This window comes from Nicotiana tabacum, chromosome 9 (assembly GCF_000715075.1).
Source record: "Nicotiana tabacum cultivar K326 chromosome 9, ASM71507v2, whole genome shotgun sequence".
Lineage (NCBI taxonomy): Eukaryota > Viridiplantae > Streptophyta > Magnoliopsida > Solanales > Solanaceae > Nicotiana > Nicotiana tabacum.
The window spans coordinates 116,803,273-116,875,361 of record NC_134088.1 but is presented as its reverse complement, the minus strand read 5'-3'; the positions used below and the strand labels follow the sequence as shown (position 1 = coordinate 116,875,361).

The following is a 72,089-nucleotide window of genomic DNA, read 5'->3' as shown; positions in this document are numbered from 1 at the left end:
TTCAATTCAAAATACAACACAATAGCTCCTATTCCTAAAAATATAAAACTAGCTACACCCGATTCAAACAAAACCCTTGAAAAAGAACCGCAACACAAAGAAAAACTAAGGGGGAATTACTACACTACCTACAAAAAAAATATTTTTGTCTTTTTTCTTTCGACTTAAATCCCTCAAGAAAAATATCTAATAGATCCATCGTCGGGAAAAGTCCAATCTTTTCTATTTTTGTAAAAAAAAAAAAAATTATTCAATTAAACTAACACAACTAAAATAGCATGGAAAGTCACCCAAACAATCTCCTCACCCCACACTTAAAATTGTGCATTGTCCCCAATGCACACCTATACATACAATAGGGTAAAAGAAACTCCCTGGAAGGCCAAAGGCCGACGCACTAGCATCTCATGGGGTACTCAGACTTCTCCCAGGCCTGGTCCTTCGTGCGGGTACCTCACACTTAGTTCCAATCATCTGGTTTGTTGTTGCATTCTTCCAATGGCTTTGCATTCCATGCTCCTAAAAAATCAAAAATCGACACTACAAAAATAATACTATAATAAAAAAATAAAAATAAAAAAAAATTAAAAAATAAAGCTGGGTTGCCTCCCAACAAGCGCTTGATTTAACGTCGCGGCACGACGAAAACTACTTTTTGTCTCCACCTTGAACTTATGAATTGGACCCCAAGTTTTGATTCTACTCTATGTTCATGCTCTTGGGGCGATACAAATTGTTGCGAGCCAAAAATTAAATGAATTCTCATCCAATTTTTGGCTCTCCACCGAGGAGTGTCACCTTGCCTAGACGGACTTAAAAATTTCAAAATATAAGGCTCATCTACCTCTTCCCTGGACTGCTTTTTATGCTCGTAAAGATCCATTACCATTTAACCGTTTGAACATAATGTAGAGAAGTGTTTGGAATGAGGTCCAACGCGCTCAAATACATGGACTTCAAGATTTTCGACATCCTCAACATCAATCACACTAGAGTCAACTAAATTTATATCCTCAACTACCTTGGTTGACTCTAGTATCTCTTCTACAACATCGACATCCTCAAAATCTAGTTCAATCTATTGTTGGTGTTTTCCTCCCTTAGCACCTCAATTTTTGCATCTAATACAAGCTCATTTTGGCTACTATCCACAATATCAGTTGGTTGAGCATTAAATGCTTCAACTAATTGACGCACTTATGCCTCCAGGTTGCGAATAGCAGCATCTTGCCTTTTTATGTGAAGTTGTTTCTCATTATTTTGCTCCACAAGGTACTTTAGCATATCCTTGATCTCTTTCAGGTCATCATCCCTGGGTTCTTTGTTCCTATTAACTTCACAAGAAAAAGAAGAACCATCATAGTAAGGGGTTGGGGGAATATGAGAAGTATAAGCATAACCATGAAAGTGACCATCTTGACTACCACACATATCACACACATTCCACACATAAGATTGAGTTGGTGCACATAACTCGCTCTCGGGGAATATTTTGATAATTTTGCAATGGGCGGTTTCCTCTATAATATGCATAAGGAGGATCAAAAGTAGAATTACCAACATCAAAACTCTCATAATTCCAAGATGTCACGTCTCTCAAGTCAAAAATAAAAATTTAAAAATTAATAAGATACAAGAAAACAAAAATAAAAGTTCAAACTTGTAACCTAGAAATATGTACACCTACAGCTACACCGTTAGTTCCCCGGCAACAACGCCAAAATTTGATCACGCCCAACTCTAGTCTAAAAAAGGATAAGCGGTCGCTGTAAATATAATCCGGTCTAAAAGTCCGGAGTCGAATCCTACAGAGAACTAAGGTTTCGCCATAATTGTTCAATATCGCTAAGAAGACAAGCTCGAATAAATTTTTAAGTTATAAAGATTAAGATTCTTATATCTAACTAATTAACTAAGAAACTAAAGTAGTAAATTAGCAATTAAAGATACTAAGGGTTGGAGGTTAAATTTAGAAGGTCTAGAGTTATGATTTCCCCAAATGTTGGAATCCTTCCCGCTATGTTCCCTACAATTTCGCTTATGTATTCTCTATTGATCGTGAGCACTTTAGGTGTCATAATTATCTCTCGAGCAACTACAACAATTTACTAGACATATTCTCTCGAACTACACTAGTTGGCTTATATCTAACTGCTCATTATGATCACGTCAAGGCTTTATTATTTCTAAACCTACCTTTAAACCCGCTGTATTGATTTCTCACATACGTTAGGTGTGACGTTGTTCAACAACCACCTAAATATGTATCCTTTCTCAAGAAACACATAATAAATAGGCACAGTCAATCGATGGCCATTCAATCAACTGAAATAAGCATGTAGTTGAACAAATAGACAAATTCAAAGGTTAAATTATATTAAAACATAACAAGAATTCATCCTCCAAGAGGTTCCATCAAAACCCTAGATAACAAATTAGTTACTCATAATAGTATGTAAAAACTACAATACTAAAAGTCATAACCAATAATGAAAAGTAGGAAGAAGAAGGGAAAAACTCGAGGTTGAATCTTCCTCCTTGCTTCTCGCGTACTCTTGCCTCCTTAGGTCGAATCCCCAGTCTCCTTAGCCTCCTTAGGTCTAAATTATGTCAAAAGTATGTCCAAGGTCCTCAAAATACCGTTTTTTCATGTATATATACCAAGTAGAGTCGGGCCCAAACAATTATACCTTCTCCTACGCGAAAAAGGATACTTTTCCAGGTCAGGACATCCGCGGCCGCGGATTTGGCCGCGGATTTTACCTAGTATTCTGCCTCACGTCCGCGGTCAGATCCGCGACTGTGGATTCGACCACAGTTTTTACCCTGTTATGTTTGGAATTTGGAAAAACTTAAAACATGAAAGTTGTAGCCCTTTGAATTAGATTTCCAACCATATATTGTGGAGCTCAACTGAAATTCTGAGCGAAACGTTATGTGTATTTTACTAGACAGTGCGCAATATGCCTACTCGATTATTCGTTCGTTCTTAACTATTATCCGTTGATCCCCGAACATAATCCTGACTTAATTTCTTGGGTTTTTACTCAGGCTTCAAAGCTCCAAATCACTTGAATTCATTCCATAACATCTACATAACTCGGAATCACTCCTACAAGGCATAAAACACATAATTAGTGCAAAATACTAGTGATTAAAGCTCAAACTCAATTAAAGTGCAGTAAATTGGAGTGTAATAAGCGACTAAAATACGTAATTATAGCCTATCATCAACACCCCACACTTAAACCATTGCTCGTCCTCGAGCAATCAAACTACACTTTATATAGACACGACCTTTTTAAACAATTCTCCTAACTCATCACACCAAGAATACTTAAAATAGACAAAGCATAAAAGCGTAACATCTTCACCTCAAGATTTGACTTACTAGTACCACGCATTATTCACAACTCACTCACTTACTCTAACAAGTACCACGCATTATTTACAACTCACCCACTTATACACCTTTGCTATATGAGGTAAAATTTTCTAAATAAAAAGAGAATAATTTTTCATAAGCTATTTGGACAAAATAATTTTATGCAAAATAAAATGATAATTTTGGACAAAAACTTCTCGATTGATGACAAATGGATTTGGCATTTTAGTTTGTGTGTTCAAGTCCATTCCGAAGAGAAAAGAAATGGACGGAAAAAGATTTAAACAAAACAGAAACAAGAGAGAAAGTATGGACCTTATTAAAAGGCCCATATAATGTGGTAAGACCCATCATTCTGATCATGAACATGGCCCGTTGGAAAGACACTTTAACTAATAGGGATCTTTACACAAATAGCCGGTTATATTTATTGTTTACTTTTTTAGCCATATATATAGATTATACATTCATTATACATAGATAATACATAAATTATGCATACATTATACCTCTACTGGTTATTTTTAGTTTAAGCGATTGGGTGGGCGGCTATTTAGGTTAATTCTTCTAACTAATATTACACAGCCCCTTAAACTTGGTTGTTTTTTATTTAGACACTTTACCTAAGAGTATTTCCTATTAGACACTTAATGTATGTTAAAAGTGTATCTATTGAGTGACTCACTAACAATCAGTCAAAAAAAAATGATGTTGCTGTTTGATAAATGAAACTAAAGGGATTGTGAAAGATGGTGTAATTGGGCCATGAAAAGTTTGTCAGAGATCATCGTATTCATGGTTTCAGAAGACAAGGAACATAGAAGAGAATAAAAAGAAAAAGTTTATATTTACTTTAGTATTGAATGCACTCAAAGAAAGTGAAGAATACACACTTTGCCTGTCTAATAGCTATACTTTTGGACGAGTTAAAGTGTTCAATAAAAACTGATTTGAGTTGAAGCGATCAAATGAAAATAAGGGACTAATTTCGAGGCTGCATATGTATTTGGCCACATAACTTAATAGATCCTAATTTAACAGGACAATATTTGAATTGAAGTTGAAAGAAAAAATAATAGTTAATCCTATTTAAGATTGAAGTTAAAAAGGGTTTGTAAAAAGTCGAAGATATGTTTGAACATAAAATTCATTTGAGAAAAGAAGTTTGCAAAATATTTGTAAGTGAAAATCAATTCTATTCGTAATATACATTTAAAATAATAATTCATAAGATTCAAATAATAAATTCAGTATATTCATTTTTTCCTTACAAAAATTCAGTATACTCATAACTAACCAAGTACTTATGTTGTCGTATTGTAAAGAAAAATATTATTTCATCGATTAGAACTAAAAGCATCGTCGTTAAGACGGAACAAAGATTCAATTGTTCTCGTGTTCCAATTGCAGGTCAAAATAGTGTAGTAGGCCTAAAGTAACTTATTTTTAACAAGTCAAAATAATAAAAGGTCAAAAGAGAGAGATATATTAAAATTTAATTCTGGAACAGTACGATTTATGTCTTGTTTATATTGGAGCTTTTCCACTAGAATATTTGTTCGATGAGTATGAATTAGTCTTGTATAAATAATTAAATATTCTCTTATCGTTTTAAAACGAAAGAGTAAAAGGATTATGCAAAACAGTTTCATGTGCACGTTGAAGTTTATTTATTCGAAACTCCATAAGCTATTTTAATAATTTATTATAAATTCGACACAATTAGCAGAATAAGTGTGGATAAATTGTACTATATCATTTTGGTAAACAATGATATTGATATATATATATATATATATATATATATATATATATATATATATATATATATATATATGTTTATAAACTTTTATTATATTTCTTATAATGATACTGTCATATTTCGTCGCAAAAGTTGGCATGAGAAGTTTATACAAAGGGAACTAAAGAAGAAGAAAAGATTGAACTGATGACGATAATGATGTTTTCAACATAAGAACAAGACAGATACAAAAGCAAAACTAAATTAATAAGTTATGTTAAGATAAAATTCTGGACCATTTTCTTATTTCTCTTTCTTGTTGGTGGGTCTTATGGCAAATGGCGACTCTTTTGGTAATATAAGAGTCATAAAACTACGAAAATATAGGTCTACAATAAACAAAATCTACACTATACGAGCCTATTAAGTGTTACTTTCTAGACTTTGTTATGATATTTAATGACCTCAATGTATACTGATTATTATGTTTATTGTATAGGTTAAAATATGTGATGCTACGTGGTCGCCCAAAAGAGGAACACGTGAAATCTAAGACGGGGATAGTCAAAATCGAAGGCAACGGTCCCGTCTGTCACCAGAAAGAATAACGCTAATAAGGATGCAATAAATATTGTTCGTCCGGTAGCATTTAATGGAGAATATTCCACAGCATTAAGTACGTTGCCCCTTATAAGGAATTTGGTATTTACGCTCAGCGTTACATATTCATCAGTGGCCCTCATAATTGACATTAAAGAAAGGCACGATCCAAAGACCTCCTTTCCTAGATATAGCTATAAATAGTGAGCTATGTTATCATTGTAAAAGAGGAATTTTTTGGCAAACTAATACTACAATCTACTCAAAGCTCTAATCAATTTTATCTTCTTATTTTCTGTTCTTGTTCTTATTACTATTGCGCCCGGAGTCTTCACTACCAGAATCTTTATTTCTGTCATTTCGTCTTCCTATCAAGGCTAAGTGATATATATTTCTTCAATTATCTTGCTATGTCAGAATCGAATCAATTCACTTGTTTAGAAACCACGTATAAATTCAACTGTACCGTTTTACGGATAACAATTATGGCAATTAAATAAAAAACTTATATGTACCCGATTCTTGCACCAACTTAATGGATGTGTAATTTGTGTCTCTATATTCACGATTAAGCAAATTATAGTAAATTAATAATAAATATTTTTGTTTAAATTATCAACATCAACGCTAATAACAAACTCAGTGTAATACCATGAGTGGAATATGGAAAATATAATGTATACGCAGACTTTATCCAGATATTGTAAAGATAGAGAGGTTGATTTCGGTAGACCCTCGGGTCAAAGAACAATAAAAACAAAGCGATAAACAATAGCAACGACAAGGTAATAAGATAACGGAAGTGAATGGCACAATATGTGATAATAACGAAGTAGGAATAAGAAAATAGAAGAATAAACCTAGTACTACTGGTAAGCCTATGAGAAACTCACGACTATCACTTTATCACTTAATATAATTTAAATGATTTGTGTTGGTGTTAGTGCATTTTAATATTAAAATTATAATATTAAAGTGCATTATTTCTTGTGAGGTAGTGGTTATAAATTAGCAAGAAAGTGGTCATAACTTTGGTGTAACTCATGAAATCACTAATGCCATGATCTACCATTAATTACCCACTAAAGATTAAATTTTATCACCACTAATCATGTTCTACAATATTATTATTCCACTACTTTATTATTTATTTTATGGAAGAAATTTTACACCTATAAATAGTGGTGTTTCTTCCTTGTGTTGTAGATAGGAAAAATATTGTAGTGTGTATGAAAAAAGTAAAAATTTGTGTAGTGAAAAGGATAGTTAAGTGAAGGAGAAAATCTAAGTCTCCAACTTATTATTTATAAAAAAGAATATTATTTTTGTTAAAGGAAGGTGTTCATTTTTGTCACGACCCAATTTTTTTTCCCGTTTGATATCGTGATGGCACCTAGTCTTAGGGACTAGGTAAGCCTAACATTAATTGAAATAATATTTTTTTTAAATAACATTTAACAAGTTAAATAGAAATCTCTTACAATTTCCAAAACCGGTAGTACAAGTCATAAGCTCTACAAAGTGTTTGCTAGAAAACTTTTAAATACAACTGTCCAGAAATAAGAATATATAATGCAAAATAAAAACTTGAAGGTGACTCCGAAGCCTGCGAACACAGCGACAGGTTTACCTCGAATCTCCGCAGCAACAGTCCACACAGCTAGCTAACGAATAAATACCTGGATCTGCATAAAAAATATGCAGAAAGAGTAGCATGAGCATACCACAACGGTGCCCAGTAAGTATCAAGACTAACCTCGGTGGAGTAGTGACGAGGAACAGTCAAGACATCCACTGGTCTAATAAACTAAACGGGTACAGTATATGAACAACAGGAGTATGATGTCTACATAAAGACTATGCAATATGGCTCAAAATACAGTAATGGCATTAAAGAAAGAAATAACAAGTATCAGCAGAATATCATGAAAATGACACAGACAAAGTGAATGGAACACAACCTAAATCCGGAATTACAAATACAGCAAGGACAAGTAATAACTCAGCAACTAGAACCGCTTTTACATCAGATTTTAGCCAACAACTCCAGAGGTACCGAACCTCGGACAAATCACAGCTCACGGGTCTCAATACCTGAACCCTAACACTTGGCATCCTGTGCCCTCATAACACCTTATAACCGCACTGACAACTCACGTGCCAATAGAGTCATTCTCACATAGAAGGCAAGTAAACAAGGGTAAGCATCTATGCTCAATAATATCAAGAACACCTCTTATCGGATAAGAGTGCTTAACTACGTGTATGCTTGTGCAAGTGTCCTACCATAGTCCATATAAGCAAATAAGCATAAGAAAAAAGAACGGACAACACGTAGAATATTGTCTCATAGCTTTCACAAGATAAAGCTCACATAGGTACGCATACCACTACACAAATATCAACAACAAGAATTCCCCCAGGCCACAAGTCATCACAAATCAATCCCTGACACAACCCACCTTGTCTCGCTACGTGTGCAATAATAAAGTAAGTGCCCGCCTTGTCTCGCCACACGTGCATAACAATATTCCCACCTTGTCTCGCCATATGCGTAACCCACATACACACACACACACACACACACACACACATATATATATATATATATATATATATATATATATATATATATATATCCCACCTTGTCACGCCGCATGTGCAAATATCAATAGTAATAATAGCACGACAGAAACCTCGTGCAACCTCATAACAACAATTGCACGGCAGAAACCTCGTGCATCACAATGATAACAATCGCACGGCAGAAAGCTCGTACATCACCACAACAAATACAACAACAACAATGGAAATAATATAAAGTACGAGAAGTAAATCAACTCAAGAACTTTTAAATTACAAGAAAATGTAGAACCAATTCACAAGGAATAACAACAGTCTGGAATGCTAGGCGTAAAGAAAACAGCTCAACACGGGAAAACTAATGTGTAGCAACGATCCCACAATATACACCTCAACAATAGGGAAGCTAACACGAGTCAAATAATTCCAAATAGAACAAGTCGACTAAGATATAAGATATCTAAACTTCTTTTAAGGTTGAGGAAATTACGAAGGATATTCAACAATTCAATTAAGGATAAGCAGCGGAAAAATAATCATAACCTCAATTAAGACTGAACAATTATAGGATGAAATAATATTAATTTCAAATAAAGATAAGCAATTATAAAAAAATAACATGACAATAGAGGAGGTAAAATCTTCAGTTAAGTCAAATAAGAGTCAAATAGGCAATAAGAGTGAATCCTGAAGTAATTAATTCTAATTAAATCATGTAGAGGTGAAACTAGTAAATATGGGCTTAATCATATCAAGAACAACTTCATACTCGGTGAATGTAAGGACCTAAGAATCCTAAAAGGCCAACTTTCCACAAATAAGTTCGAGCACGTACTCGTCACCTCGCGTACATGGACTACAATCAACATAGAAGACTCAAATCCTAAGGGAAAATCCCCCACACAAGGTTAGGCAAGATACTTACCTCGAACCAAGCTCAATCAGTCCGTAAGAATGCCCTTTTCTCAATTATCCGACTCCGAATGGCCCAAATCTAGCCAAACATAATTGCATATCATGAATACAACCATAATAGACTCATCTAATTAATAAAATCAATACTCTAACAAAAATTCTGAAATCCACCCTAAAAAGTCTACCCGGGCCCATGTCGGTAAAAGTCACAAAATACGAACACTCATTCACTCACGAGTCTAACCATACAAAAATTATCAAATTCCGATACCATTTCGTCCCTCAAATCGTGATTTTTCATTTTGAAATTTTTCTACAAAAACCACCTTTTTTCTCAACTCAAAACACAAATTAAATGATAAAAACAAAGATAAAATCATGTAATATATAAAATTCTAGGTAACTCACTGACGTCTAGGCTGGTAAAATATACCTGGATCTGCACAAAAAGATGTGCAAAAGCGTAGTATGAGTACACCACAGCGGTACCCAGTAAGTGTCAAGCCTAACCTCGGTAGAGTAGTGACGAGGTCAGGTGAGGCCCTACTGGAATATAATAATGGCATAGTAAAAATGTTTATCAATGTAGTAAAAATAAAATGACATTGGAAGTGAATCAAATAGTATGTCACATTTAATGACACCAAATAATTACAAATAATATCTCGTGGAATCAAAACAGAATTTTCTTCAACTTTATGAAAATCACAACAATTAATCGAAAGCAACTATGGCCATAAATCAATATCAACAAGGGCACTCCCGAGGTACCGCCTCGTTGTTCCAAATCATAAACAAATTCACAATATCTCATTTCCTTATACCACCGCGGGAGCCTTCACAATTTATTTAAAGAAAATATTTTTCCGAAATAGCATCTCGCGTTTTAGCCACCCTTATCACACCGCAGGACTTCTAGTAGTTACCCCTACTAGCCACGCGTATCAAGCCATCCTTATCTCACCGCATGCGTTTTAATACCCAGACCTTATACCACCGCATGCGTATCAATATCACAATATATCACAATTTGCACCTCAAGTGCTTAAATAATTTGACTTGCCAAAATAATTCAACAACAATATTTTTTCACAATAAAGAGCTCACTGCTCCATCACAATCAGTACGAAAATCTTACAAAAATATTCAGGAGTAAATAATTTAGGAAAATATTATTTCAAAATCTTTAATACGTTGCTTCAATATCAAGTTTAAAAATGTCAAATACTTCATATTAATAATATTTAATTTAAAGAAAATTAGCCTTCAAATAATGCATAGAATAAAAGAAACCAAGTTTCAACTAAACAGGTAAAACAATTAGTAAGAAAAGATCAAACAAATTTGAAGTATATATCTCAGATCAATGATGAAGAATATAACAAGATAAAATAATTTAATAAATGCGCAATAGTGATCTACACAATTTAAAAATATAATCTTTCACAATTTAATTCGTGTACACACTCGTCACCTCGTGCACACGACTTTCAACACATTTCAATAATCACATCAATACCAATCCTAGGAAAAATTTCCCCCACACAAGGTTAGACAAGTCACTTACCTCGACTTGCTCCAATTTAATCAAGTATTATGCGTTTTCCTTGATTTTCCGACTCCGATCGACTCGTATCTAGTCATAATTAATTCGATACAGTCAACAAAAATTATAGAAATCAATTTCATAAGAAAATATTACATCTTTTTTTTTTCAATAAAATCCGAAATTAACTCAAAATTTGTCCGTGGGACCCACATCTCGGAATCCGGCAAAAGTTACGAAATATGAACGCCCATTCAACCACGAGTCTAACCATACCAAAATGACTAAATTGCAATAACGATTCGACCCTCAAATCGACAAATCTATCCAAGAGGGTTTTTAAAATTTTCTAACTTAAATCACCAATTAAGTGTTAAAAATAGTGATGGATTCAGGTAATCTAACCAAGATTGAGTTAAGAACACTTACCCCAATATTTTTCCTTGAAGATATATCAAAAATCGCCTCTGCTCAAGCTCCAAGTTGTTAAAAATGGCGAATGGGACGAAACTCCCCCTGTTTTTATAACTTACGGATCTGTCCAGGCTGACCTCGATCATGAAGTCCGATCCTGAACCTCGATCATGAGAGTCCGATCCTGGACCTCGATCATGGGAGTCCGATCATGGGTCCGATCATGGGCCTCGGTCATGGCCTTCGATTATGAGTTCGACCCGGGCTTCGATCGTGGCCCTCGACCCTGGGCTCGATCATGGCTTCGATCGTGGCCCTCGACTCTGGGCTCGATCATGGCTTCGATCGTGGCCCTCGATCCTGAGCTCGATCTGGGCTTCGATTTCTGGGCAGAAGCAAAATTTCCAACATAAGGAAATTGCAGCAACTGTTCTAGTTCAATTCTTGATCCGTTAACCATCCGAAACTCACCCGAGGCCCTCGGAACCTCAACCAAATATACCAACAAGTCCTAAAATATCATATGAACTTAGTCGAATCCTCAAATCACCTCAAACAACGCTAAAACCATGAATTACACCCCAATTCAAGCCTAATGAACTTTGAAATTTCTAATTTCTACAAATAACACCGGAACCTATCAAATCAAGTCCGATTGACCTCAAATTTTGCACCCAAGTCACAAATGACATAACGGAGCTGTGAAAATTTTTAGAACTAGATTCCGACCCTGATATCAAAAAGTCAACTCCCCAGTCAAACTTTCAAACTTTAAATTCCTATTTTAGCCATTTCAAGTCAAATTTCACTACGGACTTCCAAAAAAAATTTCGATCACGCTCCTAAGTCCAAAATCATCATACGGAGCTGTTTATCATCAAAATTCTATTCCGGGGTCATTTGCATATAATTCGACATCCGGTCACTATTTGAACTCAAACATTAATTTTTCATCAAAATTCCATAACTCGGGCTAGGGACCTCGGAATTTGGTTCCAGGCATACGCTCAAGTCCCAATTCACGATACGGACCTACCGGAACTGTCAAAATACTGATCTGAGTCCGTTTGCTCAAAGTGTTGACCAAAGTCAACTCAGTTATGTTTTAAACATCTAATCCACATTTTAATCCATTTTTCACTTGAAAACTTTCCGGAAAATTTTTACGGACTGCACACGCAAGTCGAGTAATGGTAAATAGTGCTTAGATCACATAATTAATCATTAAATTTAAAGATGATATTTTGGGTCATCGCACTTATATTCTGCCCAGGTGTTTATGCATCGCGAACGCGGAATAGAAATCGCATTCGCGAAGAAGGAAAAATGAAAGCTGCCCAGTTGTGCTTCGCGAACGCGGCAAGACGTTCGCGAACGCGGAAATCAAAAATTTGATGGCCCAACGACTGCTCTTCGCGAACACGTGAAGTAGTACGCGAACGCGAAGAGTGGAATGGCATAGTTACGCGAACGCGTAAGCGACACGTGAAAACAAAGAGGAAAATGATCACCACTCACCAGTGCCCAAGGCCTGGTTTGCACTTCGTGAACGCGTGACAGGGAATGCGAACGCGAAGAAGGGGGTGGCAGAACTTCGCGAGGAAATATTTCATCCTCCAAAATAACACTACGCGAACGTGAAGGCAAGGACGCGAATGCGATGAAGGAAACCAGATTACAGATAACAGCGGTTCAAAATCGGAGGAAATGACCCGTAGCCCATCTGAAACACACCCGAGGCCCCCGGGACTCCGTCTAAATACACAAACAAGTTCCATAACCTAACACGGACTCGTTCGGGGTCTCAAATCACACCCAACAACGCCGAAAATATAAATCGCAACACGAATCAAACTTATGAACTTTCAAAACTTCCAACTTTGAAAACTCGTGCCGAAACCAATCGAACCAACCCGGAATGACGTCAAATTTTGCAGGCAAGTCCCAAATAACATAACGGAGTTGTTCAAACTCTCGGCATCGCATTCCGACCTTGATATCAAAAAGTTCACTTCCTGGCAAAATCTCCAAAAATTTGACTTTCGCCATTTCAAGCCTAAATCAGCTACAGCCCTTAAATTCACAGTCCGAATACGCTCCTAAATCCAAAATTACCCAACGGAGCTAACGGAACTGACAGAACTCCATTCCGGAGTCGTCTTCATATAGTTCTGACTACTGTCAAAATCCTAAGACTTAAGCTTCCATTTTAGGGACCAAGTATCCCAAATCTCTCCGAATAATCCGGTAATTGAATTCAACCACGCATGCAAGTCAATATACATAATACAAAGCTGCTCAAGGCCTTATGTCACCGAACGGGACTTAAATTCTTAAAACGACCGGCCGGGTCGTTACAATTTTGGTGAAGCTTTGGACTCAACAACTTGTCCAAAGTTTGTTCGAGTCATAAGACGTTGTCAGGTTGTTGTATTCTGGACCGATGAAGATGCTACCGCAATGGACTTGAATCTCCTTAAAGAGAGAGAGATATCCGCGCCTCAGCCTGAAGAATATTTATTTATTTATTTTCATCTTATTTTTCAATTGTAATTACTTGTAATTTCATCAACAATTTTAGGGAGATTCAATTTTATGCAGTTGAAAAAATAGTGGATATCAAGGTAGAAGTTCACTCTATTTATGAGATGGAAAGGTAAAATATTTCGACTTGCTTATCTCAAGCGGTGGAAAGGTAAAAACTTTTTAACCTATATTTTAGTGAATTTAGGATTATGAATTTTCATAATTCTAGAAATAGTGGGGGTAAAGGAAATAAAACATTCTTGCATGAAAATTTTGAATATTCATGCATGAGTGAATGTTGATTAAATCAAAGAAGTGTGATAGCCTCATCTATTATAAGTCTTGGAATAATTCGCATGTTATTATTTGTTTCTATTTATGATTTATTAATTTTTGGCGCTAAAATGAATGTCATTAGAGAAATTACCAATAGCCATTTTGACATGAAAGATCTGTGTGAGATAAATTTCATTCTTGGAATGAAAATTACTAGAACATGTGATGGAATTTTCCTTGAGCAGTCACACTATATTGAGAAAAGTTTGAAAAGATATAACTTTATTGATTGCAAGCATGTTATAACTATTTTTTATTCAAGTGTTCACTTCTTTATGTTCAAAGTGAAAATGATGTGATAACTCAAAAAGGTATGCTAGCTAAATTAAATATTTAAAATATGTGAATGATTACACTCGACATGATACTGAGCATGCAGTGGAGTACATTACAGGTTTACAAGCAAGCCATGCAATTAACATTAGTATGCTATAACAAGAGTTATGAGGTAATTGGTACCAAAACTTATGGCTTGTTTTATAAAATAAAAATAAAAATATCCTGCTATACTCGAAGGCTCTTCTGATGCGGATTGGAATACTTTATCTGGTGATTTCTGTTTTACTACAGGTTATATTTTATTTTTGGGAGGTAGCGCTATTTGTTGGAAGTTAAAAAAAATACTACCATGGAGGCTGAACTGATTGCTTTAGCTTCAGCCATTGAAAAAGCGAATTGGTTGTGAGATTTATTATTTCAAATTCTTTGTTTTGAAAAAACCAATTCCTTTTTTTAAAAAATTATTATGATAGCACAGCTGCTATTTGTAAAGTACAAAATCGTTATTACAACGGTAAATCCAGATCTATAAGTAGAAAAATATAATTTTGTGAGATATTTGGCAAGTGGTACTATTAATGTTGATTACGTGATAATCTTGTAGATCCACTAACCAAGACCTTGGCAACACAAAGGGTCCGGAGCACATCGAGCGGGATGGGATTGAAGTTCATAAACTCATAAGTCATATATGAGGAAACACAACCTGGGGACTAGAGATCCTATAACCAGGTTCAACGGGAAGAATGAATCATATGATGGCTTGGCTTGAAATCCACTATTATATTTGTTATTGTCCCATCCCTATGGTGTGAGTGCCTTTATCCTGTATTGATTTACGAGGTTGAGTTTTATTAACTCTAAATGAAAATTTGTAGCTCGTATTACATGAGCACCCTTGACAGATTTCACTTATGTGAGTGTGGAAGTAGGTCGCTTTCTATGAGAATTGGGCTTATTCTCAAAAACACTTATGAAAACCGGAATAACACAAGGCCGTAATGTGCTGGCTAATATAGCTCATTTCAACACCTTGATTATTATGCGTAAGCAGTGATAATTTATTTCCCTAAAGCAGTCATAGTTCAAGTCTGAGACCACTACTGACTCTGGAGTAGAGATCGATGTTTTACTAAGTGGAGGTTTAATACAGAGCAAACCTTTATTATGCATAATAGTCTCCCTTCAACTAATAAACTCTCTTATTTTAATATTAATATGAGTGGGGGGATGTTGGTATTAGTGCATTTTAATATTAAAATTATAATATTAAAGTGCATTATTTCTTATGAGATAGTGGTTATAAATTGGCAAGAAAGTGATCATTACTTTGGTGTAACTCATGAAAACACTAATGCCATGATCTACTACTAATTTTTCACTAAAGATTAAATTTTGTAACCACCAATCATGTTCTACCATTTTATTATCCCACTGCTTTGTTATTTATTTTATGGAAGAAATTTTACCCCTATAAATAGTGATGTTTCTTCCTTGTGTTGTAGATGAAAAAATATTATAACAATCCCAAACGCATAAAAAATATTTATGAATTTTTTACTTGTACAATCCCCGGCAACGGCGCCAAAAACTTGTTAGTCCCAAACGTACACACAAGTATACGTGATCGACAAGTAATATAGGATTGTAAGTCCAGATATCGTACACGCAGGGACTTGTGATTAACTATTTACTAAAGTAAAATAAGATAATTAATCTATTCAAATAATTTTCTAAAGTATGGTTATTTAACTAAAATTAATCTAGAGTTACAAATTAAGAGATTAAAGAAAATAATGACAAGCTTAAAGACGAATTCAATGGGAGTGAATACTCTAGAGCTATGAGTTAGCTAACAATCCTGATGAGCTTTCCACTTAAATCGTCTAACTAATTTATCTGGTTTATTGGTTGGCAGGGTTAATATTGCTCGTAGCCTTCTCCCGAAGTACTAATCGCCTATTCAAGATAATCTAACGCCTATATTCATATGGAATTAGAATTAACAAGAACACATATATAATTCCTATATAGTAACCAAGCAAAGCGATTATGTATATTTCTATCCTAACCGCAAATTCCCTCTCCCCCCTCCCCTCCCAGAGTTAAGATCTTGCTCTACTCAATCTTATATGCAATTTAGAATTCCCTCTCCCGAGTTCAATCCTAGATTCGTAGATAGTATTCAATTGGTGATCAATCAATCAAATAATTAAGAGCAAGATTGAATAAATAAACCAATATAATAAAATAGTAAGAACAATTTAAGCTTCAAACTACAACGTTCATGTAGTACCCAAAACTCTAGAACTAATAAACTATGAGATTAAAAGAAGAGAAGAGAAATAAAAACTAGTTAGAAGCCTCCTCCAAGTATGATGTTCTTGCCTCCGGACACATAAAAACTCCTCTAGAAATGGTATTTAATAACTATTTATATGTGTAAGGAAAAGACCTAGACGAAATAACCAAGTCCAAAACCAAAAAGGAGAGAAAATAGGCTTTAAAACCCGGAACACCCTCGCTACAGACCGTGCGACGCGAGCTCTGCCTCCCAGTGAACCTCGTTGTAAGCCTCGTTGCGCGAGCTATGTCGCTAGCAAAATACCTCGCTTCGCCTGCTATAACGTGAGCTTGTTGGATCGCTTCGCCTGATGCTTCTCTGCTTCAATTCAATTTTGAGGTCTTTTGTTAGTGCTAATTGCCTAACACTCTCATTTCTTTCCTTTGCTTTTCAATTTCATCTTACGTCAATTTGCACACATTATCCTTTAACAAATTTGTCTTCAAACATTGTCTAATCATGATATCATAATATTTTTCATCATCAAATAATCACAAGCCATTCTTGTAGTGCATAAAATACACATAAAATCTCTACTTTGTTCCCAATTTCGTTTTCAACGTACCTACACATAAAATAAACTCAATTAAGCACAAATATAATATAGTTTAGCATTAAAGCACCTAAAATGTAAGGTAAGTAATGCACTAAAAATATGAAATTATAGCCAAACATACTACCCCATACTTAAACGTTACTCGTCCTCGAGCAATCAGACTGCACTCTCATCACACCAAGAATCTTTAAAATAGACTAAGCACAAGAGTGTAACATCTTCACCTTAAAATTTAACCCACAAGTACCACGCATTATTCACAACTCACTCACTTACTCTAATATAGAGGTCAATGACATTATCTTTCCTTCATGAATCAAGTGCCCTCACACAACAAAAGAGATTAGTTCTACACATAATAAAAATTTAAGAACAATTAGGAATTCAAGATAGAAAGAATTCACTCACTCTCAGAAATAACATTCATATGCCACAAAAGATGCGTCATAGGCTTGCCCGTAGTGTACTACTCTACTAATCTAGTTTATTCAGTTCAGGATCAAGTAGGGCTTTAATTGGTTGTAATGTAGGCTGTGGGTCGGGTATGATACAATTGGATATAAGAGTGACTACACCTCCCTAAGCACTTTAATATATACACTTTAACATTTAAACCCCACACTTATATCAAACCATAACTCCACCTTCACATAAATGTATATTACCCCATACTTCTTTAAGCACAATTACATTAAGAGTCACCACTATCGAGGAATATTTTTCACAACAATACAACTAATTTTGTTTCTAAATTTTTGTTTTTTTAATATTATTTATAATTAAAAAATACTGCACTAAGAAAAAGTACTACAACTAAGCTAAGATATCACATAAAAATACCTAGATAATCTCCTTACCCCATATTTAAAATTGTACAATGTCCCCAATGCACACTATAAATAACAAGAGGGCAAAAGAGACTCTCTTTTAGGCCAAAGGCTAAAGAATTAGCAGCTCACGTGATACTCAGACTTCTCCCAAGTATGATCCTTTGTGTGGGCATCCCACACTTAGTTCTCACCCTCAAGCTCACTTTTGCACTCTTCTAATGGCTTTGTTTCCTATGCTTATCATCCTACAAAATCAAAACAAACACTACAAAATAATATAATAAATACAAAAATAAAAGAAAGCAGTAAAGCTAGGTTGCCTCCCAACAAGCGCCTGATTTAATGTAGCGGCACGACGCCATTACTTTCACCACTTTTCTATCCACTTTGAGGATATAAATTATTCTCCCAATTTTGCATCAATTTTTATATCATGTTCCTGGGTGGTGGTGTAAAAATAAAAGAACCAAGCAATACGCATTGCATCTTGCACTTCTTGGCCTTTAAGTGAGGGATGTCGTTTTGTCTCCTTGGTATGATAAATTTCAGAATATAAACACTTTGTTCCTCATACATTGACTCATCCATATGCTCAAATAGATCAATTCTCGTGTCACCAACCAAGCACAATGTTAAAAAATGGTTAGAACAAGGTCTAATGCGCTGCAACTCTTGAATCGCTTCACTTTTGGCATCCTCACTTTTGCACACTTCGTCAACCTTGGCCTCATTAATAATTTGGTCGAATAGTTGGAATTCCTCTTTCCGCTCCACAAGATGGCCAGTATCTACAACAATTGATTGTTAGGGCATCAGACGCCTTAAAGTATTTATTCAATTGAGCCAGCATGTCATGGACATCTGAGCCAAATTGGTCTATCTCTTGCATGAGCTTAGTTCTTTCGTCTATCAGTTGTTCTGCCATATTTGACAAACTATTACGTAGAATCCCATGAAATTTTACCAGTTGAGCTTGTTCTTCTAGCAAATATTGGCTCACGATATCTGCTTCTTCAAAGTAATCTTCTTGTGGGAACTCACTCTCTTCGTCGAGTTGAGGTTCTTCTTGGAAATTGGTCATTAATTCGTCTATTTTAGCCTGGAGTCTTTTGATCGCTAAGGCGTCAAGAACTTGTTGCTCGGTTACTTGGTTTATCATGTCCATAATAGCCTTTTGATTTTCATCTTGTTGCTCGGCTACTTGCCTCATTATGTCCATAATAAGAGTATCATATCCCATATCCTCCACTTCATTGCTCCTATCAAACTCATAAATATTATTAGAAATATTATAATAAGAGCTCTGAGACGGATAATAAGAATTAGGACAACCATCCCAATGGCCACCTTGACAACCGTACATATTACAAATATTACACACATAGATTGAGATGCCCAATTTTGCCACAAGTGTGGTCCTCCATAATATGGACAAGGATCACCATAATAAGAAAAACCAATATTCGACCAATTATTATTCCAAGATGCCATGTCAACAAAGCAAATAAATTATAAAACAAAGATAAAAATAAAAACTTGAATAGACAAAAACTAAAAATCTAATCTAGTAGACTAGTTAATTTCTAAATTTTTATTTTTTTGTCTTTTCCCAAGTATACGTGGTCGTACAAGTAATATAGGATTGTAAGTTCAGATATCGTACCCACAGAGACTTGTGATTAAATATCAACTAAATTAAACCAAACAATTAATCTATTCAATCGAATCCTAACGTATGAATATTTAACTAAAATTAATCTAGAGTAACAAGTTAAGAGATTAAAGAAAACAATGACAAGCTTAAAGACGAATTCAATGGGAGTGAATATTCTGGAGCTATGGGTTAGCTAACAATCCCGTTGAATTTTTCACTTAAATTGTCTAATTAATTTATCTGTTTTATTAGTTGACAGGGTTAATATTGCTTGTAGCCTTCTCCCGAAGTACTACTCGCCTATTCAAGCTAATCTAACGCCTATATTCCTATGGAATTAGAATTAACAAGAGCGTATTTATAATTCCTGTATAGTAACCAAACAAGGCGATTAGTTATATTCTTATCCTAACCGCAAATCCCTCCCCCTCCCCCCCAGAGTTAAGATCTTGCTCTACTCAATCTTATATTTAACCTAGAATTCCCTCTCCCGAGTTCAATCCTAGATTCGTAGATAGTATTCAATTGGTGATCAAGCAATCAAATAATTAAGCGCAAGATTGAATAAATAAACCAATATGATAAAATATAAGACAATTCAAGCTTCAAACTACAACGTTCATGTAGCACCCAAAACTCTAGAACTAATAAACTATGAGATTAAAAGAAGATAAGAGAAAGAAAAACTAGTTAGAAGCCTCCTCCAAGTGTGATATTCTTGCCTCCGGTCGCAAAACTCCCCCTTAAAATAGTGTTTAATGACTATTTATATGTATAGGAAAAATACCCAAACGAAATAACCAAGTTCAAGACCAAATAGGAGACAAAATAGGCTTTAAAAACTCAGAACCCGCTCGCTACAGGCCTCGCCTCGCGAGGCAAAATGTACAGTCCACCTCGCCTCAGTCTGTGCGCCGCAACCTCCATAGCGAGCAGCAAAGCTTGCGTCACATGCTCTATAGCGAGCAAATATTCTCTCGCGTCGCCCAACTGCTTAGCTTCAATTCAATTTTTGTTGCCTAACTTTTCAAACTCTTTTTTCATTCTCGTTTCTTGCTTTTGGTTCTTTTTCAGTTGTTCTCCTTTCTTTGTTTTGATTTCCTTTGTAATGTTAAACTTTATTCCTTGTATATTCAATAATCAAATAATCATAGCTCCATTCTTATAGTGTATAAAACATACATAAAATCTCTACTTTGCTCCCAATTTCGTCTTCAACGTACCTACATATAAAATAAACTCAATTAAGCACAAATATAGTATAGTTTAGCATTAAAGCCCCAAAATGCAAGGTAATTAATGTACTAAAAATATGTAATTATAGCCAAACATCACTACCCCACACTTAAACGTTGCTCTCCTCGAGCAATCAAACTACACTTTATATAAACACGACCTTTTTAAACAATTCTCCTAACTCATCACACAAAAAATCTTTAAAATAGACTAAGCACAAAAGTGTAACATCTTCACCTCAAGATTTGACTCGCAAGTACCATGCATTATTAACAGCTCACTCATTTACTCTAACATAGAGGCCAATGACATTACCTTTCCTTCATGAATCAGGTGCCCTCACACAACAAAAGAGAGTAGTTCCACACACAATAAAATTTAAGAACAATTAGGAAATCAAGATAGAAAGAATTCACTCACTCTCAGAAATAACATTCATATGCCACAAAAGATGCGTCATAGGCTTGCCCGTAGTATACTACTCTACTAATCTAGTTCATTCAGTCCAGGATCAAGTAGGACTTTAATTGGTTGTAACGTAGGTTGCGGGTCGGGTATGATACAATTGGATATAAGAGTGACTACACCTCCCTAAGCACTTTAATACATACACTTTAACATTTAAACCCCACACTTATGTCAAACCATAACTCCACATTCACATCAATGTATATTAACTCCATACTTCTTTAAGCACAATTACTTCAAGAGTCACCACTATCAAGGAATATTTTTCACAACAATACAACTATTTTTTTTCTTTCTTTTAAATTCAAGTGGCTCTTATTTTTTTTTAAAACAGTGCACATTTCTCCTTATTTCATTAGTTCCACTCAAAAACTAAACCAATCACCCCACACTTTAACTTTTACAAAGTTTATAACAATTCAAGTGCTCATGAGATCTGAAAAGGTTCAAATAGATGGTTAATTCAAACAAACGGGTTAGGCTTGTAATATGGTTACCAAAGAAACACGATTACATGCTCAAAGGGTTAACTACGATACATAACAATTAGGTGGGTAAACTATATATATCTGGCTCAACAAAAAAATGCCTATATCACTTTCAAGACTGAACAACGCTACTATTTCGCTTTGCAAACACACATGGCAAGTTCTAGACATAAAATACAATGCATAGAATAACACACACACCTGACACATAACTCACTCAGGATTGGACTCATCAGGACACTCTAGTCAAAGCAGTTAAGCAAAGTTAAGATCATATGATTTAAGGTACTTATACCAGAGTCAAAACCTGAGCCTAAGCGTCACAACCAAAGTACTCACTATTCTCAAGGCATAACAAAGTCAAGAGATATTGCTTCAATTCAATTCATCTCACAGTGGCTCCTACTCCTAAAAAATAAAACTACCTATACCCGGTTCAAATAAAATCCTTGGAAAAGAACCGTGATACAAAGAAAAATCAAGGGAGAATTATTACACTACCTACAAAGAAAATCTTTTTTTTTCTTTAAACTTAAATCCCTCATGAAAACTGTCTAGGAGATCCATCGTCGGGAATAGCCCAATTTTTTTACTTTTTTTTTCTTTTTTATTTTACTACAACTAAGCTAAGATAGCACAGAAAATTACCCAGATAATCTCCTCACCCTACACTTAAAATTATACAATGTCCCAATGTACGCTATAAATAACAAGAGGGTAAAAGAGACTCCCTGGTAGGCCAAAGATACTCACAGGATACTCAGACTTCTCCCAGGTATGGTTCTTTGTGTGGGCACCCCACACTTAGTTCTCACCATCAAGATCGCTTTTGCACTCTTCCAATGGCTTTATTTCCTATGCTTATAATCTTACAAAACAAAAACAAATACTACAACAATAATAAGAAAAAATAGAAATAAACGAAAGCAGTAAAGATGGGTTGCCTCCTAACAAGCGCATGATTTAACGTCGCAGCACGACGCCATCACGTTCACCACTTTTCCTTCCACTTTGAGGATATAAATTGCGCCCCCAATTTTGCATCAATTTTCCTATCATGTTCCTGGGACGGTGATGTAAAAATAAAAGAACCAAGCAATAGATATCGCATCTTGCACCTCTTGGCCTTTAAGTACGAGATGTCATTTTGTCTCTTTGGTATGGAAAATTTCAGAATATAAACACTTTGTTCCCCATCCATTGACTCCTCTATAGGCTCGAATGGATCAATTCTCGTGTCACCAACCAAGCACAATATTGAAAATGGTTAGAATTAGGTCCAATACGTTCCAACTCTAGAATCACTTCACTTTTGACATCCTCACTTTTTCACACTTCGTCAACATTAGCATCATTAATAATTTGGTCGAATAGTTGGAATTCCTCTTTCTGCTCCACAAGCTGGCCAATATCTACAACAATTGATTGTTGGGCATCAGACGCCTCAAACGTTTTATTCAATTGAGCCTGCATGTCATGGATATCTGAGCCAAATTGGTCTATCTCTTGCATGAACTCAGTTCTTTCGTCTATCAGCTGTTCTGCCATATTTGACAAACCATTACGTAGAACCCCATGAAATTTTACCAGTTGAGCTTGTTCTTCTACCCAAGATTGGCTCACGATATCTACTTCTTCAAAGTAATATTCTTGTGGGAACTCGCTCTCTTCGTCGAGTTGAGGTTATTCTTGGAAATTGGCCATTAATTCGTCCATTTTAGCCTGGAGTCTTTTGATCGCTAAGGCATCAAGAACTTGTTGCTCGGTTACTTGGTTTATCATGTCCATAATAGCCTTTTGATTTTCATCTTGTTGCTCAGCTACTTGCCTCATTATGTCCATAATACGAGCATCACGTTCCATATCCTCCACTTCATTGATCTTATCAAACTCATAAATATTATTAGAAATATTATAATAAGAGCTCTGAGACGGATAATAAGAATTAGGACAACCATCCCAATGGCAACCTTGACAACCACACATATTACAAATATTCCACACATAAGATTAAGATGCACAATTTTGCCACAAGTATGGTCCTCCACAATATGTACAAGGATCACCATAATAATAATAACCAATATTCGACCAATTATCATTCCAAGATGACATGTCAACAAAGATAATAAAATATTAAACTAAGATAAAAATAAAAACTTGAATAGACAAAAACTAAAAATCTAATCTAGTAGACTAGTTAATTTCTAAATTTTTATTTTCTTGTCTTTTCTCAAGTATACGTGGTCGTACAAGTAATATAGGATTGTAAGTCCAGATATTGTACTCACATGGACTTGTGATTAACTATCAACTAAATTAAACCAAACAATTAATCTATTCAATCGAATCCTAACGTATGAATATTTAACTAAAATTAATCTAGAGTAACAAGTTAAGAGATTAAAGAAAACAACGACAAGCTTAAAGACGAATTCAATAGGAGTGAATATTCTAGAGCTATGGGTTAGCTAATAATCATATAACGATCCAAGCGGTCGTTTTGAGTATCAAAACCTAGTTTCCCCCTTTAATACTCAATTTGGGCTTTACAATTGTTGTGTGAATAGCCAGAGTAATTGGTTCGGGTTCGGTGAGGTTTTGGAATGAATTGGAACACTTAGTTCCAAGGTTTAAAACTTAAGTTAGAAAAATTGACCGGATATTGACTTATGTGTAAACGACCTCGGAATTTAATTCTGAGGACTTAAATAGCTCCGTATGGTGATTTTGGACTTAGGAGCATATCCGAAAAATTATTTGGAGGTTCGTAGTGGAATTAGGCTTGAAATGCCGAAAGATGAAATTTTGGGAAGTTTGACCGGGTGGTTGACTTTTTGATATCGGGGTCGGAATCCGATACTGGAAATTGGAATAGGTTCCTAATGTGAAATGTGACTTGTGTGCAAAATTTGAAGTCATTCCAGATTGATTTGATGTGTTTCGGCACAAGATATAGAATCTGAAGTTTCAAAGTTCAATGATTTCGAACTGAGGTGTGATTTATCATTTCGATGTTGTTATGTGCGTTTTGAGGCCTCGAGTAGGTCCGTGTTATGTTATGGGACTTGTTGGTATATTCGGATGGGGTCCCGAGTGACTCGGGTGAGTTTCGGACGAGGTTCAGAGCATTTTGGAAGTTTTGGCTAAGGCTGAAATTTTTCTGTTGCTGGTGTCTTTGCACCTGCGGAAATGGGCTCGCAGATGCGATGGTCGCAGAAGCGACACTCAAGTCGCAGAAGCGAGGGAGTGCTGGCTGGGAAGGCATCGCAGAAGCGGAAGCCAGGGCGCAGAAGCGCCACCGCATGTACGGTCCTTAGCATCGCAGAAGTGATGATGGCTGGCCAAGCTGTTCTCGCATAAGCGATAATTTTCCCGCAGAAGCGAAGGTCGCAGGTGCGACCCCTTGTCCGCAGATGCGGAAATCGCTGGGGCAGAACCTTAAATTCGAGGGTTCGACATTTTCACCAATTTTTCGGATTTTGGAGCTCGGGTTGGGCATTTTTGGAGAGAAAATTTTTTACACAACTTGGGGTAAGTGTTTTTAACTCCCTTGTGATTATATTCCATGAATTAATCTTCATTTTTGGTGTAAGATTATCAAATCTTCAAGAGAAATAGAAGGAAATTTATATAATGTCACAAAACGAATTTTTCGAGTTTGAATACCGATTTGGAGTTGGATTTGAGTGAAATTAGTATGGTTGAACTTGTAATTGGATGGGTTGTCGTATTTTGTAAGTTTCGTCAGATTTCAAGACGTGGGCCCCACGAGTGATTTTTGGGGCGTAATTTCGAATTTTGTGGAAAATATTAGTATTTTTATTATGGAATTAATTCATATAATTGAGTGGACTGAATCAAATTAATTATGGTATATTCGAGCCGTTCGGGAGTTGATACGCGCATAATGAAATTTTTGGAGCATTGTTTAGCTTGCTCGACATTGGATTTGGCTTGTTCGAGGTAAGTAACTCTTCTAATCGTGGAGCTGAGGGTATGAACCCTGAATATATGTATTTCATAAATTGTTGGGAGGTGACGCACATGCTAGGTGACGGGCATGTGGGCGTGCACTATAAAAATTATGACATAATTGGTTCTGTGGAATTTTGTAGTTAAATAATCTTGGCATTCTCCATGTGGTTTTATGTGTTAAAGAAATTGAGCTAAAATGCATATTAAAAATTATGTTGAGGTTATGTGCCAGTATTTGGGGACCCACGGAGGTCATATTGTTATGAATTATTTGTTTTAAATTGAAAATTCATACTCAGTCATATTCATTTCATTACATATCATATCTCAGTCTCTGTTGTTATTCATTGATACATCATATCATCATTTTTGGGCTATTTTCATGACATTGTGAGCCCGAGAGACTGGAGAGATTGATAACTGAGTGAGGCCGAGGGCCTGATTGTGAGGATTATTATGGGATCGGGCTGCACGCCGCAATGACTCATATTGGCTTATTGGCTTTATATATATTATTACTATTATATGGATCGGGGCTGCCTACCTGCAGCAGGCCTTATTGGCTTATTATTGCACGTGAGTTGGCCGTGCAGATCCTTATATTATACTATTGCACGTGAGATGGTCATGCAACACGTGAGTTGGCCATGTGGATCCAGATATTTATATTATGGCACGTGAGTTATCCGTGTAACACGTGAGTTGTCCGTGCAGATTATAGCGTTTGGGCTGTAGGATCCCCTCCGAAGTCTGTACGCACCCCTAGTGAGCGCAGGTACCTACTGAGTGCGAGTGATGAGTGACTGCGAGGCATGAGTGATTGTGAGGTATGCCCGAGGGGTTGTTTACGAGTAATTGTGAGGTAAGCCCGAGGGGCTGTATACGAGTGATTGTGAGGTCTGCCCGAGGGGTTGTTTATGATTTTATCACCGAGTTGTATAGCATTGGCATGCACACATGACATACATGCATAGAGATGTATTTTCCTCATGTTGTACAGCATCACATCATTCATGATTTCTTACACATGTTGACAGATGAGCATAGTGATGCATTTGTTTTTATACGGGTTATCCGGAAGGAAAATGAAGCATCTTATTAATTACTGAAAAGATTTTGGGAGAAATTTATTGTTTTCAAACTATTCATATTTTTGGCAAATTCAGAAAAAGATTTGGATTTTCACTGATGTACTTGAAAGGAAGAACTATTATTGTTGAAATCATGATTTGACCGAGCATTTTATCTCTGAGTTACTTCTGGTATTATTTGCTTTATGTTGTTATGGACTGTTGTAGATTAGTGATTTTGGACCCGACCTTGGTAGAAGCTCGTCACTATTTTCAACCTAAGGCTAGGTTTGTTACTTATTCAGTACATGGGGTCGGTTGTACTGATACTACACTTCTGCACATTGCGTGCAGATGTTGGCTGTTGTTGTTGATGTGTTCGATGGTTGCGAGATTTGAAGATTTACCTGCGTTCCTGTTGTAACTGCCACTTATTCACGATAGCCTTAGATTTATAAAAGCTCTGTTTATGTGTTATTCAAACAGACTATGTATTTATTTCATTTCCGCTTTGTATACTCTATTCTTAGAAGCTCATGATTTGTACTACTAGTTCTTGGGGATTGTATAAGATTAAGACCTTTATTCACTTAAATTGCTTTAATGATTATTATTGGAATTGGATAGTTGGCTTACCTAACGGGTTGGGTTAGGTGCCATCACGACTAGTTGGATTTTGGGTCGTGACAAGGTGGTATCAGAGCTCTAAATCGTCTAATTAATTTATCTGATTTATTAGTTGACGGGTTAATATTGCTCGTAGCCTTCTCCCGAAGTACTACTCGCCTATTCAAGCTAATCTAACACCTATATTCCTATGGAATTAGAATTAACAAGAAAACATTTATAATTCCTGTATAGTAATCAAACAAGGCGATTAGTTATATTCCTATCCTAACCGCAAATCCCCCTCCCCCTCCCCATAGTTAAGATCTTGCTCTACTCAATCTTATATGCAACCTATAATTCCCTCTCCCGAGTTCAATCCTAGATTCGTAGATAGTATTCAATTGGTGATCAAGCAATCAAATAATTAAGCGCAAGATTGAATAAATAAACCAATATGATAAAATATAAGACAATTCAAGATTCAAACTATAACGTTCATGTAGCACCCAAAACTCTAGAACTAATAAACTATGAGATTAAAAGAAGAGAAGAGAAAGAAAAACTAGTTAGAAGCCTCCTCCAAGTGTGATGTTCTTGCCTCCGGTCGCAAAACTCCCCCTCTAAAAATAGTATTTAATGACTACTTATATGTGTAGGGAAAATACCCAAACGAAATAACCAAGTCCAAGACCAAATAGCAGACAAAATAGGCTTTAAAAACTCAGAACCCGCTCGCTAGAGGCCTCGCCTCGCGAGGCAAAATGTACAGTCCACCTCGCCTCAGCTTGTGCGCCGCAACCTCCATAGCGAGCAGCAAAGCTTGCGTCACATGCTCTATAGCGAGCAAATATTCTCTCGCGTCGCCCAACTGCTTAGCTTCAATTCAATTTTTGCTGCCTAACTTTTCAAACTCTTTTTTCATTCTCGTTTCTTGCTTTTGGTTCTTTTTCAGTTGTTCTCCTTTCTTTGTTTTGATTTCCTTTGTAATGTTAAACTTTATTCCTTGTATATTCAATAATCAAATAATCATAGCTCCATTCTTGTAGTGTATAAAACACACATAAAATCTCTACTTTGCTCCCAATTTCGTCTTCAACGTACCTACACATAAAATAAATTCAATTAAGCACAAATATAGTATAGTTTAGCATTAAAGCCCCAAAATATAAGGTAAGTAATGCATTAAAAATATGTAATTATATCCAAACATCATTCATTTTAATATTAAAATTATAATATTAAAGTGTATTATTTCTTGTGAGGTAGTGGTTATAAATTGGCAAGAAAGTGATCATTACTTTGGTGTAACTCATGAAACCACTAATGCCATGATCTACCACTAATTATCCACTAAAGATTAAATTTTGTAACCACCAATCATGTTCTACTATTTTATTATCCTACTGCTTTGTTATTTATTTTATGGAAGAAATTTTACCCCTATAAATAGTGATGTTTCTTCCTTGTGTTGTAGATGAAAAAATATTTTAGTGTGTATGAAAAAAGTAAAAATTGGTGTAGTGAAAAGAGAGTTAAGAGAAGGAGAAAACCTAAGTTTCTAACTTATTATCTATAAAAAAGAATATTATTTTGTTGAAGGAAGGTGTTCATTTTGGTGGAGTTTTGGACTCAACAACTTGTCCAGAATTTGTTCGAGTCATATGACGTTGTCAGGCTGCTGTATCCTGGAGGAGACAAGTTAAGAGTATTATTGATAGACCGGTGAAGATACTACCACAGTGAACTTAAATCTCTTTAAAGAGAGCGAGATATACGCGCCTCAACCTGAAGAATATTTATTTATTTTTTCTTCATCTTATTTTTCAACTGTAATTACTTATAATTTCATCAATAATATGATGCAAGTAATCAGGTAAAGTTTTGCTGTAAACATGGTAACATTTTTGTTTTTGGTATCATTTTCTCTTCAGCAGAATGAAAAGGTGAGTTACGTATTGGATAATCGAATTATCATTCATCAACTATTTCGTGGTCCCCGAATCACTACTAGATTCTGCTTATCAGGCGTTACGATTCTTCTCGTTTTTTCTCATTAACGCCGTCAATGTTAACGGTGTCCGTCACCGTTTATTTCCCTCAATCTCAAAGCGCTCTCTTCCCTTTCCCCCTTCTCTCCTCTTTCTCTCTCTAGCCGTGGATTTTTGCTGAGCATTCTTTGTAAAGATCTTTTACAGCTAACTCTATTGGATTCTAAGTTAATCTCCCTAAAGGTAATCCTAATAATCCTTTTGATTTATTTTCCATAGTTTTTTACCCAATTTTATATGGTTTTATTCAATTCAAGAACCCTTCATTGTACAGTTTTTGCTTGTAAAAATCTCATCTTTATAGCATAAAACATCCTTTGTACTGATGTTTGGTAATACCCATGTTTGTTTATATTGATTTTATGGTAAATTTTTGAACTTTTTCCTATATAGTGTGTATAAAGGTGAAGGGAACCTTGGCGTAACCCGTAAAGTTGCTGCCATGTGACCAGGAGGTCACATGTTCGAGTCGTGGAAACAGCCTCTTGCAGAAATGCAGTGTGAGGCTGCGTACAATAGACCCTTGTGGTCCGCCTTGGCGTAAATGGTAAAGTTGCCGCCATGTGATCAGGAGGAGGTCACGGGTTCGAGCCGTGAAAACAGGCTCTTGCAGAAATGCAGGGTAAGGCTGCGTACAATAGACCCTTGTGGTCCGGCCTTTCCCCAGACCCGAGAGCTTCACCAGGCTGCCCTTTTTCTTTGTGTATAAAGGTGTTTTTGTGTATATGGGGTTTGTAGTTATGAGGTGCTTTTGTTGATCTTCAGTAGGTGCTGATGTTACATAGTGAAATTGGGTATTAACTGTGAGGAATTAGTAGTGCAAATAAGGGTAAACAGATGGGGGAAGACTTAATTACAAGCTTGTCAATAGAGAATTATCAGCCATCTACGTTTTTGTCTATGGATTCAATTGCTACATCACATGAGGAATCAGATAGAGATATGAATAGGCAAATTGTGCTATCGAGGCCGCCGGATATTAATCTCCCTTTATCCGTGGAGCGTAGCCCTCCGCCTCAATCTTGGAACCACGACATGTTTGATATGCTAGATGTTGGACTTGGACACCAAATTAATGAATGTGATAAGCTTCTTGATTTACCTAAAGTTGGAAGGAAATGTGCTAAGAGATTGGATAGTGTTTGGGGTGCTTGGTTTTTTTTCAATTTCTACTTTAAGCCTGTTTTGAAGGAGAAATCTAAGTGTAACGTTGTTCAAGATAGTAATGGGGTGTCGGGATTTGATAAGTCCGATCTCCAACTTGATGTTTTCTTGGTTCAACATGACATGGAGAATATGTACATGTGGGTTTTTAAGGAGAGGTCTGAAAATGCATTGGGTAAGATGCAGTTGAGAAGTTATATGAATGGCCATTCTAAGCAGGGTGAACGTCCGTTTCCTTTTAGCGTTGATAAGGGGTTCATGCGTTCTCATAAAATGCAGCGTAAACATTATAGAGGCCTCTCCAATCCGCAGTGTTTGCATGGAATTGAGCTTGTTCCATCACCCAATTTATCATGTATTGACGAGGAAGAGCAGAAGAAGTGGATGGAACTTACGGGTAGGGATTTGAACTTTTCTATCCCACCCGAAGCCAGAGACTTCAATTCATGGAGAAACCTTCCCAACACCGATTTTGAGCTTCAAAGACCCATTCCCTTACCAAAGAGCAATTCCCATCTCCCTTCGAAAAAATTACTAAATGGTACTAGTCTCAACTTGTCAACTCAACCATCAAACCATGCGAACAGCAACGGTTTAGATCTCTCATCTGATTGTGGTAAGAAAAGGAAAGACTTCTTTTCTCATGGAAGTGATGAAGATTGTTCCTTGTCAACTAATCCCGGTTCAAACAGACATCAAGATGGAGAACTATACACTATTGAACCAACTTGGATGAACGAGTTTTCTGGGGTAATGAAAAACGTGTGCGGGCCAGTTGTTGCTGCAAGAACTCTATACGAAGATGAGGGAGGATACTTGATTATGATCACCTTACCTTTCGTTGATCGTGAAAAGGTGAAAGTTCATTGGTGGAACAATATCGATCATGGAATTATAAAAATAACATCTGTCAGCACAGCATGCCCCCCATTCATGCTGAGAAATGGTAGAAAGTTCAAGCTAACCGATCCATCTCCAGAGCACTGTCCTCCAGGAGAGTTCACAAGGGAAATTCCACTTCCAGCTCGAATACCTGATGATGCCAAACTAGAAGCATATTTCGACAAGAGCGGAACAGTGCTTGAATTGAAAGTTCCCAAACATGGTACAACTCCAGAAGTGCATGAAGTTCCTGTTTGCCTTCGCCCTCCAAATGAGTTTGTGCTGTCGTGAGCTAGGTATTGATTGCAGAAGTATAAGGTAGCCCAGATATTCCATTCTTTCTTAAGTTTTTAGGGGGAAATTCAATCTTTGTTGAATAGGTAGACATTTTTGTTTTACTCAACTAATTATGCTGGTTTTGCTTCTGTCATTTTGAGAGAGCTCTAGATTATAGCTCACTAGTCTAGAAGGGGTGTGCTACGGCCAACAGTTAATCGTGCAACGTCAAGTCTGGTTCTGATCAGCAAATCAGAGCCTAAGGGCCTCATATATGATGATACCAACTTATGTGGATCCTTTTGTTGCCGCTGTTTCCATAATGTAATGCGGAGCGAAACCTGAATGTAAGTGGACATATATGTAAGCCATTTTTAATGAATGAGATATTGAATAGTCTATAGAAAAAGAAATGCCAATAGCCATGGATTTACAGAGCTTCTTTTTTTCCCACTGTATATTCCGTTATTGTTGGCTCTTGGGATATGGAGAATGTCCCAACCTAATGTTCTTAGACGATACGATCTTTTGTACTTTTGATTTATAATCTCTGTATGTTCTATATGTGTTACGTTTGGATAATGAGCATCTTAGAGTTACCTATTAAATGATGCATGGCGAAACATGTTATCAATGCAAATGAAGATAAATGTAAAATAAATCAGATAATGAATACCAGCTTATAATTTTCAGAAGTGCCAGTCTCCTGTGTTCTAAATTACAAGGAAGCGTTGGAATTTAGTCTTTAGAGCTCTTCTCTCTACAGTATATTCCCCAGTGACTTTTGCTTTGATTGGGAGTTTATGAATGTGCTTCCAAGTTTATGATCTTTTTGTCTTTTCCTTTGCTGCTTTTAATCAATTGCAATAATGTATCATCTTTTTACCTGCTTTTTTTTGGGATAAGAAGCTTGCATGTTAAGTAGCTTCCCTGTTAAGAGGCTTCATCCATTTATTTATATTAAGTCACTGTTACTGTAACAAAAAAGCACCATAAAAGGGAAAAAGAGAGAAGCTAATCTGATTTTAAAGGCTGGGGGTCAGCATATTTACAAATTCAGTGTACTTTAGCTAAGATATATCGCACTTTGCTTTAACGATACTCCGGGAACTAAAATTGTAGGAAAACAACAATTGAAGCTTTCTTTGATTGCTATATGAAACCGCACATCTTAACAAGAAAAAGGTGAACTTCCATTTAAAGAAAGCTTAACTACTAAAACTCTCACGAAAAACTTAACAAAAAACAGATAAACACATTCTGACAACTACTTTTAATCCACTTCTTCAATCTTTGGTCCAGCACCACTTCCACTACCAGCTCCGCCACCAACAGAAGGACCATCTTCATCCATAGTAGCTCCACCTGCACCGCCTTGATACATCTTAGCAATGATAGGGTTGCAAATGCCTTCCAGCTCCTTCATCTTGTCTTCAAATTCATCTACCTCTGCAAGTTGGTTGCTGTCCAGCCACTTGATAGCTTCGTCAATTGCATCCTCAATTTTCTTCTTATCAGCAGCCGGAAGTTGGGAGCTAATCTTGTCATCTTTGATTGTATTCCTCATGTTATACGCGTAATTCTCCAATGCATTCTTAGCTTCCACTTTTTTCTTGAGCTCTTCATCTTCAGACTTGTACTTCTCAGCTTCTTGCACCATTCTCTCAATCTCTTCCTTGGAGAGTCGACCCTTGTCGTTGGTGATGGTTATCTTGTTCTTCTGACCAGTAGTTTTGTCCTCGGCGGAGACATTGAGGATGCCATTGGCATCAATGTCGAAACAGACATTGATTTGAGGAACACCCCTTGGAGCAGGAGGAATACCACTGAGTTCAAACTTGCCTAACAGGTTGTTGTCCTTGGTCCTCGCTCGTTCACCCTCGTACACCTGGATCAAGACACCTGGTTGGTTGTCCGAGTATGTAGAGAAAACTTGCTCTTTCTTTGTGGGAATTGTTGTGTTTCTTGGAATCAACACAGTCATTACACCTCCAGCAGTTTCCAAACCGAGAGACAGAGGTGTGACATCCAACAGCAACAAGTCTTGAACCTTCTCGTTACCTTCACCGCTCAAAATTGCAGCTTGGACAGCTGCACCATAGGCAACTGCTTCGTCCGGGTTGATGCTTTTACAAAGCTCCTTTCCATTGAAGAAATCTTGAAGTAACTGTTGAACTTTAGGAATCCTAGTTGATCCACCAACAAGAACCACATCATGAACACTGCTTTTGTCCATCTTGGCATCTCTCAAACACTTCTCCACTGGCTCCATACACTTTCTGAACAAATCCATGTTCAGCTCCTCAAATCTCGCCCTAGTAATAGTCGAGTAAAAATCAACGCCTTCGTACAATGAATCAATTTCAATTGTAGTCTGTGCAGTAGATGATAGTGTCCTCTTTGCCCTCTCACAAGCAGTCCTCAACCTCCTCAATGCTCTCGGGTTTCCACTAATATCCTTCTTATGCTTCCTCTTGAACTCCTGAACGAAATGGTTCACCATTCTATTATCAAAATCCTCACCTCCCAAATGTGTATCACCAGCAGTAGCCTTAACCTCAAAGATACCCTCTTCTATTGTAAGAAGAGATACATCAAAAGTACCACCACCTAGGTCAAATATAAGCACATTCTTCTCACCAGCACTGCTAGCCTTCTTGTCAAGGCCATAGGCAATTGCAGCTGCTGTAGGCTCGTTGATTATACGCATCACATTAAGGCCAGAAATGACACCAGCATCCTTAGTTGCTTGTCGCTGCGAGTCGTTAAAGTAAGCAGGGACTGTGACAACTGCATTCTTGATTGTAGTTCCAAGGTATGCCTCAGCTATCTCCTTCATCTTAGTAAGCACCATAGAAGAGATTTCCTCAGCTGCAAACTGCTTCTCTTCACCCTTGTAGGTTACAACAATCATTGGCTTGTCACCAGGCCCAGCTATTACCTTAAAAGGCCATAATTTCATATCGCTCTGCACAGAAGGATCGCTGAATCTCCTCCCAATCAATCGCTTAGCATCTGAAATCACAGAAAATTTCCAAAATCCCATTAGAATCAAGCTCCTTATAAAGCGGATATCAAAACCCAATAATAGAGAAGCCATTTATAAGAAATAACAATAACTGCACTACAATCTCAAAATATTAGAGATGGACTACAGGATTCACTATATAGATTCTATTAATTTAAGGGGTTTTTTCTTCTCTCCAATAACTCGATAATTTATCTTTTAAGACAAATAAGTGCATTCCGTGCTCAATAACTCCAATCCCAAACTAGTTTGAGTGATTAAATGAGTTCAATACATTCATTCCAATTATTCAGAGATAATATAATTCTAATACTCATATTTAATCTTTTACAAGGTGGGTTGCTCTGATGGTAAGCACCCTCCACTTCCAACCAAGAGGTTGCGAGTTCGAGTCACCCCAAGAGCAAGGTGGGGAGTTCTTGGAGGGAAGGATGCCGAGGGTCTATTGGAAACAGCCTCTCTACCCCAGGGTAGGGGTAAGGTCTACGTACACATTACCCTCTCCAGACCCCACTAGTGGGATTATACTGGGTTGTTGTTGTTGTTGTATATTTAATCTTTTAGGACATATCAGGAGTTCATTCCAAACTCAATAATTTCTCTTTTAGACAAATTAAGCTCATTTAAACTAGATTTCTCTCGATGTCACATACATTGCCACTCTAACATACATATCTCTAACTAACCAAAAAAACTCCAAGACAAAAAACATCATATTTGTTAAAATTTTAGTGGTGTTTCTCGTATGTATCCATGTTCAGTGTCTAAATACTGGGTTCGGTTGAACCACAGCTAATAAGCTACATTCGCCACTATCCGTAAAAGTCTACCAAACCAATAAATTTTACAAGTCGTTAAGTAATCACAATTAAGCCAAAGCATGGCCGCAAAATAAAAATCAACTATTAAACTGCTGACTAATTCAGAAAGAAGCAAAAAGTTTCCAGCTTTCACAAACGGACTCCAATCTTATTAATCTCTATCTTCTACCACACACACACACACACACACACACACACACACACACACACACAAACTGTATTCCAATCTTATTAATTTATTTCTTCTACCAAATAACATAAGCAGATATTTCAAAATAATTCATAATAAGTCAATGCTACTCACACTAAACTCAATAAATTCAAAGTACCAAGGAATGGGCAACGGAGATGGCAGAACGTAATGCGTGCAACCAAAAACTAGACAGATAAAAAAATGAGAGGTTTTTACATACCGAAGACAGTGTTAATGGGGTTCATAGCCACCTGATTCTTAGCAGCATCACCAATCAACCGTTCAGTATCAGTAAAACCAACATAAGACGGTGTCGTCCTATTCCCTTGATCATTCGCTATGATCTCAACACGATCATGTTGCCATACACCCACACAAGAATAAGTCGTACCCAAATCAATTCCAATCGCTGGTCCTTCACCTTTTCCGGCCATCTTTCAACCAATCAGAAAACAGAACTCAGAACAAAAACAGAGAGTTTGAAATAAAGACGAGAAAAAGAATATCTGAAGTTTTTCCAATGCAATTAAGCAAATTTCTCTGATTGGAGAATGGAGTGGAAAAGTGCGAGGTTTATAAAGGAAAAGTTTGATTTTTGATGCTACAATTCTGGCCAGTGTTGGATTTGGTTATTATATTACTTTGCTTATTGTAGTTCCATAGCCTTCCCGTTTGTTCGAGAGAATTCCAGTTTCTGAATTTAAAATTTGACCTCCGAATGGGATTCTAAATTTTAGATTTTATTCTCGCTGACGTGGGCCCAGCATGTAGCCAATATTGTGTAGATTCTTCATCCCAGCCGAAATATGGTTAGAGTAGTAATGTGCATTTTTGTCCATTTTTTTTATTTAATCAACGGCGTAATACCTAAAATCCACCACGAATTATTAGTTACATCCCTAAATTATTCGTGGTCTTAATTACCCCCTGAACTTGGCATTTTGAGAGCAATTATCTCCGTAGACGCTGATGTGCGAAGAATGTAGGTGCACTCTCTTTTAAGCGCGTGGGGTGAAAAAAATTGAAAAATCAGCTTCCAAGTAGATTATTTTTAAACTTTTAATTGTCATATAGTCATATATAATAATTTATTTATTATAATTATGTATTTTCTCTTGCTTCATCTTAACATATAATGTGGACTTTACTCTCACTTTTATTTTTTTTATTTCTTTTATAGATATAATGTATATTTGTTCCAACTGCATATTTCTTTTTTTTTTTTTGGGCCATATTTGTAAAAGTTTGATTGGAACTTCGTCATTTTAGCCAAATAGAAAATTTTTAGCAAAAATAATGAAGTACTAGTTGTGTATTTTTGTTATTTTTTTCTTTAGATATAATGTCTATTTATTTTAATTGTGTGTTTTTATTTTTAAGTCAAATCAGTTAAAAAAATGGCTACAACTCCATTGTTTTACCAAATTAAAAGGTATAGCCAAAATAATGAACTTGCAATTGTACACTCTTTTTATTTTGATGCAATGACTATTTATTTCAACTGTGTATTTTTACTTTTTCCGATAATATCTGTAAAAAAAATATATTTTAGAGCTCCATAATTTAGATCTATATAAAACATTATAGCCAAAACAATAAAAATCAAACTATGTATTTTTTTATATCTTTTTAGATACTTTGACTATTTATTTTAACTGTATAAATCTTTATTTTCATGTCAAATTCAAGAAACAATAACTAAAAATTTATTATTTTTAGCCAAATAAAAAATATTAGCCTAAATAATGTAGTTCTAGCCAAGTTTTATTATAAATATTATTCGAAAAAGATTATCTAAAATAGTAGCACACTTAAAAAGGTATAAAATATATTTTATTTTTCAAAAAATGCCACATGTACTGGAAAATTCACGTGGCAGGCGAGTACATGTCATTTTCCTAGGATGAGATCGCCCAACGGGGTAACAGCTATCGAATAACCAAGTATAAGGGAGGGGGGTAATTAAGACCACGAATAGTTCAAGGATGTAACCAAAAATACGTGCTAAGTTTAAGAGGGGTTTAATATATTTTGCCTTTAATCAATGGTTTGAAAAAGTTATACTGCTATTTTACTCCTTGTATCTTGGAGAAATTGCTTGTCAATCCCCAATTAGTAGATGATCATAACACTTCCCATCCTCATTATGATTGTTCAAAAAGGTTTTCTATCTCCTTGATATGAAATTTTAGCCTAAGATGACATAAGGTACCATAAATTTAAATTTAAAGGACTTTGATTTATTTATTGATAACGCAAAATTATAATTTAACTAGATACTGTAGACGGTTGTTATATTTCTCCTTAAATAATACGATTTCACTAGGCAAGTAAACTATATAAGTAAGGTACTGTGACAAAAAATCGTAGTTTCAACTGTCGGTTTTCTCATAGCTTATAATTATTTTTACCGCATTTATTATTATTATTATTATTATTATTATTATTATTATTATTATTATTATTATTATATGTGTAGTTATAAAAAAAGAAAAAAATATAATATCATTTTGTATTGAAGTATCCCTAAATTCCGACTAGTTATATTTAAAAACGAAAAAAAATAAACATGGTACACACACTAGTCACGAAATGTAACTCGTAGATAACTATTTAGATATTTAGAGAAGCTGAAATCAAATCAATTGAACAGTCAAATAGTCAAGAATATAAATGACATGGTAGTGTTTTTAATATTTTTTTTCTAGGCTATTTGGTGCATGGATAATTGTTAATATTAGAGGTTCTGTTCAATAATCGTCATAATTTTTTTCAACCATTTAAAAGGAAGAATTACACCTCTTGTCACTTGGCGTGAGTGCCCAATCTAAAATGGCCTAGATTTAAAGTCCTTACCCGATTTGGCTCAGGTTGTATAAAATTTGAAAGAAACTTTTCAGCCTTTAGCCCATTATTAAAGACACACTTCTAGGTTTTTTTTCTTTTCTTCTTTCTTCTTTCCCAGAATACTCAATCTCTCTCCACTCGCCTCTATATTCTTTCTCCCTCAGAATTATTTTGTACACACACATGTTTATTGCTCTTGAGCACAAGGGCTCTTTAATCCTCACATTCTATGTTAATAAAGTTTTGAATTTTGAGTTAATTGATGAAAGAAGGTTAAGGAACCATAATAAATTTGGCCTATCAGTCCAAAAACTATTAGATCTGGCCTAAAACTATCAGATTTTGCCTAAAGGAGCATCTCCGACGACTTCGTCTCATATTTTCTTTTCTTTTTTTGCCCTCAGTTTTTGTATCATTATTTGCTACTGGTGAAGCCCAGATTTGAATGCCAAAACCTCGCCGGAAAAATTCAACAACAGCAACCACCCAAAGTTGCAATGTAGTGAGGGACAAAAGGTATTTTCTAGTGTAAATGTTGTATGGGTAATGTTTATACATACTTATATAATATTGTATAAATATGTATAAGCGTGTATATTTGCGTACGATGCAGTATAAATTATCTATGTATTTAATGTAATAAGTGTGTATATACATTGTACGTGTATAATAGGCATCCATGGAAGTTTAACACTTTCTTCTCTTTTTCTTCTTTGTCTTATTTTTCTGGTATACATTATTAGAGATTGTATATACAAGTTTATACAAAGTTATACATAACTATACATGTAAAGCACATGTGCAGTTAAATCTAAAATTGAAAATTTCATATGTTCAATTTTTATTTTTCTCGAACAATCTATGTATAAATCGACTTTCCTTGTTGATTTATCTCTCAAATCATGTGCAACAAGTTTTTCAATTTTTATTTTTATTTCTGCTATTTGGAACTTGAAAAAGAAGAAAATTTAACGTTTTCGAGTTGCATTATATATTAATTTGCTTTTTTTGTAGATGGAATATGAATATATACAAACTTGAGGAAGAAGAATAAAAAATCACCCAATTTTCGTGCTTGAAGATCTGTTGAATAAAAAAATAATAAGAAAAATGCTCATTTTTCGAACTTTGGCCTATTGTTAATGGGCTACAGATTTGCAAAGTTGTAACTGGGTTATTCTACTGCAATATATGTGGGTGGACTGTATTTTTGTATAATTCTCCCCATTTAAAACCTGTCGCTATACCTTTTCCCGTGTAAAAGAAAATTAAGAATAATCTCTCTCTGCCTCAATTCCACTTACCGCTTGTTTGGATGGTTGTTACCTATTGTATCGTATCGTGTTGTTACTTTAAATACAATATTTGTTTTGATTGTTACTTAAATTTTATTGTATCGTATTATTAAATCCATCGTTACGTAACGATGAAAAGTGTCACTTTATGAAACTACGAATTTGGTGTGGTGGCGTTGTTTCTTTACTTTTTTCTTTCATCTTGCCCTTCCTTATTATTAAATAATTATATTTTATCATTTACCCTACTTTTTTATATAATAATTCTATTCCGTATCCTAGTTTTTTTTATATAATATTATAAGTTTATTCTTCGTATTGTTAGTGCGTGACATCATGAAATGACGACAAACGATACAATCTATCTAAACATTGTGTTCATCAAACAATACAGTACAATACAATACGATGCATTATAAAAAATATATATATAACAACAATCTAATCAAACTATTAAGAGTCTCCGTCTCGTTCACTAATTCAGCCGCCCCGGGCCCATGGCCACCCAATTGAAGACCCTCAAACTCGTGATTGGATGATAATTAAATAGTAATCGTGGACCAACCACAACGACGACCATACCAAACAAAAATAAAAGAAAAAAATTTAACGAACTACCAAACATCCGTTAATAAAATTCCAACATTATCACTCCCAAAAATAGTTCTAATATGTGCTAAAAGATTCACTTTTACTTGACATGTATAGTAAAAATAGATTTTTATTTTTACTTGTCACTTTACGCATATCAAGAGAATACAATTTTTTTTCTTGTTATACCCATAGTATTTATTACTCATTTCAAATCATTTTCTCAAATCCAATAAAATATGCATCAATTAATATGAGTATCATGATAAATTATCCACTTTATTTATTATTTTTTAAGGGACGTGAAGAGTCAAAACGTGCCAAATAAAAGTGAACGGAGGGGGTATTTTTTCCCCTTGAATTTCATAAGTATTTAGTTAAAAAGAAATAACAGTAATCATGGACCAACCACAACTAGGGGTGTACATGGACCGGGTTGGTTCGATTTTTATGAAAACCAAACCAAACCAATTATATCGGTTTGGATTGGTTCGGTTTTGTCGGATTTTTTATTACTTAAATGTTATTTCAATCTTACTTTGTTAAATTTTTTTATAAGTAAATATATGTTTAGTAAAAATTTAAACAATTGTAAACATATTATCTATTAAAATATTCTTAGAGGAGAATTTTCTTAGTAACACATTATAGTTAAATTTTAGTCATCTGACAATAATTTTTCGTTGATGTACAGTTTCAAGATTAACCGAATTTAGTAATTAAACAAAAAAATTAATATGATACCTAAATAATAATAACCACTTCAAATTCGAAAAAGATATAAGAATTTAATAAATATTAACATATGAATATGGACGAACAAAGAGATTGACGCATTTCAGTAACACTTGATAAGAAAGTGATCATACAACCCATTATATAAGGTTATTAAATATGGAGCACTTTATATTCTATTATACTATCTCATAAGAGAATCCCAAATATTTATAGACATTTTAAAAGAAAATTCTATATAAAATCTTAAAAGTATATATAAAAATTAATATATTTATATATCGATTTGGTTCGGGTTTTTTTATTCAATACCAAACCAAATCAAACCAAATCTAGTCGGGGTTTTTAATCGGTTTGATTTGACTTTTCGGTTTGGTACGATTTTCCGGTTCGGTTTGTACACCCCTAATCACAACAACGTATACCATTCAAATATTTGATTTGAGTCATGAAAATATTTTTTTTATAATACTCAGTCCGTCCCGATTTATGTGGCAGTCTGCTAATTTCAAAAGTCAAGCAAGTTTATTTTGACTGTGAACTCAGATATAAATTCTTTAAATTTTTTAAAATAAATTTTATATATTTAGAAAAATTATGATTAAAAATTAAATTTATTTAATTTTCAAAATTCAAATACTACCGCACCAATTCAAATTAATTAAATTCTTATACAAATACCTAACACCATTGAAAAACCATTTTTAAAAAAGAAAACGACATACCAAACCAAATAACGGAAGCGCCAAACATCGGTTAATCAAATTCCAATATTTTTATTCCCAAAAAGGAAAATAAAGGATTGGGATATTTTCTCTTTGGCTCTCCCTCCTCCACTCTCTAATAGCTGTCCCTCATCCTCAACTTTCCTTTCTTCATGCGAAGCTGAATTGAGCTCCATTTTCTCCTTCACCTCAGGAGCATTTTTTACCATGGCGAAAACCCTAATTTCATCGCCGTCGTTCATCGGAACTCCTTTGCCGTCGTTCTCTCGCCATATCTTCCACCGGCGAAGGCTTATTTCAGCTAGAGTGAAATTCAGCTTCCATGAGCTTCCTCCGATTCAATCTCTTCACTCTTCTTTCGATTTCAACGCTGTTATTAGCCGAGCCGAAGGACTTCTCTATACGTTAGCTGATGCCGCTGTGGCTGCTGATCCTGGTGTTGCCTCCGATGCCACTGCTGCTACTCCTCAGAAACCCGGTGGTTGGTTCGCTTTCATTTCTGACGCTATGGAAGTCGTTTTGAAGGTTAAATTCCGTTTTCAGTTTTACTTAACATAGTTTCGAGCTAATTCTGATCATTGTTACGATTTTTATTTTTATCTTCCTTTTCTGGACTCTATAATGCGTCCAGCATATTCATAATAACGATTTCACTTGCTGCCTTATGTATCTATTTCATGTTTATATAGTTTTCAAAGTTTAGGTCTTACTAGTGTTAGATTGGCATCATTTTTCCTAGTTTTAACTTAATTATAATTATCAATTACTTTATCCGCATAATTGTTGTTTGTGTTTATCGTTATTACTCTTTTTTTTTTCTCTTATTACGGGTTGTTTGGGCCAACTTGCACGCAACTCGAATATTTCACTGTGTCCTTTGCAGTTAAAATCTTCTTTTAACTTATTTTGCTTTTAGCCTTTGATAACACTGGAAGGGAACTAAACTTAATTTTGGATTTTTTCTACCTATTGAAAGACTCTATTAGCTCTTGTCATTTTTCCTGTTGACACAAGTCGATAACCAGATTTTTCCCTAACCAACCAGATTTTAGCTTCTGCCCCCTTCCTCCCAAAAAAGATAGGAAATTAGACGAAGCTGAAGAAATGTTATATAGGACAACAGGTTGGTTGTCTTCACTACATGGCGAAGTACAAGTACTGCAGCTTATTTTGTTTCAGTTTTAGATAGACTGTTTTTAGGTTTTAGTTTTAGAGAGATCGTCTTCTTACGAACTGGTATTTGATGTCGTCACGTACTCTATATTCACATCATTCACTTTGCTTTTTTCAGGTAATGAAGGATGGACTGGCAGCTGTGCATGTGCCTTATTCTTATGGATTTGCAATCATATTGCTTACTGTCCTGGTTAAAGCTGTCACTTTCCCTTTGACAAAGCAACAGGTGAGCCTGTGCTGACTTGCTGCTTGACCTTGATATTTAAGAGTTGGTCTGGTATTTCAGGTCTTGCCGCTTAGTTACGTCTGTCTAGTATTAAAAATAGTGCAATGGTGATGAGAAATTGAGAATTGAATCTTTTGTCGAACTCAACAAGAGTCCCCTGCTCCTTTGTTCCTCATTAATCTTTAAATCTGTATTGCAATGGAATTGTTGCTGATGTATGATATTATGTCTTTTGAAAGGTTGAATCAACACTAGCAATGCAAAATCTCCAACCAAAGATCAAAGCTATTCAGCAACGATATGCTGGAAATCAGGTGAGTTAAATTCTTGTCAATTGATACTTTCTGTTTCATCTAAACTGCTCTTCAGAACCGTATGACCTTCTAAAACTTGAGCTATGTATTAAAGATTCTTTGGTACTTAGTACTGTGAAAAAGAGTGAAGTATGAGCAATTGACAGTGTAACCATTACAACTTGTTTGTTAGATTTCATCTTAATTTGGTAAGATTAAAGCTTTTATTTATTTTTTTAGAGTTTTTTATTTTGTATGGTTATAGTATTGCTTTACTTATCAAAAGAAAGAAAAGCATTGCGTGTGGTGATCAAAAATTCGTTCAATAAAAGGAGTATTTCTATTGTCGTGAAGCTATTGCTGTAGAATTATGATTAATGTTGTGCCTTTTCATATCGAGTCCAGCAAACAGAACTTACATCTATAAATATTTTTTTAATTCAGGAAAGAATCCAACTTGAGACTTCGCGTTTATATAAGCAGGCAGGGGTCAATCCTCTTGCTGGTAATTCTTCATTCTAGCAGTCAGCTCTCTCTCTTTTAATTATGCTTCCATTTACCATTTCTGTTTATCTTCTTAGTTGGTTTAAAGCATTGGGCATATATGTTGAAAGGAACTCACCGTGACTTTTCTCTCCTGGCTAGTAGTGAATCGCAAATCATATCTCAGTGAATTAATAGCCATTTAATCAGTTAAAGAATTACATATTTTCTCATTCACATTCTGTTCCTCTATGGTCTAGGTTTTCATTTTTTGTTCTAGTACATCTTAGAACTGGGTTGCCCAGTGACATTTTTCCATCCAAAATTTGTTTGAACTGGATTTCAGTTCTATTCCTTTTCAATCTTTGATATCTATGGCATCTGAAGTTGTCATTAAGTTAGTTCCTCATCCGTAGCGCTCACTTGATTTTTTTTTTCAACACACTCACGTGCTCGACTTCCTTTTTTTTGGATATGTATGAAATTTTATTCCATTGAAGGTGCATACAAAAACTCAGTTGCCACTTATAAATGTAGGGAACTGAGGAACGTCTACATTTAGCATGTTACACCAAAAAGCGAGAAGTACAAACATTAGTATTTGTGACTATTTACAGACACAACATTGTCCTAAATACATCTTTGATTCTCTCTAGCCAAAGTACCCAAAAATACTTGCTGGAATGGTGAATCAACATCTTCCTGTCCTCCAGTTTTTCTCCCTGGCCAATGCAGCACTCACTCTATCAACTAATAATGCTTCTTTCAGTGAAGGAAGAACTTTGAGATAGTGAATTGAGTCGAGCTAAGTGTGTAACGTTTGACTTAGTTTATGCAATGGTTAGGGAAGCATAGATGATCACGGACGCCCAAACTAGTTCCACAATACCAGAGAACACTGCTCTATGACCTTAAATTTGCTTTATAATATTTTGGTTAATATTTACTTCCAATAATGTGTTTCATTTCATGTTTAACTTCAAATGACAAATATTAACTTTAAGGTATAGTCAACCTCCTCTTTCCTGTGTATCCTAGCGATATTCCTTTGAGGCCATGAGTTGTAAAAGAAGAAAGGGCTCCTAACTACTTAACAACCTGGGTAAGTTTTCAGGTGCATTGTCCTATGAGCTGTCTGGCCAATAGCTGTACTGAAGTGGTTATAAATGGCATCAGAGGTTTCAACTTTGTGCCCGAGAGTTTAAAACTGATGTGGATACCTATTAAAAAGGCCTTATGTGAATACCAAAATTCTAAAATACATGATGAGTTGAGAGATTCACTCAATTACTATGCTTTTTAGTTGCGACAGAGAGTCACTAGAGTTAAGATATGCTGTCAAATGTGCATTGATTTGAAGGTTAACTGCATCATCAAAAGACTGGTTGTAGCATAAATAAACCTCCATAAGGTTAATGAATTCATAAGTTTAACCCACTACAATATAAAAACTACAATTGGTTTGACATACGCAAATTGCAGCACATCAACTAACTGCAGATGTCAATGCCAGTTAATAAGTGACCATGCCATAAAGTAATAATGAGCGCTTTGAGCTTCTATATGGTTTGGATGTATAATTCGTTCCATGTTAAGTTTAGATTCCAGGTAAAGAATATTGGAAGTTCTTGTACTTCCATTGTGGTTATCTATTTATTTATTTATTTATTTATTTTGTGGCTACACGATAACAGGATGTTTTCCAACTTTGGCTACTATACCAGTTTGGATTGGTCTCTATCAAGCTCTCTCTAATGTGGCAAATGAGGTATAAAAGAAGTTAATATTATCGTACGTTCTTACTCATTGATTTAAATAATGAGTTTATTTACTTTTTTTGCTTTCTGAAAAGGGATTGCTGACTGAAGGTTTCTTTTGGATTCCTTCTTTGGGAGGACCGACTACTATAGCTGCTCGACAAAGTGGATCTGGAGTTTCTTGGCTATTCCCGTTTGTGGTCAGTGTCATAACCTGATACACATTCTGAGTAATCTTCCTAATCACAAAAAAGTTGGGGCATTTGCCCCCTTTTCATCTCACCCAACTGATTTTCTTTTGAGCGCTTGTGCTCAAAAGATAAATCTGCTAGTAATATCAAGTACATTTTAGTGTAACTGCGGACATAAAAATCTGTTGACTTTTTCCTTCTCAAAAAATAAATCTGTTGACTTTTTCAGGATGGGCATCCGCCTTTGGGTTGGCATGACACAGTGGCTTACCTTGTTTTGCCTGTCCTGCTAATTATTTCGCAATATGTTTCAATGGAGATAATGAAACCTCCCCAAGTACGAACTTGAGTTTATGTTTCAGCTAAGTTCCTTCTGTTCTTAGTATTTGAGTGCATCTGTCATGTTATTCTGAAATCCTTGAAATCTCTTCGTAGACAGATGATCCAACTCAAAAGAACACGCTTCTGGTTTTCAAGTTCCTTCCGCTCATGATTGGCTATTTCTCTTTGTCTGTTCCTTCAGGGTTAACAATTTACTGGTGAGCTCTTAGTTAAAGTAATTACGTATTATTACCTCTGATATAGAATTATGGTTTTGGTCTTAGACAAATATAGGATCAAATAAACACCCCGGTGTGAATTATTATTTTTATAAATGACAACTACGTAAATCTGCACATCTTGATTAAAAAACTACGTACGTCTGCACATAAATAAAGTGAAACTTGCCATTCACTTGTTACCAGTGATTATATCACTGTGATTAAGGGCAGAGGATAAAGAAATTTAGTTGCGCCTTTATGCACCAATATGTATCCTCTTACTGCCTGGGCTCTTTCAAACTTACCGGTTAAAAGACATGTCAAAACAATTTCTCGATATCTCTTATGTTTGCTTTTCTTTTAAGTTCTCTCTTGTCACTGGGGCAACAACTGACAAATTATCATGCTTCCCCTTCTTATCTTTCTTAACTCAACAATAGATTTGTGTTTTGGATATTTTTATCAATTAAACAAGATAGTTCTTAACTTGCACCTTTTATGTTGAATTTCAAGGTTCACAAATAATGTGCTGACCACGGCACAGCAAGTATGGTTGCGCAAGTTAGGTGGTGCAAAGCCTGTTGTGAGTGGAGATGCTAGTGGTATCATCAGCGCTGGACGTGCAAAAAGAACTACCTCTCAGTCTGAGCAAGCTGGAGAGAGGTGTGTGTAATATTTAAAAGTTACTCTACTTGTACAATGCCTGTTTAGCTAACGAGAAAGTTTATGGAGACAGATTCAGGCAGCTAAAAGAAGATGAAAAGAAGAAAAAGTCAACCAAGGCACTCCCTACAGATAAGGTTGAAATATCAGCCTCTACATCTGATTCCGAGGACGAAGCAGATGATGAGACCAAGCCCAAGGTAAACATCAAAGTATTTTTTGTGCATTTGATCTCGACTGTCAAAGTTCATTTGACACATGTTTGTATAATTAAAAATCAGTTGTTAGTCAGGCGATGAGTAAGAAGTGGCATGTCCAAGGACAATAAAAGACATGGAAGGCCTCAGGCCTAATAAGGCACGATGATTTATTGCATTATAAAAGTTTTTTATCTGGAAGTACAATCCTTCCTTTTCATTTATGATGCAAGCCCGTTTTCCATGTAATAAAGATGTGAATTTGTAGTCCTTTACCTGCACTTGGTCATGGTTGGTAATCATGGTATCTCGATACACAGCTACGCTACTCATACACCCCATTATGCCAGCCAAACCAAAGAACAATTGTGTGAGAGAGAGATGAAATACTACCCGATAAAGAAGAACAAAAGAAAGAGGGAGATTCACATTGTGAGAGTTGGAAAGGATCATGGTTTGTTTTTCTTATCACCTCTCAAGTTGATCTTCTTTTATTGTTTTAGGGAGCTGGACTACATTGTTTGAGCTCGGAAATGACGTATATTGAAAAAATGTTACTACAAACCCTTACGCAAACACTATTAGACAAAAATTGCATTGTGATGATTACATAGAATTGTTTTTACGGTTAAGGGTTTTGTCGAGGTGCGCAAGCTGTCCAGACACCGCGGTTATTAGAAAAACATAGTTGTGTTTTTGTATCTTTTTGCTGTCTGATAATAGATTTTCTCCATTCGATTGGAGTTTGTTTTTATTTAGGGGTGTCTTGACTCCCCTAATTATTCTTATTTTATTTTATTTTATTTTGATAATCGTAGTGTCCTGTCCCAGCTTGCGCACCTCGACTCCTCTAATCATTAAAACCAGTGATTCTGCTTTTCAGTAAATTGAAGTGCATGAAGACATGTCTGCTCTAGATTTTTGGTCTAATATGTATTCCATTATACATGCCAATTTTCAGTGTTTCCCTATAGATTTCTGTCTATTTTTGGTAATATGTTTGCTCGAGAGGAAGCGGTTGACGAAAGAACAATCTGAAAATTCTATGCCACTGGTCTTCTAAATAATTTCTTTTCTATGTATCTCACGCAAGGAGAGTACTCAAAAATGCAATTTTTTATCAATAATCTTGCGCAAAAATTCATACTGATTGGTTATGCGATCAGGCTGTAAGGGCTATGGACTTCACTCAGAGACTAGAGATATATGCATACGCAATTCTAGGCTCATGGATACTTAAGTTGCTCTGAAACAATTCAATATCTTTATTTTTTCAGTTCAAAGAAGAGGGAAAAGAATAACTTCTTTGTACCCCGAAAATGAATTGTTTTGTTTGATGCTGCCTGGCAAACTATTAATTTTCTATTTGAAGACACTGTTATGAGTTTGAGCTTATAGACTTGATAAATATTGACTGCAGGATGAAGAAGTTCTAGAAGAGGCTTATGCTTCTAGCAGTAGTAAAGAAGTTCCAAATTACTCAGGTCCAAGGAAGAGTAAAAGATCAAAAAGGAAGCGTGCAGTATAAAGTGGTAAACCAATTCTTTAGCTGTCAGTTTAACTTGTATATTTGACAAATCTGTATCTTAGTCGGTTGTATAGTGGCCATTTTCATGCCGGTCATCTATTTAAGGGCTATTTGCCAAAAGATGAGAACATGACAAGTATGCAAATGGTGAATTCACGTGCTTTCAAGTTTAAGCACCAACTTAGCAAGCAAAAGCTAAATCTACCATATTCCCTTCATGCGTAGCATGTGGGCTTTCTTGTATCAATTCTCCTGCAAACAAAAACCATAGCTTCAGCCGACAATAAGTGTGTTAGATGTGAGGTTTATCAAAGCCTGCAGTATGGTGATAACACGATAGAATCTTAAGCACTGGGCCAAAGGTTTCCTCTATTCCTCATTAGTTACCATAATCTTCACCCTGGCCTCTGCATCAATGATGCCTGCATACGGAAGTTGTTTTCTTTGCTTACAAGGTTAGTCTGCTTTCATAGTAGCTTGGGTTTGAGTTAGTTTTCATAAATGAGCTTTGGTTTGAGTACCAGCTTATACAAAATTCTTTCATTTTGTTGACATTTGAAAGTGTCCTGTAGAATTAATAACTTTTTCAAAATTTACTGAATTAAATTTGATAATTACGAATTGAAAATATTAGTTAGCAGTGAGCACATCAGAAATGGAGCAGCAAGCACTTTAGACTAGATGAGCATTACTCTTCTGATCACTTAGTTGGTGAAGGATAATGAAATTCCAATCCAAAGATATCCCACTGTTTGTACAAATACAATGGCCTAAATATAAAATCTTCTAACTACTTATTACATATATTCTAACATCCAACTCTAAATAAATTTTATGTTCTCGTACTGCTAGCTCGTTCTTCTGGTCATGGCCTTGATGGTGCGGGATGATTGCTAGTTGGGTTTGGCCCAGTGGTGGTGTATGGACCTGTGTGTTGCCCTGCTTCACAACGGTTTGATTAGAGACTACACGCATAAACTATAGCAGAAGAGAGACAACATACTTTAGTTGGCAATTTAGCTTGTATATTTGATAAATCTGTATCTTAGTCTGTGTATAGTGGCCATTTTCATGCCGGTCAGCTATTTAAGGACTGTTTGCTAAATGAAGAAAGCCTGATGAGCTGGCAAAATTTTTCGGATTTATTCAGGCTCTTTCAAGTGTAACCACGAGCTTAGCTAAGAAAAGCTGAATTATACCATATTCTTTAATGTGTAGCATGGGGCTTTATTGTCGCAATTATCATACAAATATTAACCACGACCTGAGCGAGCACTAGTGTGTTCTGATGAGAGGATGCATCAAAGTTTGCAGTAAGGCGGTGGCACCACAGAATTTTAAGCAGCTGGCCCAAGGTTTCCAATATTTTCCTCACTAGTCATTACCATAATGTTCATCCGTACCTCTGCATTACTGATGCTAGTACGCGACTTGTTCTTTTGTGACCTACAAGATTAGTTTGCTTTCCTAGGAGCTTGGGCTTGAGTTGGTCTTCAATAAATGAGCTTCGATTTCAGTACCTGCTTACTCAAAACTGTCTTGATCTTGTTAGATTTGAGAATGACCTCTGGGATTTTTACTTCTAGATTTTGATAGTTGTTAAACTAGATTTTGATAGTTGTAAATTGATAATGTTATTTGCGGTGCACCCAAGGGTGTGGACTTGTGGTCAATGAAGTGGGTGAGAACCATGAGGTCTCAGGTTCAAATCCCAGCGGAGTCAAATACTAAGTGATTTCTTCTCATCTATCCAAGTTTTGGTGGATAGAGTTACCTGGTACCTGTTGCTGGTGGGAGATGGACGGTATCCCGTGGAATTAGTCGAGTTGCGCAAGCTGGCCCGGACACCACGGTTATCAAAAAAAAAAAATGTTATTTGCAGGAGCATATCAGGAGTGAAGTAGTAAGGTCTTTAGATTAGATAAACATCACTCTTCTGGACCCTTTAGTAAATAAAGGAGAATGTAATTCCAATCTCAAAGGAACACCACGGTTATCAAAAAAAAAAAAAAAAAATGTTATTTGCAGTCGAGCATATTAGGAGTGAAGTAGTAAGGTCTTTAGATTAGATAAACACCACTCTTCCACACCGTTTAGTAAATAAAGGAGAATGTAATTCCAATCTTTAAGGATATCCCACTGTTTGTGCAAATACAATAGCCTAAAGATGAAATCGTCTAAGTACTGCACATATGTCTAACCTCCAATTATACGGCTAGCTCATTCTTCTGTTCATGGCTTGATGGTAGACGATGATTTCCTGTTGGGTTTGGCCCTTGATGGTGGACGATGATTTCCAGTTGGGTTTGGCCCAGATGGTGATTTATAAATCTTCGCATACTTGCCCTGCTTCAGAATAGTTTGATTAGAGAATACATGTATAAAACACTGGGGAATAGAAACTCCATATTACGAGACTTACCAAATTAGCAAGAATGTGTCCTCTTGTTGATCTCAAGGTGTAGAACAGTGAGCTTTTATTGGACTTAACTGCGATAAAGAAGCTAGAGTTTAGATCCATTGATATACTTGTTTACTAAAATCATGTAACTGCTTGGTGTAGGAAATCCTGGACTCAAAATAGATAAAACACGATTTGTTTCAGCTATTATATCATGAAAGAAGAAAATAGTGTATCACATTCATTCATTAGTCGCATTAGTAGTAACTTGCCTCCTTTTATAGCTTGAGCCATGGGGATGAAGTTATAATCATGTTGACATGCTGCCCATATTGTCCATATGAGAAGATGATAGAGAAGGAGCTCTGTTCTCTTCATCTTCAGCATTGGAAAGTTGAAGGTGTGGGTGCAGTAGAAGGTGAACTTATAAGTGGGAAATCATTTCCAATATAGGGGGAGATTTTAAGTAGCATATAATTGGTAATCATTACTAATCTTGAAAACAAGGAATGTTAGATAAGTTGCTGGGGTATCCTATGCCATTTTATGCAACAAGTGATAAGATCAGGAATCTGGCTCTCTTCATTGTGAATTGACTTCTTGCTCAGTTATCATTGTGTCCATGATGAAATACAAGTCATCGCATTATTCTTCCTTTTGAGTGCTCAACCATGTCATTGGCTTGTCTGCCTTTCCCCAAAACACATATTGCCTTTTTGTTTTTATTGGATAGTAGTCATTTATTACTATTGCATTTTCAATTTAAGCTAGGTAGGGATAAGATCTGCGTACACATCAGTGGCGAATCTAGAAATTTCTCCAAGGGTGTTCAAATTTAAAAGAAGTGAAAAATATTTCCGACAAAGGGTGTTCAATATGTGTTATATACCTCTAAAACATAATATTTTACCTATTTACACAGTGTAATTTTTTGACGAAGGGTGGTCAGTTGACAACCCTTGTGACCATGTGGCTTCGCCACTGGTACACAGAAACGCGAATTGCCTTTTTGTTTTTATTTGGACGGTACTCATTTGTAACTATTGCATCTTCAATTTAAGCTCCTGTTGCTGGTGCTGGAGGAGTTATCTCATGCATTGCGTACCCTTCGGTCATTTGTCAAGCTGCTTTCTTTCTACCCTTTTGATGAGTACTTTGTTTTCGGCTGCCCCTCCAAAAAAAACTGCTTCATTTTCTACTTAACTCTGTAAGTGAACGCGAAAATTTATTTATATTAAGGAATAACAAAAATTAATTAATGAGAAAAAAATTATGTATAATAATACAACAATCATCTAAATACCGAAAAATATTAAAACATTAGCATAACACGTGAATTCAAAATGAAAGGACATCATCAAAATTTGCATAAATGATCAATTTAGTCATGTTAGTTTGATGATTATGCATTATAGTTTAAAAGTATTTAATATATTGGTATCTTACCAAACACTTCTTTGCAGACAATGTATTTTGTGTATGTTTCCTTTTAATGCTTTGGTTGCTCTGCAATAATCAGAACTCTTGTTGTCGATATTGATATCCCTTTTGAAAGTGCAACATATAGTTGTTCGTACAAAAAAATTACAATAAATATAGTCCAATATTTAGGATGTTATCCGTGTGATTTATTTATTATAATTGCAAAACATAAACATACTGAAAAAATTTCACACAAGTTTAAAAGGATATCTTTTAGTTTCAGGAGACAAAAGTTGAATTCGGGGATAAATACATACTTAGAAGCACATTGACCCGTATCATAATTTCTGCATGTATGACGTTATTGTAAAAACTTCTATGTACCATCTGTGTACTATCACATAAGCTATTCGGCGAATCTAAGTTTTTCAGTACCATGACAGACATATTTTTCTTCAAAATCAACTTATATGCAATGAAAGACTAATTTTAACTTAGTCTATTATATACATGGTGACACTGACATACGTAACAAATAATGAACTTGACAACAAACGTGTGTGGTGGAAGACCATTTGGTATTAAAGTATTTACATATTCTTCTTGATAGTAATTATTAGTATCATCTGATGCTGAGTCAAAAGTTAAAAAAAAAAAATTGTTTTTTGCCATAAAGCTTATAATCAACCTTTTATTTAGTTGATCAACATATTCATTTTTGCTAGCTAAAATATATAGCTCTTTAATTTCTATCATGTAATTTGCACAAATTGCATTTTAATCTAATGATGAAAATATTTCCCCTGTTAAATGCACTACTATTACCATCGCGGTTGATAACAAGTGTTCTGGAAGAACCAAATCATCTTTTATTGTATGCTCTTCTTCGTTTCCAATACGAAGCAAGAAGTCACTGAATGCTGGATCTGTTCTTACTTTTATATTTCTTGTCAGTTGAATCTTTTCCAATTGAGGCCATAAGTATAATTTTTGCAAGGTAGCTTTTAGAGGTTCTGCTTTTGTCGATTTCAGAACTACTTATAGTACTTGACAAAAATCACATCACAAACCATTACTTTTTCACCAAATGGTTCATTGATATCCAATGAATCTCTAAAACTCCGGTCAATTATTTCAATCGTTTGACGCTTAGCCATAAGTTTTTATCTCATATTACCAATTTTACTTTCCTTATAAATATAACACCATTGCTCTGCTTTGATATAGTTGTGATGGTTATGTTATTTGAATATGTATATTAAATTTAAAGTGAGTTGTACGACCTCATAATAAAATCGTAGTTACTATAACACTTGTTGTTATTGCTAACAGTATCATGCCTCTTGATTTGACATTTACAAGTAATGCATGACATAGGAATATTATTTCAGTTCCGCTGGAGAGATCAGATAATCCCGCTATACCTGAGTCGATTTTTTAAAATATAGTCTTGAAAGCTTGTTTTTGTGCAGGATTTAGCTTTGATTGTGCTTCCATAGATATTGTATGGCCTTTTGATTCTTAATACTATATTAACCTTTTTTACTTTGTGTTCTAATTTTTTTTTAATCTCTAACGCTCTTTTTATAGAATAAGTTTATGTATCTAAGAGTTTTTTTAACTTGAAAAATAATTTTACTCATGTGATAAATTTGAAAAATAACTAAATTGGATTTGCTAAATAATTAATTGAAAGATTTAAATATTTGGTCTTAACATAAAAAATAATTTATTTTACGTTGATTCAGATTCTTAATATTAGTTCATCTCATATTCTAAATAGTTAATCGTAATTATAATTTTATCCACCATACGTTTTTTTGTCAAAGAGAAACGATCGATATAACATTTCATTTTTAGATCTTTATGTATGTAGATCATTAGTGGTATTGACTCCTACAAACTATTTTTCTTTCTCTTTTTCATACATTTATATTTTTAAATATTTTCTTAGTTATTTTTTAAAAAATAATTGGTATATTTTTCAATATTACACGAAAAAATGATAATAAAAATATATTATTTGAGTAGGAAATCATCCTCACAAGGTAGGGGTAAGGTCTATATTAATCTCCCAGGCCCTAATATGTGAGATTATACTGGGTATGTTGTTGTTGAGTAGGAAAGCAGTTCAAATATAATATAAAAGTATATTATCACGGGAATATTTTTTTCTCAATTTCAACGCTTTATGTAGTCCTTTTAATATTGCTTTTTCTTCTTCTTGATATTGGATATTATAGAGTGGTAATGTATTGCCAATGCGAAGGATTCTTATAAAATTAATTTTATTAAACCTTTCTACATATTTTTAAAATTTAATAGAAAAAAGTTAATTAATTTTAAAATCTTATAATAATAAAAAGGTATTATAGTCCCAAAAAATAGGTTATTACAGTCATATCATTTTCCTATGAGTTCTTGTGTTTAATATTTTAGGGTTATTTTGGTTTATCAATATTATATTCGTACTTTTATAATAAATAAATAAATAAATAAATAGGCTCTTCTTTTTCTAAATAGAATTGGATAATATAATACATTCTAAAATTAAATTAATAATAGGACAATATAATTCGTTTTCAAATTAAATTAGTAATAGAAATTTTTAAGAAGTATGTCCTAAAAGTAATAAAATTACATGGCTAACGTGTAGTATTCATGTATTAGGTTTATGGCTTTATGCTAACGTGTAGCATTCATGTATGTCCTAAAGCTAATAGGATTACAAGGCTAACATCTAAAATTTCGGTTATGTCCTTTCATTTTGAGTTATTATGCTTAATACTATAAGATTATTTTCGTAAACCAACATTATATTCATACTTTTATAATAAGGAATATATATATATATATATATATATATGCATGCTTCATTTTCTACTTAGAGGGCGTTTGGCTAAGTTTATAAGCTGGTCAAACTAGCTTATAAGCACTCTTCGGCTTATCTACGCGTTTGGTAAAGTTAAAAGTGCTTATAAGCCAGTGCTTATAAGTCAAAAATAAGCCAAAAGCCATAAGCTGGTCAGCCCCAACTTATGAATTTTTAGGTTATAAGCACTTTAAGTTTGACCAAGATTTTTACTATTTTATCCTTAAAATATTCTTTTTTAGAAAAAAAAAAAAAAAAAACTCTTACTTCGATACTCACTGCCTCAAGTATTGTTTCAACCTAAAATCCCCGCTTATTCAAGTCTTGAATTCTCATTGACTATTTAAGATAAGCAAATTCTCTATTCCTTTGCATATTTGTATCTATGTGATTGTGTATTAATCTTTGAACTATATGTAATAAATGAGGACATATCAAAAATTTTGGTGTATTGCTTTCTAAGTGTTTTGGTGATGAAGGCATTGTTTGTTTCTCTTCAAATATTTTGTTCTATTTAAGTTTATTTTTTACTGAGAAACTTTTGTCAATTTATTAATTATTATAACTTATAATTATATGCTTATCATAAAATAAATTATATTTATCATAAAAATTATCTTATCTAAGCACATTTATATTTAAAATAAAATGACAAATAGAATATTTTGTATTTGAATCGATCTGGAATCTAAAAGTTTGAAGAAATTACGCCCTTATAAGTGTAAACAGTTATAAGGTTATTTAACTCATTTTAACAGAAAAAGAACTTATCAGCATATTGCAGCAACTTATTATTAATTTCAGCACTTGTATCCAAATATGTAACTGCTTATTTATTAAATCAGTTTCAGCACTTAAAAGTGCTTTTCAACACCTAATGCTTATCAGCTACTTCAAATCAGCTAATCCAAACGGGCTCTTAAACTCTCTGAGTGAAAGGGAAAAGGAAATATGTATTTTGGAAGGGGAGCCTTTGGCGTAACTGGTAAAGTTGTTGTCATGTGACCGGGAGGTCACGTGTTCAAGCTGTGGAAACAACCTCTTACAAAAATGCAGGGTAAGGCTGCGTATCCGACCCTTCCCCGGACGTATAGCGGGAGCTTAGTGCACCGGGCTGCCTTTTAGGATGGCATTTTCCGGGAAGTTTGGGTGATATAAGTGCACATATAGCCATTTTCAGGAATTCTATTTAGAGATTAGTTAATTTTTATTTTGTCCTGAAATTTTAAACTAAAAATATTAACTAAAGGACAATTCAGGATATTTTTATAAAAATTAAATTGAAAAACTAAAATTCAGGACAACCTAGCTATTTACTAAATAGCAGCCCTTTATACGTGGTGTTATTTCTACAGTTTTGGTCGTATGGAAGACCATAAACTTTCCCCGCCACCCCCTCTTTCCCAGTAACCCTCTGACAAAGGCCAAAGCTTACAAGGAACATGAGCATGCAAAATAAAGAAAGATATTTCATCTATAATTTAAACTAAGGCATGGTTAGGAAGCTTAATCATGCTTAGTGAATTTAATGGAGGAAAACAAAAATTTTAGTTGTATTTGTAAGCCTTGATTTCAATGTTGTTATTGGTATACTGCATGCTTGAGAGCACAAAATCAGTTTCAGAAGAGACTCAAGATTATCTCGGAAGGAAAGAACTTCGAGATTAGGAAAGAAAAGAGCAGTTAATGTTTCGTCGACGTGTATTTTACCTTCTGTCGTCTCTGGATTAGCAGCTTGGATTTGGAATGCTGAAGAGTGAAGATTTAGGAGGCTTATTTCAAATTATGGCGAAACCTTTAAAATGCTGACCCAAATCAGACCCTGAGGAAATCCCCCTTAGGTTGCGTGATGGTTAAAATTGATTAAATTTGGAGCGTTACGAGTTAACTTTCAAAGTGCTCGTTTTTTAGTTACAATTTCAACTGCAAAGACTACATATTTGTTGATGAAATTTGATGTGCTAATTCAAGCTTTCGCGTCAAGCACAGGCTTAATTCAGTTTTTCTATCCCAAAGTTGTAGATCCGGGGTCCGCGGATGACTGTCAATGTTGGGTTAGTCACCATACCATTGTCAACCAAAGTTCCAATTGGGCCTAGGTCTAAGTTTTGAAACGTTACAAGCCCAAAGGCAGTGAAGGTACCCAAAACAATACTGGGCCGGGTTGGTTCGCTTTTTCGATTGAGAAATTTTTAGAAACCACTATTGTTTAGTGGCTATTAACTTCCTATAGCTACCATATACATAATTACTTCTTATAACTACTATTCAGTTGTTACGGTAGTGTATTCGTTGTATTCGCGCTGCTGTATTCATGAATACTGTGAGCACCTAATTTTTGCCCTAATATAAAATTACACCTAAAAAATTCAAAAAATAGCTTTAAATTATTTTTCTATATTTTTACTTAGTTTGCTTTGTACGTATTCATGTTTGATGCATTTTTAAGTTGCATTTTAAATCCTAAAGAAAATACAAAAGTATTTTTAATTTTTACATTTTTTAGATTTTAATTGCATAATCAATTGCACTTGTAAAACACTAAAATACCAAAAAATACATTAATAACTCTACATGCATTGGTTAGCTAAATGAATTAGTTAATTGTAGAAAAATAGGTCATTAGGTTAATTTTATAAATTAGTTGGAATTAGGAGTGTTAAATAAATTGATTAGTCTTGCAAAATACAAAGAAAGAAAAGAGAAGGCTATGGGGTCTCATTACAGCTTTGGGCCAGGTGCTTCTAGTGACCCATTTTCTTTCCATTCGCCCCAGCCCACTACCCGCCGGCCCAATATCCCCCCTTAATCTCTAAAATACACACTAGTTCCCCTCTCCATAAGATTAGAGATAGAGAACGATCGATCCCCCCTTTTGACTAACCCTAATCGTTGTCTCCAATTCCCAAAAGGATCTCAAGATAGAAGTACCCGGCTCACAAAGTTCTCATTCGCTCACTTACGCTTCACAAATACAGAGATAGCTAGGAATTCTGCATCTGAAACTTCTCTGCAAAACTCTGAGATCTGAAAATCAAATTAAAAAAAAAGAGATTTGAAAGCTAGCTTAAAATTCTACTCACATGCTCTACTTTTTTTTGGAAATTCAAGTGCGAACAAGCTTGAGAAGTGTGGTTTGCTGCTTTTGTCTTTGCCGAATTCGTAGCTGTGCTCCAGCCTTAGTGTCCCTCCGAGATAATGTCGCTCAGCTCTCTGTTTTTTTTTTAAGACAGATGCGTGAAGCCCGGTCAAGGAGGTTAGTAGTTGGGAACATTCATGTGTTGTATAGTGATTTATTAATGCAAGTTACATTGGCCACTGAATGTTATAAACACTAGAATTATTTGAAAATGCATATTTCCATGCACATATAGTAATTCCTTCTATTTTTTTGTTTGATGGGATTAAATATGTCTTCTGTTCGCAACTTCGCATATTGAAATCTGTTGCTGGAGGTTTTTCGGATAAAAATGGCTTTCAAATCGTCTCAAACTGGAAGAGTGCATCCTATCTGGTTATTAGAAAATTCAAGTGAAATATAAATGGAAAAAATCAACTTGTCAAATAGTTGTTCTCCATAGCTCTTACTGCTTAGGTACATGGGTAGAGTGTCCCTTATTCATTTGGACTTCAATCCTGTTTCCATCAGCATACTACTTGATATCCTATTAGTTTTTTTGTTGTTTTTTTGGTCATTAGTTTTGTTTGTGAATATTGCTTTGTTTGTTCTGTGAAGGATAGAATGCCAAGTTCACTTAGGTTATTATCAAATGTCAATAGCTATAAATTATTTTTCTTCCTTTATGTCGCAAATAGGTAGATCCAAATGGGTTCCTATCTCTGTTAGTATTTTGTTGTTTTGCTTCAATGAATTATATAACTTATTTTAGTTGAGTTTGTCTTATGAGCTTGAAAATATGGAATAAACAGGCGTGAGTTAAGTCTATTATGGTATGAGAAATTTTGTTAATGAATTATGTGACGACGAGGTCGAATCGAAGTCGAGTCATGGTCGTTTAATCAAAAACCAGAAAGAGGGTCATGGAAAACTAGTTTTGGAAAAATAATTCTTAATTCGTAGAAGGCTTTAGGCACGCTTTTAATAAATTATCGTGATTATGGGTACGGTTCCCATGGCATAGTTATGATACGTAATCCCCAATTCGAGTGTGCATTTCACGTGACTCGACCATAACTTCAAATGTTAATAATAAAATCAACACGTTGTAAATCGCGGGTGCATTTCACGTGGCGCGATTTGCAATATGTACAAAAACAAACGAGTGCGCGACATCGTGGCTTGTTCAAATAAACTTCATAAATAATTAAAAGCGGTTAAAAAGCTAAAATGCACAATAGGTTTTAAATATATATTAATCAGATAATTAGGTCAATTATTAATAATTGAGCGACCATGCTAAAATCACGAAACTCGGGAGTGCCTCACACCTTCTAATGGGTTAACAGAATTCCTTACCCAGTCTTCTGTGTTCGCAGACCATAAATAGAGTCAAATTTCCTCGATTTGGGATTTAAAATAAACCGATGACTTGGGACACCATAACTTATTCCAAGTGGCGACTCTGATCAAATAAATAATCCCATTTCGATTTATAACACTTAAATTGGAAAAACTCCCCTACCCCCTTGGAAAAAAGGAGGTGTGACAGCTCTGGCGACTCTGCTGGGAAATGAACCCAGAACTTCTGGTTCAGGGTTCAGAATTCGAGCTTAGATGACTGTTATACTTGGCTTTTACTTATTATCTGATTTTTACGTGTTTGAGCCTAATGTGCGAAATGCCTCTTTTTACCGCTTTGATATTGTTTGGACAAGAACCCAGAACTTCTGGTTCAAGGTTCAGAATTCGAGCTTAGAATAACTGTTATACTTAGTTTTCTTGTGATTGTCTGATATTACGTGTTTGGGCCTAATGTGCTAACTGCCGCTCATTTACCGCTTTGATATTCTGTGAACTGTAGATAAATTGTTACGCCACCCTTTTCTCTCTGAGTCTTCTAAATATTCCGGGAAGTGCACGCTGGCGTGGCTTCTTTTCTGTTAGAGTGTCATATCCCTAATTTTAGAACGAGGATCGGATAAGTTACAAAGCCGGATGGCCTTTTGGTTCCCGGTATGTTGCCCCCCCAGCTCGAGTTGTCCGCTCAGGTAAGCCAAGTCTAGAACAATACACCCAGGTTTAAAACCTAGAATAACATAACCTCATACCGGATCCCTAGTAGGTACGCTTGTTTGCATCACGTGCATTTGATTTTGGGGACTCAACACAGGGGTTGGGTCCTTCTAGGACAGATGTACCCCAAAATTAAAAGACCATCCTGATGCATCTTACGTGCTGCTTGTGTATTTGTTTGTTCGGTTTGCATGTTTACTGGCTTCTAAATAGGGGAAAAAATCAAGAAAAATAGGAGAGAAAATTGACCCGGTTCCTGAAAATATCGGTATTTGAAAAAAAGAAGAAAAAAGATCCTGGAACTCTGCCGAATTTTTAAAAGGTTGTCGTAAATGAGTCCAAATTTTCAAAAATGACATTTTCCCCGGTCCTGAAAAACTGGCCGAACTACACGGGTTTGATTCTCACCGGATGTGAGATACGTAGGCAAACCTCATCGGTTCCGGCCCACAATTTTCAAAAAAATATTTTCCTTTACTTCTTTCTTTAGAAACTCTTTCTTTTAGACCCCAATTTTCAAAAAATCCAAAATTATTTTCTTTTAATCTCTTCTAAAAATCCAAAAATATTTTCATTCTTCTTCAAAAGTTTTTCTTTCGAAAATTGAACAAGAAAATTTAAGATTCAAAAAATATTTTTTTTCTTCTTTAGAAGTCTTTCATTCAAAAAAGAAAATCAAATCAAAATCAAAAAATATTTTTTTTCATTCTTTAGAAGTCTTTCTATGGAAAAAAAAATAAAAATTAAAAAAAAAATTCTTTCTTCTTTAGAAGTCTTTCTTTTCAAAACTTTCTCAAAAAAATAAAACAAATCGAAATTCAAAAATATTTTCTTTCTTCTCTATAAGTCTTTCTTTCGAAAATTTTTTAAAAAAAAAGAAAAAAAAATTCAAAATCCAAAAAAGAGGTAGTTTATTTACTTTATTCCTAATCTTTCCAAACTACGCAAGATCTGATTCATGTTCCCATATGATACTTAGGCAACCCACATCAGGTTCCACCGAATGAAAAAAAAGAAGGAAAGAAACAAAAAAAAAAAGAGAAAAGAGAGAAAAGGAAAAAAGAAAAAGAGTGTTTATTCTAACATGCTTGTTGTTTTGAAATAAAAGATAGTTAAAGGTGGGCGGTTTGTTGGTTTGCAATGGCGAGTCCAGGATCCTTCGGAAATAAAAGCATCTTCTCAACCAATGGTACAAACACAATTGTTATTGATCCAAGGTCATGGAAAGGCAAATAGGCAAGTTGGCAGTGAAAAATAAAAAAATGGAGATAAATATGGGGTTGACTTTACCAGATTTGAGCAATATGACATGGCCTGCTCGGGATGATTGTCAAAATTTGAGTGTTGAATCCAAAGCAATCAAAATGGTTAAATGCCGTAGTAATGCTGATGTTCAAATGTGTGGCTAAGATGTTGCTTAGCAACTGGAAAGGCACTCCCCTTTTAGCCATGATAGCTTATTTTGTCTTCTTTTCTTCTTCTTTTTGTGTTATCGGACCCTGCTATCCTTTATTCAATAAAAAGTAGTCAGTCATTTTGTGTCCATTTTTGTGCATAGTTCTTTTCACGCTAGTTCTAGTGATATGACATGCATGCGGAATTTTTGGTTAGATCTTAGAAAACTGATTTAGTCTTGAATTGGATAACTGAGAAAGAGACACTCTTGAAGATGAATAGAGACATAAAACATTTGGAAAATAAGCATGAACCAAGTTTACATGGAATAAAAGGAGTCATGCTCATAATAGTTAAGGATCTCTACCTTTTGAATCATTGAGGAGATCGGGCTTAAGGATAATCGGACAGGTTGGAGTCTGTTTAGCACTAAGAGATAGAAAGTATTTTTCAAAAGGTGTATCCCAGTCAACTTGAATGGATCAGTTTATTGGCAAAATGCATCTTCTATATCAAGACAAAATCGAAGAAAAGTGACCCAAATTGATAAGGGTCATTCACTGCGAGGAAAGTATTGCTCATACAACTTTACACTGAAAAAGACTAGAAAGCAACATGTCCATCAATGTCGTGATTGTGAAGGGCTAACATGATTGGCATTCTCGAGGCTGAGAGACCCTTTTTCTGCTATCCAAACACTTTATACTCTTCGTTACCCCTTTCGAGCCTGTGTTATTTTCTTTGACCAACCTCTTTTGTAATCAAGTTTAGAGTCAAAAGTCTAAGGAAAAAAAAACAAAAAAAAGAGAAAAAATGAAAAGAAAAGTCCATGTCCCAAGTGTATAAACTGGGGCGACTCTTATAAAGTTCAAGTGAAAAAAACAAGAATAAGAAAATAACAATCAAAGTCCATGCCCCCAGAAAATAAAAGCTGGGGCAACTTTTTTTGAAAAAAAAAGAAAAAAAAAGAGAAGAAAGAAGGAAAAAATGATTTAAAAAAAGAAAGACAAAGAAAAAGAAAGAAAGATGAAAAAAAACAATATTAGGTCAGATGTTTGAACTACGTTAGACCTGATTCCTTTAAAAAAAAGGGATACGTAGGCAGCCTTACACGGTTCGGTCCAACCAAATAAGAATTCAAAAAAAGAAGAAAAAAGAAATCTAAAATTTTCTAGTATCTGAAACTGGGGCAAAGATTTCATTTCACTTTTGAAAGAATTGATTCCAAGAGTTGTAAGTCTACCACCCATCATTTTGAGTCTAATTTGAGCATTCATGCCGTCCTTTCTTTCTAATCCTATCCAAATACCTTCCAAATAAAGACCTCCCGATATGCCTTCAAGAATGCCAAGAATACAATGAGCAACGGTTGTCACGCGACATAGAACACTGTCACGATGCTCACACAAGAAAGCAAAAAAAAAAAACAGAAAAAAAAAGAGAGTCTTACTAGTAAAAACCCTTACGGGCACTGTAAGACGACGGTAAGCATAGATGAATAAATGAGAGAAACTTCTTGGTGAAAACCCCTCGGGGCACCACTAGTCGAAAGTGAGTCATGAAGTTGATGCAAAGAATTGGCACGAACAAGCCCGACTTCAAAGGTCCTAGGAATGGTATAAGGGAAGATTTGATTAGTTTGATAGATCAGACCGTTAAGTCCAAAATGCATGTCATGATCATTAAGGCTAGTTACCTCAGGAAACAAAAATGCTCTTCTTTCTTTCCTTCCTGATGAGGGCATCTCTTGTTAATATTTTGTATTCGCATCATGATGTCCTTTGCTTTGAGTCAGTCCTTGTCAAAACAAGCAAGAAAAGATTTCAAAATCTGCTAACAGCTTTTCAGTTGCAAAGTAAATTTGGCCAGCACACTCAGGTGTTACAGTCAACATGCCTTGGGGATTCATGCATAGGCTCTCCCCAAAAGACTCCTGTCAGCCTACTTGGCTAAAGCAAGCAAAGATAACCTCAAGGTTAATCAGAGACTCTCGATTCTCTTTGACAAACAAATTGCTCAAAAAGCAAGAAGCCATTCAAGATATCAGAAAAGGTCACCTAAGCAAAGATCTCCAGTTGGAATAAGGCTGATTGATCCACAAATACAAATGACACTTGGAGCGAAATAGTCATGGTTGATTCAGAATATAAAGGTCCCTTGAAAGCAACAACAGTCTCCCAGCAGTGCAACCAACTATCAATGCAGTCGGTCTTCCAAAGGCTGGATGATCACAAAGCCAAGCTGCCCAAGTTTCAAGGCCACAAACCGACCATCACTTTTAAAACTGACAAAATTTCTTTGTTTGAAATAGGAACACAGCAGTGCAAGGAAAATGGTTCAAAAAAAGGGGAAAAGAAAAAAAAAAGAAAAAAAAAAGGAAAAAAAGAAGAAAGAAAAGAAAATGAAAAGAAGAGAAGAGCCGACAAAGGAAAGTTTCTCAAATCTTTGCTCTGTCTTGCTAGCGTGCATAAAATTTTGCCATTGCTCTTCACATTTTTCCTCCTAGGATAAAAAGTCCTAGTCTGATAGATTTTCCTCCCAATAAAAATCTTACTCTGATGAATTTTTCTCCTATGATCAAAATCTTAGTCTGATATATCTTTCTCCTAAGATAATAAAAAAAAGACCTAGTCTGATGAATTTTCTCCTAGTATCGAAATCTTAGTCTGACGAATCTTTCTCCTAAGATTGAAGACCTAGTATGATGAACTTTCTTCCAGGATAGAAATCTTAGTCTGATGAATCTTTCTCCTAAGATACCAAAAAAAAAAAAGGACCTAGTCTGATAAATTTTCTCCTAGGATCAAAATCTTAGTGTGATGAATCTTTCTCCAAAGATAGAAAACCTAGTCTGATGAATTTTTTCTCCTAGGATAAACGTCTTAGTCAGATGAATCTTTCTCCTAAGATAACAAAAAAGGACCTCGTCTGATGAACTTTCTCCTAGGATCAAAATCTTAGTCTGATGAATCTTTCTCGTAAGATAGAAAACCTAGTCTGATGAATTTTCTCCTAGGATAAACGTCTTAGTCTGATGAATCTTTCTCCTAAGATAATAAAAAAGAGACCTAGTCTGATGCATTTTCTCCTAGGATTGAAATCTTAGTCTGATGAATCTTTCTCCTAAGATTGAAGACCTAGTCTGATGAACTTTCTCCTAGGATAGAAATCTTAGTCTAATGAATCTTTCTCCTAAGATACCAACAAAAAAAAAAGACCTAGTCTGATGAATTTTCTCCTAGGATCAAAATCTTAGTCTGATGAATCTTTCTCCTAAGATTAAAACCTAGTCTGATGAATTTTCTCCTACGATAATAAGTTAAAAAAAAAAAGGGAAGTCTGGATTTAAAAAAAAGGGTCAATTTTCAGTTTTCTTAAGTTATCAATCTTTAGTTTTCTTGAAATTAGGGGTCCCGCCTGAAGAATAGGGTCAGTGTTTAGTTTAGTCAAGCTTAGTTTATAGTCTTCCGCAAGCTCAATCTCAAATCTAGGAGACACACTCCCTAGTTTGGGTTTTTTAGATTTTTATTTCTTTAGGAGACGTACTTCCTAATTTTAGGTTAAAGGTTTCACCCCTAGGAGTCGCACTTCCTAGTCTAGGTCTTTCAGGATATACTTTTAGGAGACGCACTTCCTAAAGTGAGATTTCACCCCTAGAAGACGCATTTCCTAATTTGGTTCATTCAAGTTTCAACCCTAGGAGATGCACTTCCTAGTCTGGGTCATTCAGGTTTTTTTGTTAGCAGACGTATTTGCTAGTCGAAATTTTCTTGGTTTTACTCACAGGAGACGCACATCCTAGTCGAGTCTTCAATTTTACTCTCATCATTGCAACCTTCATCAATAGCATAAGTGATTTATAGTTCTGCTAATAACTCCTAGTGTAAACTGGGGCAGAAAAAGTTTCTTTTATTGTTTCCGTTTTGCTGTAGTATCAGGCGCCCACCTGGAGAATGAGAGAATTCATTTCAAGTGTTAAGTCAACATCAGGCACCCACCTAGGAATCGAGGGAATTCATTTCAAGTTTTTAAGTCAGCAGGCGCCCACCTGGAGAATGAGGGAATTTATTTCAAGTTTTAAGTCATCAGGCACCCACCTGGAGAACGAGAGAATTTATTTCAAGTTTTAAGTCAACATCAGGCGCCCACCTGGAGAACGAGGGAATTTATTTCAGGTTTTAAGTCAGCATCAGGCGTCCACCTGGAGAACGAGGGAACTCATTTCAGGTTTTAAGTTAGCATCAGGCGCCCACCTGGAGAATGAGGGAATTTATTTCAAGTTCAAGTTAGAGAGGCATCAGGAGCCCGCCTGAAAAACATGGTCAACTTTTAGTTTTCAAGTTCAAGTCAGAGATAGCAGGATCCCGCCTGAAGAGTAGGGGCAATCTCCAGTTTTTCAATTCAAATCAGAAGTAGTGCGAGCTGCCTGAAGAACAAGGTTGCAAGCTCAAGTCTACCGTAAGTTCAAGTTTATTTCAAGTGCAAGCAGCACGGTGCCCGCCTGAAGAATAGGGTCAACTTCTAGTTTATTTCAATTTTCAAGTCATTGGCAGGTGTCCTCCTGGAGAACGAGGGAATTCATTTCAAATTTCAAGTCAGTTGCAGGCGCCCACCTGAAGAACGAGGGAAGTTATTTCAGAATTCAATTCAAGTTAGAAGTACAGAAGCTCGACTCAAGAATGCAAGTCGACAGTCCGAGATGACCAAAAGAAGAAGTCTCAATCCAGAATAAAAGAAAAAAAAAGAAGTGAATTCAAAATGCAGAAGCAGATGAAAAGATATGGGCTACTCAAGACATGACTGAAGTTGTCACGACCCAATTTCACCTATAGGTCGTGATGACACCCACCACTATAGCTAGGCAAGCCAACTGATAAATCAAATGTACATTGGTTCAACTTTTAATCCAAGAAAATAATAAAATACCAAATTCTACCAATGTGTGTGCCAAGACCCGATGTCACAAGAGCATGAGCATCTAAATGATTATACAAAACTCTGAATACTGTCTGAAATTAAATAGACAGAATGTAAATATAAGAAGAGACATTGGTAGCTGCAGAACGGCTCAGAAAGGCAGCTCACCACTATGCCTCGGGATGACGTGGATATGTGATGATAGGTCTTCCACTAGTACCTGTCTCAGATCCTGCACAAAAAGTGCAGCAAGTGTAGTATGAGTACGTAAACAACGTGTACCCAGTAAGTATCAAGCCTAATCTCGAAGTGGTAGAGATGAGATGGCCGACTTTGACACTCACTATGGGTCAATAATAATAATTGAAATAAAACTAGAATATATAATTCAGCATGATTCACAGAATATAATAATAATTTATTTAACCAGCAGAAATAATTAAATTCCTTCAAATGCAACAATTCTCAGTATATTAACTAAATTCCTCCAATTCCAATAAATTTTCAGTTTATCAATTAAATTCTTTCAAGTTCAATAATTTTCAATTTATCAATTAGCTTCACAAGCTGTAACAAACTATCAAAGTATCGTGTATTTATTATTATTATTAAGCACGATTTCTGTCGAGGACATACGGCCCGATCCAGAGTGTAAGATGCATCTATCCTGCCGAGGGACGTGCGGCACGATCCATAGATGCATCTATCCTGCCGAGGCGTTCGGCCCGCTCCACAAGAAAGGAGGACATTTTCTTATGTACCTCCGGAATGAGAGTATATTTGTTATAAGATAAATTCAGGAGGAAGAACAATTTCTCTTAACAATTAATTAATTTAAACAGAAAAATAATCAAGTATATGAAATTTCCATTCTTTAATATTTTTATCTAACAATTCACAATATATATGTATTTATATCAAATAATATTAATTAAACAAAGAATACAATTTACACAAGTAATTCATGCTTTGAGTTCTAAACTACCCGGACTTTAGCATTAATAGTAACTACGCACGGACTTTCGTCACCTCGTACGTACGTAGTCTCCACAATTAGCAATAATTATTTAATTTTAATCACCTATGAGGTAATTTCCCCCTCACAAGATTAGACAAGAGACTTACCTCGTCTTGCTCCAATTTAATCCACTAGAAGGACTTTTTCACGATTATCTGTAACGACCCGGTCGGTCATTTCGAGAATTATAACCCTGTTTTCCCCATTCCTACTTCTTTTTGTTTTATTCAGCTATATTATGTTATATCGGGTTAGTTGGTTCGAGTCCGGAAGGAACTCAGGGTGAAATGAGACACTTAGTCTCATATTTGAAAATTTTAAGTTAGAAAAGTGGACCGGATATGGACCTATATGTAAACGACCTAGGATTTGAATTTTGATAATTCCAATAGCTCCGTATGGTGATTTTGGGCTTAGGAGCGTGTCCGGAATATTATTTGGAAGTTCGTATGGGAATTAGGCTTGAAATGCCGAAAGTTTTATTTTTGAGAAGTTTGACCGGGGGTTGACTTTTTGATATCGGGGTCGGAATCTGATTCTAAAAAAATGGAATACCTCCGTTATGTCATTTAGGACTTGTGTGCAAAAATTTGAGGTCAATCGGACGTGATTTGATAGGTTCCGCAGTTGTTTGTAGAAATTAAAAATTTCAAAGTTCATTAGGCTTGAATTGGGGTGTAATTCATGGTTTTAGCATTGTTTGAGGTGATTTGAGGATTCGACTAAGTTCGTATGATATTTTAGTACTTGTTGGTATATTTGGTTGAGGTCCCGAGGGCCTCGGGTGAGTTTCGAATGGTTAACCTCAAAGAGAGGAGAGTTTCGTAACAATTTCCTTTTGTTGGAAATTGCTTATGCCCAGAAATCGAGCCCAGATCGAGCTCAGGGTCGAGGGCCACGATCGAAGCCCAGATCGAGCTCAAGGTCGAGGGCCACGATCGAAGCCATGATCGAGCACAGAGTCGAGGGCCACGATCGAAGGCACGATCGAGCTCAGGGTCGAGGGCCACGATCGAAGCCCAGATCGAGCACAGAGTCGAGGGCCACGATCGAAGGCACGATCGAGCTCCGGATCGAGAACCAGGATCGAGGGGCAGGACCGAGGACCAGGATCGAGGACCTCGATCGAAGGCCAAGATCGAGGGCCAAGATCGAGGCAGAACCGAGGATGTCTGGGCAGAATTATAAAAATAGGGACTTCATCCCATTTGCCATTTTTGACAAATTGGAGCTTGGGCAGAGGCGATTTTTGATATATTTTCAAGTAAAACTTGAGGTATGTCCCTTGAGATCATTTCTACTCCATAATATTGAATTATCATCGAGTAATCCGACTAGATTACATGATTTTGAGGCGTAAATCAGAGATTGAACTTAGAAATTTGGAAATTAGATTTGTAGATTTGAGGGTCGAGTTGAGGTCGGATTTTGGTAAAATTGGTATGGTTAGACTCGTGGTTGAATGGATTTTCGGATTTTATAACTTTTGTCGGGTTCCAAGACGTGGGCCCCACAGACGAATTTTGAGCCAATTTCGGGTTTTGGTCTAATTTTGAAGCTTTTCTTGTGGAATTCATTCCATTAGCGTATATTGATGGTATTATATTGATTGTGAATAGATTTGGAGCATTTGGAGGCCGAGTCCAGAGGCAAGAGCATTGCGGGGTAGAGATTTGACCGGTTTGAGGTAAGTAACGATTGTAAATCTAGTCCTCAGGGTATGAAACCCCGGATTTTGTATCATTTTACTATTTTTAGTGACGCACATGCTAGGTGACGGGCGTGTGGGCGTGCACTGTTGGGGATTTGTGACTTGGTCCGTCCCGTAGCAACTGTAAAGTTGCATACTTTGTTGAAACCAATGATACTTATATGATTTAGAAAGATTTTATGTAAATTGGGTTGAATGCCATGTTTGGGCCTTGCGCCAATGCTGTTTGGACCCTTAGGGGTTGTTTCGTATCATCCTCTCACTATTTTCGATTGAAAAATCTATACTCAGTCATGTTTATACTTGTTTACTGCATAACTCAATTTTATGACTCTACTTGGATGCATATAAATGTTTTGGGCCGAATGCCCTGTTTTACTGAAATGCCTGAGTGGCTTGATTTGTGAGGATGAGTGTGGATCGGGGCTGCCCTCCTGCAGCATACTTGTGACTAATGAGGCTGAGGGCCTGATTGGTGAGGATGAGTGTGGATCAGGGCTGCCCGCCTACAGCATACTTTATTATTATCGCACGTGAGTTGTCCGTGCAGATTATCGCGCTTGGGCTGAAGGAGCCCCTCCGGAGTCTGTACACACCCCCAGTGGGCGTAGGTACCTACTGAATGTGAGTGCCGAGTACCGAGTGCTGAGTGACTGGGAGGCAAGAGTGATTGTGAGGTATGCCCGAGTGGCAAGAGTGATTGTGAGGTATGCCCGAGTGGCAAGAGTGATTGTGAGGTATGCCCGAGTGGCAAGAGTGATTGTGAGGTAAGCCCGAGTGGCTGTTTATGATTTCATCATTTTTGCTCACCTTTGCATTGAGCCTTTGTTTGAAAAACTATTGGAAAATAAAAATGATTTTTATTGGAACTGGGTTTAAACGAGATGTTTGATTCAAATCCTGATTTTTAAGAGCATGTGGTATTTTACTGAGATTTCCTTATATGAATGTTATATGCTTTATTGCTCGTCACTACTGCTCAGTCTTTATTTATTGTTGTTACTTACTGAGTTGGCATACTCACGTTACTCCCTGTACCTTGTGTGCAGATCCAGGTGTGGCTGGACACGGTAGTAGTTATTGAGTGTTCTGGTTGCAGATTTTCTTGGAGATAGCAAGGTAGCTGTTTGGCGATCGCAGCCCCTACTCTTCTCCCTCTTATCTTCCTCTAGTAGTATTTAGCTATTTTTTCAGGCTGAGTTAGCCTTGATATTGTTAGACAGATTATAGTAGATGCTCATGACTAGTGACACCCCGATGTCGGGCTTTTCTTTTCCGCACTTCTGTTTTTCTTTGATTTGAACTCTTTAAATGGAGGTTTTTATGTTAAATAACATTGAAATTATCTTTGAAATGAAAATATCGTTTTGTTTTGGAAATGAGTCGGCTTGCCTAGTTCCACGATAGGCGCCATCACGACAGGGGGTTAGTTTTGGGTCGTGACAGATTGGTATCAGAGCCTAGGTTACATAGGTCTCACGAGTCATGAGCGGGTTTAGTAGAGTCTTGCGGATCGGTACAGAGACATCTGTACTTATCTTCAGGAGGTTGCAGAACCTTTAGGAAACTCCATATTCTTGAATTCTTGTCGTGCGAATATGTTGATTCTAGTAACTAAACATCTGTTGTTTCATTCTCTCACAGATAGTGAGGAGTCGTGCTACCGGTCAGGAGGGCCAGCTACCAGTACCACCAGCCAGGGTCGCGAGAGGCCGAGGCCGCGGTAGAGGCCGTGGTAGGGGCAGAGGTGCAGCCCGTACAACATTTGGGGCAGTACCTACAGATCCACCGGTTGTCCCAGATCATGACCAAGTTCCAGTTGTTGATGCACCAGCTCAGGCACCACATGTGCCTATTGTGATTCCAGGCCTTCAGGAGGGCTTAGCTCATATTGTGCCAGCGTGTACTGGCCTTGCTCAGGCGGTCTCTATTTCGTCGGC

At 35.7% G+C, this 72,089-nt stretch overlaps 3 protein-coding genes and 1 long non-coding RNA gene across 5 annotated transcripts; 2 read left to right on the top strand and 2 right to left on the bottom strand.

Moving 5' to 3' along the window:
- Positions 1–29,651: 29,651 nt before the first annotated feature.
- On the top strand, positions 29,652–32,341 carry LOC107802281 (uncharacterized). 2 transcript variants are annotated; one of them, XM_016625745.2, is made up of 2 exons: positions 29,652–29,789; positions 30,375–32,341. In XM_016625745.2, exon 2 carries the CDS (start codon positions 30,444–30,446, stop codon positions 31,941–31,943), a length of 1,500 nt encoding a protein of 499 aa, XP_016481231.1. In that variant the 5' UTR covers positions 29,652–29,789; positions 30,375–30,443; the 3' UTR covers positions 31,944–32,341. The 2 variants fall into 2 exon arrangements, with proteins under 2 accessions (XP_016481231.1, XP_016481230.1); XM_016625744.2 differs by having other exon boundaries at positions 30,372–32,341.
- Positions 32,342–33,044: 703 nt separating this feature from the next.
- LOC107802280 (heat shock cognate 70 kDa protein) lies at positions 33,045–36,687 on the bottom strand. The gene is made up of 2 exons (XM_016625743.2): positions 36,191–36,687; positions 33,045–34,943 (listed from the first exon to the last, which is right to left on the bottom strand). The coding sequence occupies exons 1-2, from the start codon at positions 36,402–36,404 to the stop codon at positions 33,202–33,204; spliced, it is 1,956 nt and encodes a 651-aa protein (XP_016481229.1). The 5' UTR covers positions 36,405–36,687; the 3' UTR covers positions 33,045–33,201.
- Positions 36,688–42,228: 5,541 nt separating this feature from the next.
- LOC107802278 (inner membrane protein PPF-1, chloroplastic) lies at positions 42,229–50,420 on the top strand. Its single transcript, XM_016625742.2, has 12 exons — positions 42,229–42,688; positions 43,455–43,565; positions 43,805–43,879; positions 44,303–44,363; positions 46,036–46,109; positions 46,194–46,298; positions 46,519–46,626; positions 46,725–46,828; positions 47,345–47,494; positions 47,568–47,694; positions 49,112–49,223; positions 50,072–50,420. Exons 1-11 carry the CDS (start codon positions 42,371–42,373, stop codon positions 49,217–49,219), a joined length of 1,341 nt encoding a protein of 446 aa, XP_016481228.1. The 5' UTR covers positions 42,229–42,370; the 3' UTR covers positions 49,220–49,223; positions 50,072–50,420.
- Positions 50,421–50,572: 152 nt separating this feature from the next.
- LOC142164291 (uncharacterized) lies at positions 50,573–52,066 on the bottom strand. Its single transcript, XR_012695043.1, has 4 exons — positions 51,893–52,066; positions 51,642–51,709; positions 51,421–51,565; positions 50,573–50,753 (listed from the first exon to the last, which is right to left on the bottom strand). It is a non-coding gene; the product is annotated as an uncharacterized LOC142164291 (long non-coding RNA).
- Between the last annotated feature and the right edge of the window lie 20,023 nt (positions 52,067–72,089).

Coding starts and splice junctions, on each gene's coding strand:
- LOC107802281 (XM_016625745.2), top strand. CDS start 30,444: ATGGGGGAAGACTTAATTACAAGCTTGTCAATAGAGAATTATCAGCCA.
- LOC107802280 (XM_016625743.2), bottom strand. CDS start 36,404: ATGGCCGGAAAAGGTGAAGGACCAGCGATTGGAATTGATTTGGGTACG. Junction 34,944..36,190: donor CCCCATTAACACTGTCTTCG/GTATGTAAAAAC, acceptor CTGTGATTTCAG/ATGCTAAGCGATTGATTGGG.
- LOC107802278 (XM_016625742.2), top strand. CDS start 42,371: ATGGCGAAAACCCTAATTTCATCGCCGTCGTTCATCGGAACTCCTTTG. Junction 43,880..44,302: donor AACGATATGCTGGAAATCAG/GTGAGTTAAATT, acceptor TTTTTAATTCAG/GAAAGAATCCAACTTGAGAC. Junction 47,495..47,567: donor TCTGAGCAAGCTGGAGAGAG/GTGTGTGTAATA, acceptor TTATGGAGACAG/ATTCAGGCAGCTAAAAGAAG.